A 72,089-nucleotide genomic window follows, 5' to 3' on the forward strand; every position below is an offset into this window, starting at 1 on the left:
CACACAAACTGCTAGCCCAGTCCAAGCAAAGCTCTTTCTCACCCTCATAAGCTAAACCTCACAGTCCATAGTTCTTATTGCATTCAGGTCTTGCAGCTCAGACCAGAATAATCCATCAAGCTGTACTTACAGCACTGCAAGGCATCTCTTAGGCCAAGGTTTCAACTCTTCCACATTCCTCTTGAAAATCAGCTCCAAAAGGCCAAAGCCACACAGTCAGGTGTCTAGCAGCAATCCCACTCCTCGGTACCACTTTACTGTTGCAGTCTGATTCACATTGTTGGTAGAAATCACCCAACCAAGAGCAGCTTCTGGGAAAAAGAGATTTATTTTGGCTTACAGGCTTGAGGGGAGCTCCACGATGGCAGGGGAAAATGATGGCATGAGCAGAGGGTGGACATCACCCCCTGGCCAACATAAGGTGGACCACAGCAACAGGAGGGTGTGCCAAACATTGGCATGGGGAAACTGGCTATAAAGCCCATAAGCCCACCCCCAACAATACACTCCCTCCAGGAGGCATTAATTCCCAAATATCCATCAGCTGGGGAGCTAGCATTCAGAACACCTAGGTTTATTGGGGACACCTGAATCAAACCACCACAGTGGATAACTTTTAAATACCAATTAATACCTATATAAAACTAATTTGCAATAGCCAAATGATGGAAACTGCCTCACTCACTTTATTCAATAGCATGCCCTTACACTGTCATCTTATAAGTGATCCTCGCCATAACATTTTTTTCATATATTAATGTTGGTGAAAAACTGTGTAAGAAAACATGTACCACCAATCCTGTTCCAGTGCAGCATTAAATGAACAACTACCCCATAAAGCAGAGTTTATTTATTTTGTTTTTCAAGGTAGGGCCTCTCTCTAGCCCAGGATGATCTAGAAATCACTACACACTCTCAGGCTATTCTTGAACTCATAGCGATCATTCTACCTTTGCCTCCCGACTACTGGGATTAAAGGTGTGGGCCACCACATTTGGCAAAGAGAGAGAGAGTGTGTGCATGCATCTGGAGTTCATTTGCAGTGGCTGGAGGTGCTGGTATGCCCATTCTCTCTCTCTCTCTCCCTCTCTCTCTCTCTCTCTCTCTCTCTCTCTCTCTCTCTCTCTGTGTGTGTCTCTTTCTCTGTCTGTTGCTCTCAAATAAACAAATAAAGATAAACAAAAAAATTTAAATATATATATAGAGAGAGAGCGAGCACACCAGGGCCTTTAGCTGCTGCAAATGAACTCCAGATGCATGTGTCACTTTGTGCAGCTGGCTTTATTTGGGTACTGGGAAATTGAGCTCAGGTCATTAGGCTATATAGGAACGTACCTTAACTGCTGAGCCATGTCTCTAGCCCCAGCGTTTTTATTTATTTATTTGTTTATGGAAAAAGAGAAACTTAAAAATCAAGAAGAAAAGAAATCAGATTTCCAATTTTGTAAACTTTTAGTTTGTATATGTGTTTCATAAACTCTTTTCTGGGGATAAACTGGTAGCCTTAATCTCCTAGGCAGGGTACTCCAGACAAATTTAAGGCCCATTTCACCAAAGTTTACCTGGTTGAACCAGTAAGTTTACTGGGCTTTTATTTATTTATTTGACAGAGAGAATGGAGGGGGGGGAGAATGGGTGCTCCAGGGCCTCCAACCACTGCAAACGAACTCCAGATGCATGCGCCCCCTTGTGCATCAGACTAACGTGGGTCCTGGGGAATCAAACATGGGTCCTTTGGCTTTGCAGGCAAATGCCTTAACCACAAAGCTATCCCTAAAGCCAGAGTTTACTGGGTTTTCTGACAGAACCATAGGCAAGGTGTTATTTACAGGAATGTGGAGACCCCAAAGTAGCCACATTAAAAGGTTTCATCCTAACATCATGGCTAGATACATGGTATCAGGTCCCTATGATCTTCCCCCTGTAATATACTCATATCACCCATGAGGCCATGAGGCCTCATGCATCATTGCATGTAGCTGGTACAGGGTTTACCTGAGATCTTAGATAAGGGTCTGACTACTTTTCTCAACCCCTTTCATCTTGTGGGGGAACATCAACAGCTCCAATCTAGACAGTCTCACCTATGCAGTTGCAGCTGCTTCAGATACTTGTTTTTTCTTGGAGTGTCACATACAAGGGGACATACAATTTTAACAAGATGACAACTAAAACTGTGCTTTTTTGTCATGATGAGATTTCTCCTTCATGTTTATACTCATTAGATTCTGAAACATATTTCACAATAGCACATGTTTTGACCCCTTTCTAACCTTTAAAAAATAGAATTTTTATATATTTATTTTTATTTTTATGTATTTATTTGAGAGCAACAGACACAGAGATAGAAACATACACACACACACACACACACACACACACAGAGGGGGGTGGGAGGGAGAGGATGGGCACGCCAGGCCCTCCAGCCACTGCAAACTAATTCCAGATGCATGCGCCCACTTGGGCATCTGTCTAACTTGGGTCCTGTGGAATCGAACCTCAAACTGGGGTCCTTAGGCCTCACAGGCAAGCAATTAACCGCTAGGCAATCTCGCCAGCCCTAAAAAAATAGAATTTTAAAGGCATAAATCTGTAAGATGTTCAAAAAAAATCTTCATTTTTAAAATATATATATATATTTCTTTCCCCTTCCTTTTCCTCCAAACTTTCAACTTCACAACTCTGCTCTCTGTCATATCCCCTTCCTCTCTCCATTAGTCTCTCTTTTTTTTTAATTTTATTTTATTTTTTTTAATTTTTATTAACATTTTCCATGATTATAAAATATATCCCATGGTAATTCCCTCCCTCCCCACCACCTCACTTTCCCATTTGAAATTCCATTCTCCATCATATTACCTCCCCATTACAATCATTGTAATTACATATATACAATATCAACCTATTAAGTATCCTCCTCCCTTCCTTTCTCCACCCTTTATGTCTCCTTTTCAACTTACTGGCCTCTGCTACTAAGTATTTTCATTCTCACGCAGAAGCCCAGTCATCTGTAGCTAGGATCCACATATGAGAGAGAACATGTGGCGCTTGGCTTTCTGGGCCTGGGATACCTCACTTAGTATAATACTTTCCAGGTCCATCCATTTTTCTGCAAATTTCATAACTTCATGTTTCTTTAGCACTGAGAAGAACTCCATTGTATAAATGTGCCACATCTTCATTATCCACTCATCTGTTGAGGGACATCTAGGCTGGTTCCATTTCCCAGCTATTATAAATTGAGCAGCAATAAACATGGTTGAGCACGTACTTCTGAGGAAATGAGATGAGTCCTTTGGATATATGCCTAGGAGTGCTATAGCTGGGTCATATGGTAGATCAATCTCTAGCTGTTTTAGGAACCTCCACACTGTTTTCCACAATGGCTGGACCAGATTGCATTCCCACCAGCAGTGCAGAAGGGTTCCTTTTTTTCCACATCCCCGCCAACGTTTATGATCATTTGTTTTCATGATGGTGGCCAATCTGACAGGAGTGAGATGGAATCTCAATGTAGTTTTAATCTGCATTTCCCTGATGACTAGTGACGTGGAACATTTTTTTAGATGCTTATATGCCATTCATATTTCTTCCTTTGAGAACTCTCTATTTAGCTCCATAGCCCATTTTTTTGATTGGCTTGTTTGATGCCTTATTATTTAACTTTTTGAGTTCTTTGTATATCCTAGATATTAATCCTCTATCAGATATATACCTGGCAAAGATTTTTTCCCATTCTGTAGGTTGCCTCTTGGCTTTTTTTCACTGTGTCCTTTGCGGTGCAAAATCTTTGTGTCCTACAGAGATTGGGAATAGAAGGAACATATCTCAATATAATAAAGGCTATTTATGACAAGCCTACAGCCAACATATTAATAAATGGGGAAAAACTGGAAGCTTTTCCACTAACATCAGGAACAAGACAAGGGTGTCCACTGTCCCCACTTTTATTTAATATAGTTTTGGAAGTCTTAGCCATAGCAATAAGGCAAGAGACACACATAAAAGGGATACAAATTGGAAAGGAAGAAATCAAGTTATCATTATTTGCAGATGACATGATTCTATACATAAAGGACCCTAAAGACTCTACTAGCAAGCTGTTAGAGCTAATCAAAACCTACAGCAATGTAGCAGGATACAAAATAAATACACAGAAATCAGTAGCCTTCATATATGCTACCAACAAACACACAGAGGATGAAATCAGAGAATCACTCCCATTCACAATTGCATCAAAAAAAATAAAATACCTTGGAATAAACCTAACCAAGGAAGTAAAGAATCTATACAATGAGAACTTTAAAACACTCAAGCGAGAAATTGCAGAAGACACTAGAAAGTGGAGAAACATCCCTTGTTCCTGGATTGGAAGAATCAATATCGTGAAAATGGCAATCTTACCTAAAGCAATCTACACATTTAATGCAATCCCTATCAAAATTCCAAAGGCTTTCTTCATGGAAATAGAAAAAACAATCCAAAAATTCATTTGGACTCACAAAAAACCTCGAATATCTAAAATAATACTGAGCAACAAAAAAGAGGCTGGTGGTGTCACCATACCTGATTTTAACCTATACTACAGAGCCATAGTAACAAAAACAGCATGGTACTGGCACAAAAACAGACATGTAGATCAGTGGAACAGAATAGAGGACCCAGATGTAAGCCCAAGTAGCTATAGCCACCTGATATTCGATAAAAATGCCCAAAATACTCATTGGAGAAGAGACAGCCTCTTCAGCAAATGGTGTTTTGAAAACTGGATAAATATCTGCAGAAGGATGAAAATAGATTCTTCTCTCTCGCCATGCACAAGAATTAAGTCCAAATGGATTAAAGACCTTAACATCAGACCGGAAACTTTGAAACTGCTAGAGGAAAAAGTAGGGGAAACCCTTCAACATATTGGTCTTGGCAAAGACTTTCTGAATACAACCCCAATTGCTCAGGCAATAAAACCACAGATTAACCACTGGGACCTAATGAAATTACAAAGATTTTGCACCGCAAAGGACACAGTGAAAAAAGCAAAGAGGCAACCTACAGAATGGGAAAAAATCTTTGCCAGCTATATATCTGATAGAGGATTAATATCTAGGATATACAAAGAACTCAAAAAGTTAAATAATAAGGAATCAAACAAGCCAATCAAAAAATGGGCTATGGAGCTAAATAGAGAGTTCTCAAAGGAAGAATACGAATGGCATATAAGCATCTAAAAAAATGTTCTACGTCACTAGTCATCAGGGAAATGCAGATTAAAACTACATTGAGATTCCATCTCACTCCTGTCAGATTGGCCACCATCATGAAAACAAATGATCATAAATGTTGGCGGGGATGTGGAAAAAAAGGAACCCTTCTGCACTGCTGGTGGGAATGCAATCTGGTCCAGCCATTGTGGAAAACAGTGTGGAGGTTCCTAAAACAGCTAGAGATTGATCTACCATATGACCCAGCTATAGCACTCCTAGGCATATATCCAAAGGACTCATCTCATTTCCTTAGAAGTACATGCTCAACCATGTTTATTGCTGCTCAATTTATAATAGCTGGGAAATGGAACCAGCCTAGATGTCCCTCAACAGATGAGAGGATAATGAAGATGTGGTACATTTATACAATGGAGTTCTACTCAGCGGTAAAGAAAAATGAAGTTATGAAATTTGCAGAAAAATGGATGGACCTGGAAAGTATTATACTAAGTCAGGTATCCCAGGCCCAGAAAGCCAAGCGCCACATGTTCTCTCTCATATGTGGATCCTAGCTACAGATGACTGGGCTTCTGCGTGAGAATGAAAATACTTAGTAGCAGAGGCCAGTAAGTTGAAAAGGAGACATAAAGGGTGGAGAAAGGAAGGGAGGAGGATACTTAATAGGTTGATATTGTATATATGTAATTACAATGATTGTAATGGGGAGGTAATATGATGGAGAATGGAATTTCCAACGGGAAAGTGTGGGGGTGGGGAGGGAGGGAATTACCATGGGATATATTTTATAATCATGGAAAATGTTAATAAAAATTAAAAAAAAAAAAGAATTATTGGTAAAAGAAGAAAGATCACTTGTCATAAAGAAAAGGGAATCCAAAGCAAAAAGAGCTAAACATATGCTTGTGCCTAAAGTGTATTTAGAATAAACACATTATCTATAATAATAAATAAACAGACTTGCTCTTCCTCTGAGACAGCATAGATGTAGACCTAGCACGCAAGCATCTGATGGAAAAGATATGAGAAGGAAATACCAAGTCAAAACAAACTTGTAGAAAATTATGGCTGTGTGAAACCAATATTAATGGTATGCCATCAAAAGGTAACAGGGTGCTGCAACCAGAAACCAAAAAACTTGTAACCAGTCCAAACACTTGGCAAAACACAAAATAAATGTCATACCCAATTAAAAGCAAAGATCAAACTCGAATCAGGGTTTCTAGTTCAGTGTCCTTTCTTGTTTGAAGGGGAAAAAATGCCTTTGTGTTTATGTGACGAGTAAAGAGGAAGAGTTGAACAGCCTCTGGAGGCCACAAGATAAAGTTTTCCTAGCCAAGCTAATCACATGGGCATGGCTGGCAATATGGTCAAAGACTGGCAGAGCAGCACGAGTCCCCTAAGGACTGAAAATGTGCCGCATTCTTCCTCCAGCAGGAAGGACATTCCTGCTGTCAGGATGACCACTGTTTTCAGAAACATTTTCCACCTACAGTTTCAGAATGGAAGTGAGTTAAGCACAGAAGAGTTAAGCACAGAAAAGGGCTCAAACAGAGCAAGCAGCTCACAGAATAGCTGCAATGAGTTGGTGCCTAGTAAATAGATTGAACATTATCGCTGTACTTCATACCCTCAATGGAACTCTGTCTCGTGAATGGAATGGTATATTATAACTGGCATAAAATAGGCCACCACTTTAGTTGCAACACAGGATTGTCCAAATAAACAAGCATTAATCATGCATATTATGTAGAGCATAATGCTTCAGAGAGCTTCTGCAAGCAGCTCCAAATGAACTCAACCAAATTATACCATCTGACAGCTGTTCTGTGACCTGTGGGAAATGAGTTGGTGGTCTCAGTCCAGTTCCTAGTGGACAGGTGTCCAAAGCACAAAAACCCTCACAATTGGGCCTAATTAGCAACCTGGTTGTTGCAGCCACAGTAAAACCTGGAGTCCATGTCACCGCCTCACTGTTGGAGGCCTGTTTTGATATCAGGTGGCCACGTGCTGAAGGCTTACCACAGGAAAGCTCACAATGGTGACTGCACAAAAACATCGTTGGTTAGGAGAAACAGAACCATATCCAGGACCAGCTTGGCCTCACACATGACTCCCCAAAGCCTGATGTCAGAGATGTCAGAGACAAGGATGCAGGATGGGCAGGATTTTAATACACAAAAGAGATGCATTTCTAACACTTAGGGTGTTATGAGCTCCCACCTTTAGTAAGTACAATTCCCCTAGAACACAAAATCCTAGGTTCCCATGGGTGACCAGTTTCTCAAAATGATTCCATTCACCTCTTTGCCTTAATGCAAACCTGCCTGCTTCTGCAGAAACTGCCTCCCGCAGCCCTCTCAAGTGTGCATTATTCTCCATGGCTCTGCAAGCCTCAGAACCATACAACAGAGAAGCATGTTCCTACATGTCACTTCAAAGCAATTCATGGCTTTACATTACAAACTCCTTCTTTGAAGCCCAAAGTATCAGCGCTGTCAACTTCCCTTTCCATCATCTTGAATAGAACATGCTAACATCTGACTTAAAGTCTCCTCACCCTTTCTTCTCTTTATGATATATCATCAGTGGTGACTGCAATACCACTCAGGTGAGCCACAAAATGCTGTGGCCTTATATTTTTATTCCCATAAGCCTGATGCTCTTGCCTTCTTCAATATCACAGGTACCATCTACTCCAGAGATTGTCATTACAAGAAACTTCCACTTCCCAAACTGTCATTATCAGTGTACTTTGCTATAGCTCTCATCTTTACAATTCTTTCACACATGCGCATCATTTTCTGGTCCACAGCTTTTTCAATATTCCTAATAATATCTTTCCCTCTTTTCCCTCTATTCTTGGTGCTTTATATTTGCTCCTCTATTTATCTAATCCAACATCAATTCTTGTTCATGTTATCTCCAAATATTCATTGTTATCTTACTCATAATTTTATCTTGTTTTGAGATCAATAATATAGACTCAATAACATGTAGTGAATGAGTGAGTATTAAAATTAATGAGAGTTGTCATTTTTATTGGAATACAGAAACACGAGAATACAGAAACACACTCAAATGAATAATCTTCAAAATTATGAATTTTCATCATCCCAACATACTAATGGAATTGCAAGCAAATAAAGCAAACTGAATACTAAAGAAGAATGAACTCCACCAAGGAGAAATAGAAGACTTGGACCATTTTATCTTTTGCAAAATATAGGAAAGAGAAATGGCTGCCACGTAAATACATAAGAATTCAGCTAAAATATTTATTAAGAATTTTAATATATGAACATATGGCAAATTGGCTGTATTCCCATTGGGCTATACTCTTATGTTCCCTCTCCCTTTCCCCCATTCCACTGAGGGCCCTCTTCAGTGGGGTTATCACTATTCTCTGTATGGTCAAGAATGTACCAGTCAGATTCTATGGAAGGGACAGTGCCTCAGAAAATACCTTCCCATGCTGTGGCTCTTCCATTCTTTGTCCCCAATGTTCCCTGATCCTTGGAGAGTGTGTTATAAGTCTTAAGTGTTAACCTCTCAGTTGCCTCTAGGTTTTTGTTGTTGTTGTTGTTTTTGTGGTTTTTTTGTGGGTTTTTTTTTTTTTTTTTTTTTTTTTGCTGTGATGAGTGTTGAGTCTCCTCAGTGTCTACCACCTTCTCCCTGGAGGAGTTCTCAGGCCAGTAGTGAGAGCTGCACTCATATGTAATCCACCACTTTCTCTGTAATGTCTCTGGACCCTGGAAGATGGGATAGAGATACTCATCTCACGCTAAGCAGTCAGGTTCTTTTCTTGTAGCACTGATGGGTCTTGGATCTCCCATGTATCCACTGCCATCTGTAAAAAGCAGATCTTCTAGCTAAGAGTGAGAGCAATATGTTTAAAAAAGGGATAAACATAGATATTGAGAAGACATTTGATGGGCATAACCTCTCCTTTTAGCAAAAGAACAATAGAAGCTTCCCTCTAGAGTTTAAGACCTTTCGAGCTATAGGCATTTGTGACTTGGTCTTCAGTACCAGGTATGAATTCCCTCCCACTGAGTGAGCCTCATATCCAATCAGAGAGCAGTTAATTACCCCCATAACCTATGTGCTACTCTTGCACCAGTGTGCACATCTTGCATGGTGTGTTGATTTTGCAGCTTGCAGGATCCACTGCTTGTTCACACTGTTGGTGACCGTTATCCCCCAGCAGCTCACTTAGTACTTTGACAAATAGCCACAGGAAACTGGTTTCCATCTCAGTTCCAGCAGGATTTCTCAATGTCCTGTAACCACAGTCAGTTTTATTGTTTTTGGCTTTGGTTTTGGTTTTGGTTTTTAGCAATATGGTCTTACCATTTAGATCTTGTGGGTAACCAAGTGTTTTGGCAATGGCTTACATTGTTTTGAGGGTCTCCCTGACTAATAGGTCATTGTGGAGAGTAACCTAATTCTGGCACTGGAATTTGCCAGCAAAGCCTATGTTGGTGGGGGGGGGGGGGGCAGGTAAAGCTTTCTACATAGCTGTGGGGTGCTTCTGCCCAAACTATCCCTAATTTATCTCTGCTCTCTCTCAATCTCTCTCTCTCTCTCTCTCTCTCTCTCTCTGTGTGTGTGTGTGTGTATGTGTGTGTGTCTTTCTCTCTTATTAAAAGTTATATCTTTCAACTAGCTAGCCAAGAGGAAGACTCCATGACACTGATTTATGTCATCATTAGTTTTGGCTATTTCTCCCTTCTTCCTCTCTCCTTTAAACCAGTCTCCCCAGAACCTTCCACTCCCTACATTCTGTCCCTCCACTTGCCTGTCAGATAGCCCATCCTGTCATCCCTCCTTGCTTCTCCTCTCTCCAGGTCTCATTTCAGCTTCCTTGCCAATACTACTAATGCTTACTAACCAAGGATATTACATATTAATAGAAGTTTTATATGATGAGAAAATATAATAAATGTGTATATTAACAGATCATCAAAATAAGTAAGATGTGGGATAATATTAATGGGAAAGTAGTGCCATAATAATATTTGGAAACTTCAATATACCACACTTAATAATAGATAGAAAATAACATAAGGAAACAGAAAACTTAACCCAGTGAGATAACATGATAACAGATACATGGAGAACACACCACTCAGCAACAATACCATACACATTCTTAGTTGCACATGCAGCTTTCTAGGACATACCGTTAGTTCACAATATATATTTTTTATTATGGGGGTTTGTTTGGAGTTTTTTGTTGTTTTGTTTGTTTGTTTGAATTTGAGGTAGGGTCTGGCTCTAGGCCAGGCTGACCTGGATTTCACTGTGTAGTCTCAGGCTAGCAATCCTAGCTTGGCCTCCTGAGTGCTGGGATTAAAGGTATGTGCCACCACACCTGGCTTCTTTGATCTTTTTTTGTTTTGATTTTTTTTAAGACAGATAGAAAGCAGCAGATAGAGAAAAAAAAATGGGCATGTCAGGGCCTTTAGCCACTGCAAATGAACTCTAGATGTATGTGCCACCTTGCGCATCTGACTTACATGGGTACTGGGGAATCAACCCTGGGTCTTTATGCTTTGCAGGCAAGTACTTTAACCTTTAAGCCATCTTTCCAGTCCCACAATAGATTTTTTTTTAATAGATAACATGGATTCAGGCTCTAGCTTAGTAATAAAACATCTGTCAAGCATCCACAGGCCTTTGGTTAGATCACCATCACCAGTAAAAAATAATAATAATAATAATAAATGATAGATAACTAATAATAATAAGTTTAATAGACCAAACTATAATATGATTAAAATTTTTGAATAAAAAATAATAGCATAACAACTATCACCTCCAACCACAATGGAGTGAAGATCAATAAGCAGAACATCTGCAAGCTTGTGGAAAATCTTAGATATATACATTCATAACCAATGGATGAAAGAAGGAATTAAAAGGAAAATTATAAAATGCTTAGGGATTGATGAAAACAAAAATCACAATATTCCAAAACATATGGCACACAGAAAAGGCAATGTTGGGTGGTATATTAGTCAGTTGCACATTGCTAGGATGAACATCCAAACCAGACAGTTTATGGGAGGACAGGGTTTATTTCAAGCTTATAGATTCAGGGGGAAGCTTCATAAATGACATAAGAAGCTGTTTCCAAAGAGAAACAACCAAACAGCCAGCAAAAAACAAGAGCAGCAAGCACGAACCAGAAACAAGCATGATTCCCCAGAGCTCACACTGCTCTCGCACACCTTTGGGCTGGAATTCAGATCTACCCACAGTGACACCTTGGGACTGAACTCTAGGATCCACCCCTAGTGATGCTTCCTCCAAATGAGTAATCTATAGCAGGCATATATATTCACATTCAAAGCACAAGAGGGATACCTCTCTGAGTTCTTGGCCAAGGAAGGTACTGAGGCATTCAAAACAATACCTATTGTCAATGCTCTTGATTGTCCACCAGAACTAGATGGTAAGTCCTATTTGTTGAAAATGCCACATGCTTTGGTTGTAAGACACTGAAAAAACAGCTGGAACTAAGCTGGAAGCCTACTCCTTGCTGGTTAGCTGTCATAGTGCTGGAAAGTACTATGCAGCCTACTGGGGAAGAAAAAGTCATCAACAGAATTACCTCAGTGGATCCTGTGAGCTACACAACCAACAAGCCAGGAAACATGTGTCCACTGTTGCAATAGTGGAATGGCTGTTATGGGGGTAACCAACTGCTCTTCGTGCCTGTTACTGAAAACATAAGCAAAAGCCTCAGGCTGAGAAGATCATAGACCCTAGGAGGAAAGATACTACTTTTGTTTGACTAAATGGAAATATAGTTCCATCAGATTGCCCTCTAAATATTTATGCTTGTGCCCATAGGTCAGTGTTGCTCTTAATTTTGGTCAGAGAAGCTTCTTTTTGCAGTTGTGGGAAGATCTAACTCTCATCCTGAGAATAGGAAGCTATTGAGTGCTCAGCTCTAAGTAAGACTTCTATATCACCCCATACAAGACTCAGGAAATGTTGCAGAAAAGAGGGGCAGAAAGAATCAAGAGTCAGAGGATGAGGAGGAGTGCTTTGGAACACTGTCTTCTCTCACAATTGTATTCATAACCGCACAGCAACTATAAATACCTGAACAATAGTGAGCCTAGCAACATTCCACCATATATGGAGAAGGAGTGCAAAAAAATGATAAAGTAGAGGGGTCCCATGGAAGAGAATGAGGGAAAGAGATGGTAGAAGGAGAGGATTATGCTCAAAACACATTATGTACATGTATGAAAAGAGTCCATAAAAAGGAAATTTATAGCTGTAATGCTTATGTTAACATTTTGTTGGTCTCAAATCCAAAATCTAACATTATAACTTAAGCAACAAGAAAAAGAATAATAATCCCAAAGTTAGAAGGAAGGATATAATAAAGATTTGAGAAGGAATAATGAAGTATAGTCTATAAGAACAATAGAGAACTGGACATGGTGGCACATCTATGATCCCTATACTTGGAAGAATAAGGCTAAAGGAGCACATATAACAGTTCTATGGAAGCCTAGGCTATAGAACAAGACCATATCTCAAACAAAGTCAGTAGAAAAGACCAATGAAATCAAAACCTTCTTGAAAATATCAACAAAAGTAACAATGTGTAAACAAGTACGTTAAGAGAGAAGAAAGGCTGGCGTGGTGATGCACACATTTAATCCCAGCACTTGGGAGGCAGAGGTAGGAGGATCACTATGAGTTCAAGGCCACCCTGAGACTACATAGTGAATTCCATGTCAGCCTGAGCTAGAGTGAAACCCTACCTTGAAAAAACAAAAGAAAAAGAGAGAGAGAAGAGAAAGAGGTAGACAGAACTCAAACTACTAAAATCAGAAAGGGAAGTAAAGATATTGCTACCAATTATGCAATTATGAAAAAATAGACAAGATTATAAGAGATACTATGAATTATTACAAACCAACAAATCGATAACAAATAGATAAAATGCACAAGTTCCTAGAAATATAAAACCTACCAAGATTAAATCATAAAGTTTTAAAAAATCTGACTAGACTAGGAATGGAGACATTCAGTAAGTAAACTGCTTCCTGCCCTAGCATGTGGACCTGAGTCTATAACCCTAGAACCCACATAAAATGCACAAACCTGGAGAGACAGACAGGGAATTCCTGGGGGTCACTACCAAGATAGTTTAGCCAAATTGGTAAACTGTAGGTTCAGTGAAGATAATGTGGAGACTGACTGAGGAAGGAAGATCCCTTATATTGACCTCAGGCCTTCACATGCACACACACCTGAGCACACACATACACACACACATAAATACCACAGACATACACATTAATTAATAACTAAATAAATAAAAAGAAAAAATGTAACGACCTGTAGCTAGTAAGGACATTGAATCAGCAATCAAAACTTTCCCAACAAAGAAAAGCTGACAGCTTGATGGATTAATTACACTAAATATTTGAAGAACTAATACCAAATTTTCTTAAATATTTTCCAAAAAATTTAATTTGCGAGAACACTTCATAATTCATTCTATAAGGTTTGCATTATGCTGATACTGGACACCAAAAGATGACAAAAGAATAAAATGACCAAACTATAATCCTTATAAAAACTGCTGCAAAATTTCTCAAAAATATATACTAATTAATTGAATTTGGAACATATTGATAGGTTTATGCTCCATGTTCAAATGGAATTTATTCTTAGAATGCAAGGATGCTTTAATACGTGAATTAAAAAAAACACTAAGATGGCATAAGATGTTCACAAAATTAAGGAGAAAAACACATGCTCATCTTAATAAGTCAGAAAAGGCACTTAGCAAAATTCCACACTTGTTCAAAATAGCAATACCCAACAAACTAGGACTAGAATGAAACTACATTAGCATAACCAAAGCTATATATGAAAGACCCATAGCGGACACCATACTCAATAATGAAAGATTAAAGGCTTTTCTCTAAGACCAGAAACAAGATGAAGATGTCTGCTTTCACCTCTTCCATTTAATAATACTGGATATCCTAATTCTCTGTAGCCATTTGCTCTAAATTGAAACCTTCCCTCCCAAAGGGAAGAAAAAGGCTCATAAGACTCAGGAACCTCATAAGACATGTAAAGGTTAAGGATGTTCACAAAACAAGATGCATAGGATCTTCTGAGATAATTTAGGCAGGAAATCATTTCTGGGCAGAAGACTGACTCTTCCACCGAATGGGAAGTTATGCAGGGAAATTCCAGCAACACCGTTTTCATGATTCATCACCCATGCTGAGGTAGGCTTCCCGGTGATGCAGCTGCTTTTATGTCACCATGGCCTGTAAGTCGCCTCGATAACTCATTGATTCACTAATATGGATGTCTGGAATTGTTTCTTTGGTCTGTCATTGGTACCCTTTCTGGTATGAATGTTTGTTCACATCTCCCTAGGAAAAGCATAAGACCTGGCAAGATCAATTAGTCAAGAGACAGTTTAAATGCATTCAAATTGGAAAGAAAAAAAAAAAAAGCAAAATCATGTCTGTACACAGAACATGTGACAATACATTTAAAAAAAATACTTAAGATTCCACAACATTAAAAAAAAAATGTTAGGCTGGGTGTGGTGGCGCATGCCTTTAATCCCAGCACTTGGGAGGAAGAGGTAGGAGGATCATCGAGAGTTCAAGGCCACCCTGAGACTACATAGTTAATTCCAGGTCAGCCTGGACCAGAGACCCTACCTCGAAAAAAAAAAAAAATTGTTAGAAGCTGGGCATGGTGATGCATGCCTTTAATCCCAGCACTCAGGAGGCAGAAGTAGGAGGACTGGCATGAATTCAAGGCCACCCTGAGACTACGTAGTTAATTCCCTGTCAGCCTGGACCAGAGTAAAACCCTACCTTAAAAAATAAAAAAAAGAAAGAAAGAAAAGAAAAGAAAAAACGAAAAGAAAATCTGTTAGAACTACTAAGTGAAATATCCAAGTCACAGAATACAAAGACAATGCACAAGAATCAGTTGTGTTTCTGTGCACTAGCATTGAACCATCTAAAAGGTAAACTATGAAAATAACCCTTTTTCAATGACATCAAAAAGAATAAGATATTTAGAAATTAATCAAGGAGGTGAAAACTTTGTATAATGAAAACAACACATGTTGGGCTCCTTCCCGCTCAGGTAGTGCAGAGGGAAGGACCAGGCCTGCTGGTTCCTCCCTAGAGGTTGAGGGGATGATGAGCGTAGGAAGACCCAGAAACCTCTCCTGGCCACTGGAGAAAAACCACACTGAGTAGGGAGTCCTTTCAAAGCAGGAACTCACTTTATTGTTACAGGCGGGTGTTTATATAATGTTGAGAAGGCCTGGAGACTTTAGGGTGGGGTGAGATGTAAGGGCCAATAGCATGCCTGAGACCTCTGAGATGATTGGTTCTAAACTCACATGAGCCGGGGACTCTAACTTCCTGTGCAGAAGTGGCAGGCCAGAGGCCATTTTGCCCCCTGCTGAGTTCTAAGTGCCCATGGGCAGCAATTCTAATTTCCTGTGTGGAAGTAGCAGGCCAGAGGCCATTTGGCCCCTTGCTGAGTCATAGCTGGGCAGAGGCAGTTAGGCTCAGGAAGTTCCACCGGGCCTCTCAAGGCCCAAGAAACACAGTGCTGGAAGAAATTAAAGAAAGCATAGATATGCTCTGAGTTCATGGATTGGAGGATTTGGAGAGTTTAGATAGCAATGCTATCCAGTGTGATGTAAAGATTCAATGAATTCCCTAACAAAACGCCAATAACTTTTTTTTAACAAAATAGAAAATCTCATCCTGACATTTATATGGAATCTCAAAACAATCTTGAAAAAGTAGAATAAGGCTGGATCATAATTTCTAATTTCAAAACAATAAGGTGTGGTATGGTAGTATGTATTTATAATCTTAGCACTTGGGGTGTGCTGAGGCAAGAGGATTGTTAATTCAAGACATAGCCACAGTATTCAAACAAATATGGTAATGGCATAAAGACAAACATAAACATCAATGAAATGTGATGGACCAGAAACAAATATGCTCACATACTGATTTTTCATAAAATGATTTTTGACAAGGATTCCCAGTCTATTCAATGGGACAGGGGAGTCTTTACAACAAACAGGACTGGAGAAATGGGATACCTGGATATCTACATACAAAGAATAAAACTCAAACTTTATATAAAAATTAACTCAAAATGGATCCAACACCAAAATGTAAGAGATTCAAATATGAAACTCTCAGAAGAAATCAGAGAAAATCTTCACAGCATCGAATCTGGAGGGTGACTTCTTGCCAACACCAAAAGCACAGATAACAAAACAGAGACTTCATGAAATTTTTAAATTTTGTGCATCAGATGTATGAAAGTAAAGGGAAGGCCATAGAGCAGGAGAAAATATTTGCAAATCATACATCTGTTATGTGCTTAATATGTAGAATATATTGAAAATTCCTTGTATTAGTTACTTGTCTCAATACTATGACAAAATATCTAACAAAAGCAATAAGAAAGGGATTATTTTGGCTCACAGTTTGAGATTAACATTCATTCTGTCAGAGAGGACATGGAGGCAGGAGCATGAGACAGATGGCCACAATATGTGTCATAGTCAAGAAACAGAAAGAGATGAAAGTTGGTATCTCCACTCCTTTTCTATTCAGTCCAGGACCTCAGGCCACAGAGTGGTGCTGCCCACATTCAGGGTGAGTCTTGCCCCCCCAGTGAAACCTCTAGGTAAATGCTTCACAGGTGGTTCTAAAGGCAATCAAGTTGACAATGAAGATTAACCAGCATGCTACTAAAACTCATCAAGAAAAAAACAATACAATTCAATAACAGACAAATAAGAATTTGAATGGACATTTCTTCAAAGATAAACAAATAGGCTATAAGCATATTAAAAGATACTATACATTGGACTTGAGAGATGGCTTAGCAGTAAAGGCATTTGCTTGTGAAGCCTATGGACCCATGTTTAACTTTCCAGGTCCCACATAAGCCAGATGCACAAAGTGACGCAAGTGTAAAGTCACATATGTGCACACAGTAGTGTGTGCGTCTGAAGTTCAATTTCAGTGGCCGGGGCCCTGACATGCCAATTCTCTCCCTCTCTTGCACGCTCGCTCTCTCTCTCTGTCTGTGTCTCTCTCCCTCCCTCTATCTATCTATCTATCTATCTATCTATCTATCTATCTATCTATCTCTATCTCCTTCTCTTGTCCTCACACTTGCTCTTCTGCATTAAAAAAGGCCAGTCTGTAAGGGCTTGCCCTCCCAAAAAACAAAAAACTCAAGATGCTGTATATCAATAATTATTAGAGAAACATGTATCAAAACTATAATGAGCTATAACTTCCCAGCAATTAGAGTCTGAGAAAGGAGGGAGGGAGAAAGGGAAAGAGAGAACAAAATAAACCAGTCACAAAAGGACATAGGATTCTAACAAGGATATGAAGAAATTAGGCTGCTGGTAGAAAATACTGCTGGTAGGAATGTAAGGGTGTAGCCATTATAAAAATAGATAGTATAGAGGTCCCATATAATTAAGTTTCCATATAATTCAGCAATTCTGCTTCTGGGTATATTCTAAAAAGACCTAAGAGCAAAAATTTAAGAGATAGGTACACTGATATCCATAGCAGCCTTATCTACAGTAACTAAGATATGGAATCCACCAGTATTTGATAATAGGTCAATGGATATGCAAAATACTATAGGTTTTATAAAAAGGAACCCTGTCACATGTCATATTAGTGAATTGGAGGACATTATGTTAAATGAAATAACCCAGTCATCGGAAAAATATTGTATAACTCTACTTATATGCAGTATCTACAGTCAGAATCAGGGGGCTAGAGATGGCTTTAGTGGTTAAAATGTTTGCCTGCAAAGCCTAAAGACTAGGTTTGATTCCCCAGTACCCACATAAGCCAGATGCACATGGTGGCACATGCTTAGTTCATTGTTCATTTGCAGTGGCTAGAGGCCCTAGTGTGCCCATTCTCTCTCTCCTTTCTCTCTCTCTCTCTCTCTCTCTCTCTCTCTCTCTCTCTCTCTTTCTCCCTCCCTCCCTCCCTCCCTCCCTCCCTCTCTCTCTCTCTCTCTCAAATAAAAATAAATAAAAGTAATTAATACAAAGGAAGTATAAAGTCAGACTCATCAAACTAGAAGTAGAGAAGAAGCCAGAGCCTGGGGAGAAAATAGGGGATTAATGAGCACTGGTTTCAGGGCTGTGACATGAAAACCTTTGAGATATTGATGCACAATGAAAACACATGTAGCAGAAGTTCCAGGATGTAATTCAGTGGTAGAGTGCTTGCCTACTGTGCTGGTTTGATTCAGGTGTTCCCCATAGACTTAGGTGTTCGAATGATAAATTCCCAGCTGATGGAGATTAGGGAATTAATGCCTCATGGAGGCAGTGTATTGTTTGGGGACAGACTTATGGGTGTTATAGCCAGTTTCCCTATAGCAGTGTCCTTTTTCTCCCTTTCCTTTTGTCCACCTGATATTGGCAGGGGGTGATGTCCACCCTCTGCTGATGTCATTGTTTTCCCCTGCCATCGTGGAGCTTCCATCAAGTCTGTAAGCCAAAATAAATCCTTTGTTTCCAAAAAACTGCTTCTGGTCAGGTGATTTCTATCAGCAATGTGAACCAGACTGCAACAGTAAAGTGGTACCAGAAGTCGGGTTTCTGCTGGACATCTGACTGTGAGGCTTTGGCCTTTTAGAGCTGATTTTCAAGAGGAATGTGGAAAGATTTGAAAGCTTGGACTAAGAGATGCCTTGCAGTGCTGTAAATTCAGCTTGATGGACTATCCTGGTCAGAGTTAAAAGACCTGAATATAGTAAGTATAAGATTCCCAGGGGAGGGGGAATCTTCCGTGGTGGGAGACCCACGCCCAAGAACCAAGACCGAGCCACTGGATGCAAAGGCAAGAGGCAGCTTTATTGTTCACGCAGGCGCCTGCAGGCACTCCAGTCCTCCGAGAGGCTGAGTGCCCCGGGCAAGGGGAAGGGTCTCTTTTTATAGGGTTAGGGAGAGCAGAAGCAGGTTTACAGAAGCAGAAGCATGGTTACAGTCCCAGCACTGGTTACTTATTAATAGACTTGGGGTCGGTGGGGATCTTTTTTTGTTTTCTTCTCGGAAACATCCTGTCAGGGTTATCTATAGTACATTAGGCGGGGTCAATGGTCATGCTATGGTCACAAGATTGTTTGCCTGTCTGCATCTGGGGCTGTTTTTGGCTCCTGGTATTTTTCTATGGACTGTGAGGTTTGGCTTATGAGGGTTAGAAAGACCTTTGCCTGGATTGGGCTGGCAGTTTGTGTGAGAGGCTTGCTGTTATGCCCCTGTCCTGAGAAGTTGCACAGAGTTGCATTGTGTAGAAATGGACTGGTGTGTGCAGAGGGATATGGCACAGAATGAAATCTTTGGGCTGAAATTTTTGGCTGTTCAGCTGCAATGGTATGAAAGATTATAACCTTTGAGTTGTCCAGCTGACCTGCATTGGGGCAACAGGGAGAATGTACTCTTTTGAAAGGGTCTGAGTGCTCAAGGAATGTCCTGTTTTTCAAAGTCTGTTTTATTCCTCCCTGGATTAACAAATTGGCACGCTACCTGGTATTGTGGAGGATAAGAAATGCAGGAGGGCTGGAGAGATGGCTTAGTGGTTAAGCGCTTGCCTATGAAGCCTAAGGACCCTGGTTCGAGGCTCAATTCCCCAGGACCCACATTAGCCAGACACAAGGGGGCACATGCATCTGGAGTTCGTTTGCAGTGGCTGGAAGCCCTGGCGCGCCCATTCTCTTTCTCTCTCTCTTTCTCTCTCTCTGTCACTCTCAAATAAATAAATAAAAATAAACAAAAATTAAAAAAAAAAGAAATGCAGGAAAGAGAGGGTCAGTGAGTCTGCAACACAGTCTTGTGTTTTGGAAATGGCCATAGGCAGTGTGAAGCAGGTTTGCTGGATGCCTGCATGGAGACCCAATGGAGCTGAGAGGATGAACCATGGATTGCAGTGGAGACCCAGTGGAGATGCCAGGACCATGAGATGGCTGCTAAGGAAAGTTGCCAGCCCCTGATGAAGTTTTCCAGGATTGTGAGTAGCCTAGCTAGAGGGGCGGAATTGAAACTCCAGAGGCCTGTTAGAATTATCCGACATGGAGACTTGTCACAGGCTAGATTTGTTGGAATTGAAGCTACAGAGCTTGGTGTTTGCCCTGTTTAAATCATGTATTGCTTGAGTATTTCTTTGCTATGCTCAATGTCATCTTTTGCAGTCTGAAAGTTTATTCTGTGCCATTATGTGGTTTGAGGGTTTCTTTTTTTTTTTTTTTTTTTGGCATTATGGCTTAGTTAAAAGACCTTGTGTTATGGGGATGTTTGAACATCATCAGGATTGATTAAAAAAAAATGAGAACGTTTAAAGTTGGACTTTAGGGTGAATGCATTGCATTTTACATCATGTATGATTATCAGTTTACGGGGGCCAGGGGTGGAATGTGGTGGTTTGATTCTCGTGTCCCCTGTAAACTTAGGTGTTCTGAATGCTAGGTTCCCAGCTGATGGAGATTTGGGAACTAATGCCTCTTGAAGGCAGTGTGTTGTTGGAGTGGGCTTATGGGTGTTATAGCTAGTGTCCCCTTGTGAGTGCTTGGCACACTATCCTGTTGCTATGATCCACCTGATGTTGGCCAGGCAGTGATGTCCACCCTTTGCTCATGCCATCGTTTTGCCCTGCCATCGTGGAGCTTCCCCTCAAATCTTTAAGCCAAAATAAATCTTTTTTTCCCAAAAGCTGTTCTTTGTTGGGTGATTTCTTCCAGCAATGTGAACCTGACTGCAAGACCTACCATCCACAAAAGTTAATTTAAGGAGAAAAGGATATTTTTTCAAAGTATACTGCCAGAAAAATTCATTGTATTTCCATGTCCTGAAAATAAAACAACCTTGAACTTTACCATATACTATATACAAAAGTCAGCTCAAAATGGATCATAGATACAAATGTGAAAACTAAAAATTGTCAAACTTCTAGAAGAAAGCATGTATAAAAATGTTTAGTGATTTAAGTTAGGCAAAGATTTCTTACATGTGACATCAAAGATATAATCTATTTTTTTTTAAATATTTTTTGTTTATTTATTTGAGAGCGACAGACACAGAGAGAAAGACAGATAGAGGGAGAGAGAGAGAGAGAATGGGCGCGCCAGGGCTTCCAGCCTCTGCAAACGAACTCCAGACGCATGCGCCCCCTTGTGCATCTGGCTAACGTGGGACCTGGGGAACCGAGCCTCGAACCGGGGTCCTTAGGCTTCACAGGCAAGCGCTTAACCGCTAAGCCATCTCTCCAGCCCATATAATCTATTTTTTAAAGTTTGGTAAATCAGAAAAAAAAAAAAAGTCAGGCATTGTGGCACACACCTTTAATCCCAGAACTCAGGAGACAGAGGTAGGAGGATTACCGTGAAATGGAAGCCAACCTGGGACTACAGAGTGAGTTCTAGGTCAGCTTTGGCTAGAGTGAGACCCTATCTCAAAAAAAAAAAAAAAATTGGTAAAATTACTTGCATCAAAATTAAAAACCATACTCTTTTAAAATACAAGAAAAGATGAGCCATTTGGGGGGGGGACACAAAATACATATCTGATCAAGTATTAGTGTTCTGAACACAAAAAGAATTCCGAGAAGTCAATCATAAGAGGGTATGGTGAGGCATTACCAAAGTAGAGATATAAATGAGTAAGAATTTAGGGAAAATTCTCATCATCATTCACCATTAGGGAAATACAAATTAAATCATCTAGATAGCATTACATACCTATTACAATGGGTGGACTTGAATTTTAAATGGAACTATCTGCTAAGATCTAGCCAGGGTATAGAGATGGATTTATCATTCACTACTAGTAAAACTGCAAGATGGTACAGATGCTTTAGAAAACAGTTTAGCAAACAGTTACTAACATGAACCCTACATAAGTACCTACAAACAATGAGAACGTTTTCCACACAAATTTTATAAGAACTCTGTTCTCTATTGCAAAAACCTGTAAAGGGTTCAAATATCTATCAACTATTTAGTGCACAAATAGTTATATTCAGAAAATATAATAGTTCTTAATAGATACAAAGGAATGAACTACTGATATATGAATGATTTTCAAAAGTATTATGCTAAATGAAAGAAGCCAGACTTCCAAAGATTCATACTGTTTGATGCCATTTTGGAAAATTACAGTGATAGAAATCAGTTGGTAGTGGCCAGAAGGAGTGAGAGAGGAAGGCCTACAAAAGACCACAGAGGAACTTTTGAGGGTGATAAAGTTATTCCATATCTTGAACATATTATATGAAAACAGATGTTTGTAAAAAATCCTCAAGGAGTAAATTTTATTGTATGTAAATTATACTTTAGTAAGCCTCTATTTTCCCCCAAAGATTATCTAGAATGTATACATGTAGTTTCATTATCGAATTCTCTTTACGTTTTTTAATTTATTTGAGAAAGAGAGAAAGAAAAAGGCAGAGTGGGGGTGGAGAGAGAACATATATGGCAGGACTTCTAGCCACTATAAACTCCAGACACATGCACCACTACGTGGGTACTGGAGAATCAAACCTGGGTCCATAAGTTTCACAGGCAAGCACCTTAACCTCTAAGCCATTTCTCCAGCCCTCAAATTCTCTTTAAATCTATGTATATTCTTGCATTCTCATAAAAAAGTTAAATGAATGCCAATATAAGGCAAGTGCCTTTCAGCTCCTATTTATAACAGACCACATGTTTAGAACGCAAAAATAATAATTTAGTACATAGGGAAGTGGAGAGAGGAGGATTCCTGGAGCTTGCTGGATAGCTAGTCTAGCTTAATTGGTGAGTTCCAGAGCCATGAGAATCTCTGTCCCAAAGGTAAACGGTGTTCCTGATGATGACACCTGTGCCTGTGTGTGTGTGTGTGTGTGTGTGTGTGTATACATACACACACTCTGGGTGATGGGCTGTTATGTGCACATACATGGGCGTGCACACACACACAAACACCCACACATGTATTAAAATTTAAAGAGTAGGACTTCTGGTCAAGATGGTATCCATCTAACCATGCCTCACCTGGGGAAAAGGAAAGGCAAGATATTTAGGGTTCATTGGGACTTTTAGAGGTTTCCAGATCCTAGTAGACCGCCAGTGAGAGGGCACACAGGAGCAAAGTTAAGAATCCACTGATTCCGCAGCTCCAGGTAGCCCACGAGTCCCCCAACCCCCTCAAACAGCCTAGCTGCGAGTTCCTCCTGTGCTAACTGCAGGCTAAGTGGACCCAGGCCAGCAGGCTAGCATCCCCACCCCCGACCAACCTAGGCTTTCCAGCCACCACAGACCACCACACACCAACACAAACCCACTTGTGTCTGCCCCCTACCCCCCCCCCACCGGCCCCATGCGCAGACTTAGGCCAAAAGGCTAGTGTTCACCACACCCTAGGCTTTCCTACCAACTCAGAGCTCCACACGCAAATGCCAGCCCACTCACCACTGCTCACTCATGCTGTGCGCTGACCCAGGCCAGTAGCCTAGCATTCCCCCCTTCCTAGGCATTTCCACCACCCGGAACCTCCATGATCACCATCCCACTCTCCATCCCCCCCACCACACACACACACACAGACCCAGACCAGCAGGCTAGTGTTTCCCCCTTGCTAGGCTTTCCTGCTACAGGGTCCTCCAGGTGCTGTGGCCTTCCCACTCACTGCCTGCCCTGCACAGACCAGGTCCTACTGTACTTCCTGAAGGCTACTCAGACCCAGGCCTGCAGGCTATTCTTCACCCTTCCCTCCCCTTTCCTGTCACCCCACCAGGACCACCATCAATAGGCGCCCCTGTGCACATCATCTAACCCACAGCAGGTCCATATCCCGGCCCAGCCTTGTCATGGGGCCTGGAAGTCCCATTCACACCCTGCTACACAGCCCCAATGGACCATTGTCCCATCTCCTGGCCCCTCAGCATCACGGAATCACCAGGCATTCCCATCCTACCCCCTTCGGCAGCCCAGCCATAATACCAGTCTGCTTTGTCCCATTCCCCCTACTCCCTGTCCCCTTGGACCACCTGACCGAGCAGTCCCATACCCCAAAAAAACAGCCCCCTTCTTCAGGTCTTCAGGCTCCCACCAGAGCCTCAAGGACTCCTTCCCTCTGAGCAGGCAGCCCTACTGCCATCAGAGGACTAGTCAAAGCAGACATAAAAGGGAATCATCACTGAAGACCCTTCAAGAGTAGACCACCTACCTTCTAAATTAAATAAGATTCCTACATTGTGATGGGCAGACCACAGTGAAAAAGGAATAACATAAAAAAATCAAATGCAAGAAAATACAAGATTGCCCAGTCCCACAATGGATGTCTCTAATCAAAACATAGAAGAGGGACTTCCAGGAATGTTGGTGGCATAGGAGGCACACCAAACTATTCTAGGGAGGATTTAAGCAAAACCACAGCAAAACACACTCTTCTTCTGAAAAGTGAAGGAGCATAGGTTATTCTTAGACACAGCAGAGAAGCCAGAGAGAGCAAGATCCACCAGAAAGGAAGAAAACAGTCAGAATCCCACAGAGGAACTTGCAGCCCACTTAGCTGCATGGTCCCACACACCCGCACAGCACTGCCCTGCCAAGTGCACCAAGCAGGACAGCAGCAGAGACCAAACAAGGGTATTTTTCAACTTCATCAGGTTTCCTGCAAAGTTAAGAAATCTAAAGATCAACTAAGGAGCAACTGAAAGGGACGTAGGCCGAACTGCAGGAGCAACTCCCCAAGTATGCACCCTCCCATCCCCCAACCATAAGAACCACAAGCCTCTGGCATTCAGCCTCCAGTGGCAGTACAGACAGCACAGCTGATCAGAGCTCCACAGCACAACACAGATGGATTGAGGTGGGAACCCAGCATTGGTGAGATTGGAAGCCACCCCAAAAGGTAATGAGGCTGACTGACAAAAAAAAAAAAACAGGACATAGGCCTACATTGGAAAAGCTAATCTCTCTTTCCATGTCAGGGCAGGATATGGGTTATATATTCTTGGTTGGCTTTACCATTTTCAAATAAGCTATATTTGGGGGTTGAATATTGTTGCTTTTTATCCTTTCATATTTCTAGGGTCTTTGTCTTTTGCTTCTGTCATTATGTGGAGCAGAGTCTGATCCAGATCCAGGCTGACCTGGAACCAGTAAATTGTTCCACCCAGTCTACTAGAATACTTGCTTAGGAAGCAAACGTCAACACCTACAATTACTTCTGAAGCTGGATTAGGGTACAAGAACTACACCCGGCAACTTAAACTCATAGCCTGAAAGTATATAAAGGTGGATTGCCACATCTAATAACACTTCAGGTAAGTAGAAAATCCAAGCATTAAATCAATTCAGGATGCAAAAGTCGCTATATTATAATGCAAGAAACACAAAGAATCAAGATAATACAGTTCCACCAAAACAATAAATCCATCAGAAATTATCACCAATGAGACTGTTTTAGATGAAATGCCTGACAAAGATTTCAAGAAAATGATGGTATGTATGCTCAAAGAGACCAGAGAAGAAATGAAGGGAATCAAAGAAGAAAACAAAGGACTTAAAGAAAAAAAAAATAAACTCCTGAAAGAGAACCCAGGAAACCAGCTTAATGAAATAAAGAGGTCATTATAAGACATGAGTAAGGAAATAGAAATACTGAAGAAAAACCAGGCTGAAATCTTAGCTCTTAGGAACACAGTCAATGAAATAATAATAATAAAAAAAAACTCTAGGGAAAATCTCACCAATAAAATGGAAAGAACAGAGTATATAAACTAGAAGACCAGGTGGAAGACCTAATAAAGTCCAACAAAGAAAAAGACATGCTAATAAGAAGGTATGAATGAGAATTTCAAGATATCTGGGACACAATGAAAAGATCAAACATAACAATTCAGGGTATAATAGAAGGAGAAGAATTTCAATCCAGAGACTTAGTAAGTGTTTTCAACAAAATCATAGAAGAAAATTTTCCCCAAATTTAGAAAGAAATGCCAATGCAGATAACAACAATCTTTTAGAAGACAAAATCTGGAAAGAACCTCTCCTCACCATGTTATAATTAAACTACTAAACATTCAAAACAAAGAAAATATATTGATAGCAGTTAGAGAGGAAAAGCAAGTCACCTACAAAGGCAAGTCCGTCAGAATAACTGCAGATTACTCAACACAAACTTTAAAAGCCAGAAGGTCTGGGTATGATGTATTCCAAGTTCTGAAAGATAACAACTGTCAGCCAAGATTACTTTATCCTGAAAAGCTATCTGTCCAAGTTGATGGAGAAATAAGGACATTCCACAACAAAAACAGGCTAAAGGAATTTATGACAACTAAATCAGCTCTACAAAAAATAATTGAAGAAATTCGACATGCTGAAGAGAATTCAAAATACACACAGCAGGAAGTAGAAAAAAATAAACCATACTCAAATAACAGTTAAAACAAGCGAGTAAAAGGAAAACACAAAACACTCAAAATAAGAATGGCAAGAATAAATGCATACCTTTCAATAGTAACTCAATATCCATGGCCTCAATGTACCAACCAAGACACCGGCTTGCACACTGAATTAAAAGGCAGGATCCTGTCATTTGTTGTCTCCAAGAAACTCATCTCTCAATAAAAGATAGATACTATCTTAGGGTGAAAGAATGGAAAATAGTATTTCAATCAAATGGGCCTAGGAAACAAGAAAGGGTTGCTATCCTAATATCTGACAGGATAGACTTCAAACCAACATTAGTGAGGAAAGATAAAGAAGGTCATTTTATACTGATTAAAGGAACACTTCAACAAGAGGACATTACAATCCTAAACATATATGCACCTAACATGGGGGCTCCCAGTTTAATCAAACAAACACTATTAGACTTAAGGTCAAAGAAGACATCAAACACAATTATAGTGTTTGACTTCAATGCCCCACTGTCATCAATTGACAGGTCATCCCGGCAAAACAGAGAGACATCTGAATTAAATGATGTCATGGAACAAATGGACCTAACAGATATTTACAGAACATTCTATACAAATACTGCAGAATATGCATTTTTCTCAGCAGCACATGAAACATTCTCTAAAATAGACCATATATTAGGACACAAAGCAAATCTCAACAAATACAGGAAAATTGAAATAATTCCTTGTACTCTATCTGATCACATGAGATTAAACTGCAAATCATCAATAAGAAAAGCTACAGAGCACACAGAAATTCATGGAGACTAAACAGTACACTACTGAATGATCAATGGGTTATTGAAGAAATCAACAAATTCATAGAATCAAACAATGATAAAAAAGAAATACCTAAACCTTTGGGAAACAATGAAGGCAGTTCTATGAGGGAAACTGATATCTCTAAGTGCCTATATTAAGAAATTAGAAAGTTCACAAATAAACAATATAATGCTTCACCTTAAGGCCTTGGAACAAGAACAAGGCTAACCAAAAATCAGTAGATGGGAAGAAATAATAAAGATTAGGGCAAAAATTAATGAAGTAGAAACCAAAAGAACTATCCAAAGTATCAATGAAAAAAAGAGTTGGTTCTTTGTAAGGATAAACAAGATTGATAAATCCTTCGCAAATTTGACCAGAAGAAAAAGAGACAAAAATTAATAAAATTAGAGATGAGAATGTCACCATTACAGCAGATGCCAAAGAAATTCAGAAAATTATAAGGACATACTTTAAGGAGATATATGCCTCTAAGTTTGAAAATCTGAAAGAAATGGATGATTTCCTTGATTCATGTGACCTACCAAAATTAAAGCAAGATGAAGAAAACCATTTCAATAGACCTATAACAACTAAGGAGATCCAGCATTTATAAAAAGTCTTGCCAAATAAAAATAGTCCCAGCCGAGGTGAATTCACTGGTGAATTTTACCAGACCTTCATGGAAGAACTAACACTGCTGCTCAAACTTTTCCATAAAAGAGAAAAAGAAGGAATTCTACTGAAATCCTTCTATGAAGCCGGCATCACCTGATACCAAAATCAAGCAAAGATAGAACAAGAAAAAGAAAATTACAGACCAATCTTCCTCATGAACATAGACGTAAAAATTTTCCACAGAATATTGACAAACAGAATATTAGAATATATCACAAAGATTATTGACCCCATCCAAGTTGGCTTTATCCTGGAGATGGAAGGATGGTTCAACAAATGCAAACTGATAAATATGATATATCATATAAATGGTCTGAAAGACAAAAATCACATGATCATTTCAACAGATGCAGAAAAGACATTCAACAAAATCCAACATCCTTTCATGGTAAAAGCATTACAAAAACTGGGAATAGAAGAGGCATATCACAACATAATAAAACCTATTTATGGGACAGCTTCCTTCCAGGGAGGCTGCCACCAAGTGGCGCATTGAAGGCGGGCAGGAGCTCAGGTCCCGCTGGTGCTCTGGGTTGCGGAGGGGCATGGAGGTGGGCGCAGGAGACCCGCCAGGACCGTGCCCGCCGGAGGAGGGGCTTGCGAGCCGCCTGACGGCCTGAGCAGACCCAGGATGAGCGACCACAGAGCAGCACCAACGGGCTCCCTAAACCGTCCTACTGGCTGGACCTGTGGCTCTTCCTGCTGTTGGACCTGGTGCTGCTCTTGTTCGCGTACCTCCTGCCCTGATTAGTTGGTCATGAGGTCAAGAATTTGGCTTTTGGAGTAAAATCTGAAAACTACCACAAACTTCTTGAATAAAGAAGAAAATTGTCCAGCAGCAGAACTTCATACCTCTAATGGAGTTTCCTTTCACTTCAGAAGTTCTGTTAACTCATTCAGAGAATTCTTCAATAAATAATGATCATATTCATAGCAAAGTTCTTAAAACTAGACCAACTTGTTCCTATTTAAAAACTTTACCACTTAGTGGCTTTAGTTTACAGGAGTTTCAAATAAAAGCATTTGTACTTAAAGGTTTAGTATATTCATTAAGAAATACAGTAATGAGAGCCAGGTGTGGCACACACCTTTAATCCCAGCACTCAGGAGGCTGAGGTAGGAGGATCACAATGAATTCGAGGCAACCCTGAGACTACATAATGAATTCCAAGTCAGCTTGGGCTAGAGTGAGACCCTACCTTGAAAAAAAAAAAAAAAAACAAGACAGAGAGAATGAAAGAAAAGAAATACAGGACAGAGAGAATGAAAGAAAAGAAATACAGTAATAGTGACTTTAAGCCTTTAATGGTCACCTAGGGTATAATGTGCATATCATAAACTATAATGAAGTAAGGTATTCATAAATTTAAATTTTAAATTACTCAAAAGGGTTTTAAGACACAGTGTTTGGTTAAATAGAGGCTATAGTATAACACAAAAGCTCTACAGAAAATACAGTCTACTGCAATCCGCAGGTTGGTAAAGTCATAGAGAAAGTAGGTAATATCAGCTAGAACACAAGTCCTTGTACTGGCTATTACCCTTTATTTTCTTTTAAACTTGAGCTTCCTAAAATAGTCTGGTATGTTTCAAATTTGATTTTTTTTAAATCACCATTGAGTATATTTGTAGTCAAGCTATACTTCCTTTATAATGCCTGTAACTTAAATACTTTACCAAAACAGGATGAAATGTACTCACTCAATAGATATCTGACCATTCATTGCCAGCCAGGCATTTTGAACACAGCAAACATTCTTACCTGGAGGAAGCTCACTTTCTTGATTGCTATCCTTTATTTTATTTTATTTTATTTCATTTTTTTATTTATCCAGTTTGAGAGAGCAAGCGAGACACAGAGAGAGAGAAAGAGAAAGAGAGAGAGAATGGGTATCACCATACCAGATTTTAATCTATACTACAAAGCCATAGTAACAAAAACAACATAGTACTGGCACAAAGACAGACATGTAGATCAGTGGAACAGAATAAAGGACATAGATGGTAATCCAGGCAGCTACAGCCATCTGATTTTTAACAAAAATATTCATCAGAAAAAAGACAGCACATTCAACAAGTGGTGCTGGGAAAACTCAATATCTATATGTAGAAGGATGAAAATAGATCCTGTCTTTCTCCATGTACAAGAATCAAATCTAAGTGGATTCAGGGCCTTAATATCAGACCTGAAACTCTGAAATTTCTAGAGGAAAAGGTAAGGGAAACCCTTCAACATATTGCCATAGGTAATGACTTTCTGAATATAAGCCCAGTTGCTCAAAAAAATAAAACCACTAATCAATTACAGGGATCTCATGAAATTACAAAGCTTTTCTACAGCAAAGGACATTGTGAATAGGGCAAAGAGACAACCTACAGAATGGAAGAAAATCTTTGCCAGCTAAACATCTGATGGAGGATTAATATCCAGAATATACAAAGGACTCAAAAAACAGAAAAATAAGAAATCAAACAACCCAATTAAAAAGTGGGCTATGGAACTAAATAGAGAGTACTCACTGGAAGAAATACAGGTGGAATTTAAACATCCTTAGCTATCTGGGAAATGCAAATTAAAACTACTTTGAAATTCCATCTTTCTCCTGTCAGAAAAGCTACCATCAAGAAAACAAATGACAATAAATGTTAGCAAGGATACAATAAAAGGGGACCCCTTCTACACTGTTGGTGGAAATGTAATCTAGTACAGCCATTGTGGAAATCAGTGTGAAGGTTCTTGAACGGCTAAATATAGATTTACCATAAGATCCAGCTATAGCACTCCTAGACATATATCCTAATGACTCTTCTCAGTACTTTAGAGATACTTGCACAACCATGATTATTGCTGCTCTATTCACAATAGCTAGGAAGTGGAACCAGCCTAGATGTCCATCCACAGCTAAGTAGGTAATGAAGATATGATACATTTAAACAATGGAGTTCTATTCAATGGCAAAGAAAAATGAAATTTTCAGGGAAATGGATGGATCTGGAAAGGATTATACTAAGTGAGGTAACGCAGGCCCAGAAAGCCAAACATTGTAGGTTCTCTGTCATATATGAGTCCTAGCTACAAATACATAGATTTGCATATGAGATTGAGTCAAAAACCAGTAGCAGAGGCCCATAAGCTAGAGAAAGGCTATAAGGGAGGGTGGAGAGGGAAGGTCTTAAGAGAAAGGTAATGTGTATATAAGTAGAATAATAAATTACAGGGAGGGGAAAGGCCTAAGTGAGGACAGGGAAGAGATTGTATAAAAGAAGGGCAGGGGAAAAGGTCAATGAAAATTCCAGATATTCTAAATAAGACATATGAATATCTACTTCTTGAAAAATGGCACACCCAGAAGCCATAGATTGTTACTAGAAAATGTTCAGTGTCAGGAATGAGATACCTTCCAGTGAGTCATTGGCCAGGGAGGTCCCTATTGCCTCTAAAACATTACAGGCTATTGCCAAAGCCCTTGGTTTCCCATGATAAAGAGATGGTAAGACCATATTGCTGAAGACTTCACATGCCTGAGTGGCAAAGTCATTGAGAAATCAAGCTGGTTCTGAGCAGAAAACCTTCTCCCTATAGCACAGCCAACTGAAAGCTGGAAAAAGCTGCATTGTATGCAGTCTTATGGGAGACAGAAGTCATCAGTAGTGAAAACAGTAGACACTAGAAGCCTCAAGTTTGGCAAGACAGGCCAAATGACTGACTGAGTGCAATAGTGGCATGTCTGCTCTGGGGGAAACCAACTGCTCTCTAATTGGACTGAAGGCCCACTCTATGGGAGGGAATACATGCCTGGTACTGAAAACCTAATCAAAAGCCTATAGTAGAGGAGGTCATGAGCCTTAGGGATATAAAGCCTGCTCTTGTCTGAATAAATGTATATATTATTCTCACCAAATTACCCTGAAAGCACTACACTTAATGTTCATACTCTTATATTAATGCTACTCTCACTTCTGGATAGAGAAGTTTCTCTTTTCATATGGCAATAGCCACTGGGATGACCAAAAAGGCAACATAATGCTGAGAAGAAGGGACAGAGGAGTGTCCAGAATATCATTCCTTATAATGCAGCTGTCCAGACAGAAATTATACTCAATAGCCATGACTTTGCAGTGCCTAACAATATGTACACAAGACCCTCATAATAGAAGTGATGACATGAAATTAAAGGCAGGCTAATGGAGAGAGAGGGGATATGATGGAGAGCAGAGTTATAGGGGGAAAGTGGGCTTCATCCCAGGGATACAGGGGTGGTTCAACATATTGATATCTGTCAATGTAATACACCACATAAATAAGCTTAAACACAAAAACAACATGATCATTTCAACAGATGAAGAAAAGACCTTTGACAAAATACAACATCACTTCATGATCAAAACATTGGAGAGAATTGGCATGGACAGTTTATATCTCAACATAATAAAAGCTATATATAAAGCTCTTAAATCCCAAATAATACTTAATGGGGAGAGACTGATGGAATTCCCATTGAAATCAGGAACAAGACAGAGGTGTCCACACTCATCTGGAAGTCCTAGATCAAGCAACAAGACAGGATAAAGAAATAAAAGGGATACAAATTGGAAAGGAAGAAATTAACTTAGCCCTATTCACAGACAACATGATTCTATATGTAAGAGACCCAAGAACTTCCATCACTAAACCCTTGAAGGTGATTAACTCTTTCAGGTAAGTAGTGGGATACAAAAATCAGTAGCCTTTCTGTATGTAAAAGACAAGATACAGGGAAAGAAATAAGTAACATTGACCCATATTCAATAGAAAAAAAAACTTGGAATAACATTAACCAAGGATGTGAATGTGCTATACAATGAAAACAAAAACATTCAAGAAAGAAATTGAGGAGGACTTGAGAAAACGGAAAGACCTTGCATGCTCCTGGACAGGCATAATTAACATTGTGAAAATGATAATCTTACCAAAAGCAATATACAGATTTAATGGAATACCAGTAAAAATCCCAACATTTTTCTTCACAGAGATAGAAAAAAATGATCTCAAAATTCATATGGAATGGCAGAAGGCCTCAGATATCCAAGCATATCCTCATCAAAAGAAACACCTCTGGAGGCATCATTATACCTGACCTAAAGCTATATTCCAAAGCCACAGTAACAAAAACAATATGGTACTGGCATAAAAACAGGATTATAGACCAATGGAACCAAATAGAGGACCCAGATTAGGGACAAGTAACTACAGCTACTTGATATTTGACAAAGGCCCTAACAATGTAGGCTGAAAAAAAAAAAAGATAGCATCTTCAACAAATGGTGCTAGACAAACTGGAAAATGAAATTTGATCCACGTCTTGCAATGCACAAAAATCAAGTCCAAATGGATCAAAGACCTCAATATAAGACCAGAAACTCTGATAATACTGGTAGAAAAATAGGAACTTTCCTGATATAAGAGTGGGAAAAGACTTCCTGAACAAAACCCCAGTAGCTCAGAAATTAAACAATTACTCAACCATTGGGATATCATGAAGCTAAAAAGTTTTTTTCACAGACAAACATACAACAAGCAGAGCCAATAGATTACCAACAGAATGGAGAAAATTTTTGCCGACTATACCACTGGCAGAGGCTTAATCTACAATGAACTCAAAAACCTAAACAATAAAAAGCCAAACCACCCCCACACAAAATGGGACAAGTGCACAGGGATTTCTCAGAGGAAGAAATACAAATGGAAAACACACACCTAAGAAAATTTTTAACATCCTTAGTCATCAGGGAAATGAAAATTAAAACAACTATGAGATTCCACCTTACCCCAGTAAGGATAACAAACATTAAAAAACTAAAGAAAATAAATGCTGGCAAGGATGTGGAGAAATAGGAACTCTCATTCACTGTTGGTGGGAATATAAGATGGTACAACCATGATGGAAATATTAAGACTCCTAAAAAGGTTGATTATAGTCCGGTTAAGGTGGCGGCATAGGTACCACGCCAAAGCAGCGCAGGGGGGAAAAAGACCAAAAAAAACTCAGCAAAATACACACTTTTACTACAAAGTGAGGTGTATAGGAAATTGAAGCGGCAGCAGAGAAGTAGAAGAGATCCAGAGCATCCAGAGCCCACACAGGCTGGCAAAAGCAGCTCTGGCAGCTCTGCCAACCGCAGCAGCGGCTGCGCAACAGAAAGCCGCCAGGCTCAGCTCTAGCCACAGGAAAAGCCAGGTGCAGGAGCTTCCACTCACACCAGCACTCTCTGCAACTCAGGAAACATGAAGGGAGAGCGGCAGTGAGCAACAGAGGAGCAGACCACAAGGTAGAAGAACATGTGGAACAGTGAGAGAACGAGAGCAGCTGTGGCTCCCTCCACTCCCCCACCACCTGAGCCCAGCTCCGGTGACCAGAGCAGCGGTCCCAGGAACCAGCCACGCCAACTTGAGCCAACAGCGGGACCCAAGCAGGAGCAGAGTCAGGCAGCAACACCAGCGGCTCTGGCACCAGTAACAGTGGCCCCAGCAGTAGCAGCGGCAGACCCAGCAGCAGCAGACCCAGGAGCAGCAGCAGCAGATCCCGCAGCAGCAGCTTCAGTGTCAACAGTGGCAGTGGACACAGCAGCAGCAGCTTTACCAGCAGTGGTGGCTCCAGCAGTGGCAGCTACAGTAGCAGCAGAGGCAGCAGCAGCAGTGGACCCAGCAGCAGCAGCTTCAGCAGCAGCGGCTACAAACCCAGCAGCGGCAGCCTTAGCAGCAGCAGTTCCAGCAGTGGGGGTGCTGAACTGCAGGGCCACACTTTCCAGGCTCGGTTTGCCCCACAGGAAAAGCCAGTGCCCAGCTCCAGAAATCAGAACAGCAGCCCGACGACCCAGGCAGCATCTTGACTGAGACCAAAATCATCCAAGGTAACTGGGATTGCACCAGGAAGGGTCTCACTTGGTTGCAAGCTGACTTGAATCCCTCAACAGACCAGAAATCTTAACCTCTTTGTTGATAGAGGATCTATTGTTATAATAACTACTCTTGCATACATACGTGGGGCTGTTTTTGATTGAATGTGTACAGTGTTTAGTTAAATTGTAGAATCTGCCTGTATTTTATTCCACTCAGCCTGCTTGAATACTCCCATAGCAGGGAAACTCAACCCCTAGGAACACCTTTGTAGATACTCTGAGAGTCTTAAGAGCCACACCTAACACCTTAAGCTCCGACCCTGAAAATATATAACATCAAATCAATTGATACAGCTAAGAATACCCAGCTAGCTAGAAAATCCAAGCATTAACTTAATCCAAGATGCAAAAATATATACATTATAACACAAGAAACACTGAAAAGCAAGACGAGATAAATCCACCTAAAAGTAATAATGCATCAGAAATGTCCTCCAGTGAGAATGAGTTAGAGGAAATGCCTGAGAAAGAGTTCAAAAGAATGATTATAAATATGTTCAAAGAGGCCAAAGAACAAATCAAAAGAATCAAAGAATAAATCAAAGAGGAAATCAAAGGAATCAAAGAAGATGCAGAACACCAATTTAATGAAATAAAGAAGGCAATGCAAGACATAAATAAGGAAATAGAAATAATAAAGAAAAACCACTCAGAATGACTAGCAATGAAGAACAGAGTTAATGAAATAAAAAACTCTGTAGAAAATCTCACCAGTAGGATGAATGAGGGAGACGACAGAATACCTAAGCTAGAAGACCAGGTGGCCAACCTAATACAGTACAACAAAGAGAAAGATAAACTTATAGAAAAGTATGAGTGGGAATTCCAAGATAATCGGGACACTATGAAAAGATCCAATATAAGGATTCAGGGCATAGTAGAAGGAGAAGAATTCCACTCCAAAGGCATAGTAGGCATCTTCAACAAAATCATAGAAGAAAATTTCCCCCAAATTGGGAAAAAGGTGCCAATGCAGATACAGGAACCCTTTGGAACCCCAGCCAGACAAAACCTGGAAAGAACCTCTCCTTGCCATATTATAATCAAACTTCCAAACACACAAACCAAAGAAAAAATATGGAAAGCAGTTAGAGAGAAAAATCAAGTTACCTACAAAAGCAAGCCCATCAAGATTACAGCAGATTATTCAACACAAACTTTTAAAGCCAGAAGGGCTTGGAGTGATATATTCCAAGTTCTGAAAGATAAAAACTGTCAACCAAGGTTACTTTATCCTGCAAAGTTATTGATTCAAATAGACGGAGGAATAAGGACATTCCATGACAAAAGCAGGTTAAAGGAGTATTTGAAGACAAAACCAGCTCTATAGAAAATACTTGATAGAATCCTCCATGCTGAAGAAGAAAAGGAAAAGCACACATATAAGGAACCTAGAAAAAACAAGTAATACTCAAATACTAATTAACAGAAGAGAGCACAGGTAGAACCAGAACCACAAAAAAAAAAAAAAAAGGCAAACATAAATACACACCTTTCAATAATATCTCTTACTATCAACGGCCTCAATGCCCCAACGAAAAGACATAGGTTTGCAGACTTGGTTAAAAAGCAGAATCCTACAATTTGTTGTGTCCAAGAAACTCACCTTTCTACAAAGGATAGACATTATCTTAGGGTGAAAGGTTGGAAGACGGTGTTTCAAGCAGGGGTGCTATCGTAATATCGGACAAGGTAGACTTTAGTCCAACGTTAGTCAAGAAAGATAAGGAAGGTCACTTTATATTGACTAAGGGCACACTCCAACAAGAGGACATTACAATCCTAAACATATATGCACCTAATATGGGGGCTCCCAAATTTGTCAAACACTATTAGAACTAAGGTCACAGATAAAACCAAACACAGTGATGGTGGGTGACTTTAACACCCCACTCTCATCAATTGACAGGTCATTCCAGGAGAAAATAAACAGAGAGGCATCTGGACTAAATGAGGTCTTAGAAGGAATGGACCTAACAGATATATACAGGACATTTCATCCAAAGGCTGCAGAATACACATTCTTTTCAGCAGCACATGGAACATTCTCTAAAATAGACCATACATTAGGACACAAAGAAAATCTTAACAAATTCAGGAAAATTGAAATAATTCCTTGCATTCTATATGACCACAATGGAATTAAACTACAAATCAGTAGAAAGAAAGGCTATAGAGCATACACAAAATCATGGAAACTAAACAATACACTACTAAATGATGAATGGGTCAATGAAGAAATCAAGAAGGAAATCAAAAAATTTATAGAGTCAAACAATAATGAGAACACAACATACCAAAATCTCTGGGACACAATGAAGGCAGTTCTAAGAGGTAAATTTATAGCCTTAAGTGCCTAAATTAAGAAATTAGAAAGATCATAAGTAAATGACCTAATGCTTCACCTTAATGCCTTTGAAAAAGAAGAACAAGGCAAACCAAAAATCAGTACATGGGAAGAAATAATAAAGATTAGGGCAGAAATTAATGAAATAGAAACAAAAAAAAAAAACAATCCAAAGAATTAATGAAACAAAGAGTTGGTTCTTTGAAAGGATAAACAAGATTGATAAACCCTTAGCAAATCTGACCAAAAGAAAGAAAGAAGAGACACAAATTAATAAAATCAGAGATGAAAAAGGTAACATCACAACAGATTTCAGAGAAATTCAAAAAGTCATAGGGACATACTATAAAAGCATATACTCCACAAAGTATGAAAATCTGAAAGAAATGGATGATTTCCTTGATCTATATGACCTACCTAAATTAAATCAAAATGAGATTAATCACTTAAATAGACCTATAACAAACATGGAGATCCAAACAGTTATCAATAATCTCCCAACTAAAAAATGCCCAGGCCCAGATGGATTCACTGATGAATTTTACCAGACCTTTAAGGAAGAGATAACACCATTGCTTCTTAAGCTTTTCCAGAAAATAGAAAAAGAAGGAATTCTACCAAACTCCTATGAGGCCAGCATCACCCTGATACCAAAACCAGGCAAAGATAGAACAACAACAAAAAATTACAGACCAATCCCCCTCATGAACATAGATGCAAAAATTCTCAACAAAATATTGGCAAACAGAATACAAGAGTATATCAAAAAGATCATTCACCCTGACCAAGTAGGCTTTATCGCAGAGATGCAGGGATGGTTCAACATACGCAAATCTATTAATGTAATACATTACATAAATGGGTTGAAGGACAAAAATCACATGATCATCTCATTAGACACACAGAAAGCATTTGACAAAATCCAACATCCCTTCATGATAAAAGTCCTACCGAGACTGGGAATAGAAGGAACATATCTCAATATAATAAAGGCTATTTATGACAAGCCTACAGCCAACATATTACTAAATGGGGAAAAACTGGAAGCTTTTCCACTAACATCAGGAACAAGATAAGGGTGTCCACTGTCCCCACTTTTATTTAATATAGTTTTGGAAGTCTTAGCCATAGCAATAAGGCAAGAGACACACATAAAAGGGATACAAATTGGAAAGGAAGAGATCAAGTTATCATTATTTGCAGGTGACACGATTCTATACATAAAGAACCCTAAAGACTCTACTAGCAAACTATTAGAGCTGATCAAAACCTACAGCAATGTAGCATGATACAAAATAAATACACAGAAATCAGTAGCCTTCATATATGCTGACAACAAACACACAGAGGATGAAATCAGAGAATCACTCCCATTCACAATTGCATCAAAAAAAATAAATAAAGTACCTTGGAATAAACCTAACCAAGGAAGTAAAGAATCTCTACAATGAGAACTTTAAAACACTCATGCGAGAAATTGCAGAAGACACCTGAAAGTGGAGAAACATGCCTTGTCCCTGGATTAGAAGAATCAATATTGTAAAAATGGCAATCTTACCTAAAGCAATCTACACATTTAATGCAATCCCTATCAAAATTCCAAAGGTTTTCTTCATGGAAATAGAAAAAAACAATCCAAAAATTCATTTGGAATCACAAAAAAACCTCGAATATCTATAAATAATACTGAGCAACAAAAATAAGGCTGTTGGTATCACCATACCTGATTTTAACCTATACTACAGAGCCATAGTAACAAAAACAGCATGGTACTGGCACAAAAACAGACATGTAGATCAGTGGAACAGAATAGAGGACCCAGATGTAAGCCCAAGTCGCTATAGCCACCTGATATTCAATAAAAATGCCCAAAATACTCATTGGAGAAGAGACAGCCTCTTCAGCAAATGGTGTTTTGAAAACTGGATATATATCTGCAGAAGGATGAAAATAGATTCTTCTCTCTCGCCATGCACAAGAATTAAGTCCTCCTGGATTAAAGACCTTAACATCAGACCTGAAACTCTGAAACTGCTAGAGGAAAAAGTAGGGGAAACCCTTCAACATATTGGTCTTGGCAAAGACTTTCAGAATACAACCCCAATTGCTCAGGCAATAAAACCACAGTTAATCACTGGAACCTCATGAAATTACAAAGATTTTGCACCACAAAAGACACAGTGAAAAAAGCAAAGAGGCAACCTACAGAATGGGAAAAAATCTTCGCCAGGTATATATCTGATAGAGGATTAATATCTAGGATATACAAAGAACTCAAAAAGTTAAATAATAAGGAATCAAACAAGCCAATCAAAAAATTTGCTATGGAGCTAGAGAGTTCTCAAAGGAAGAAATACGAATGGCATATAAGCATCTAAAAAAATGTTCTACGTCACTAGTCATCAGGGAAATGCAGATTAAAACTACATTGAGATTCCGTCTCACTCCTGTCAGATTGGCCACCATCATGAAAACAAATGATCATAAATGTTGGCGGGGATGTGGAAAAAAAGGAACCCTTCTGCACTGCTGGTGGGAATGCAATCTGGTCCAGCCATTGTGGAAAACAGTGTGGAGGTTCCTAAAACAGCTAAAGATTGACCTACCATATGACCCATATATAGCGCTCCTAGGCATATATCCAAAGGACTCATCTCATTTCCTCAGAAGTACGTACTCAACCATGTTTATTGCTGCTCAATTTATAATAGCTGGGAAATGGAACCAGCCTAGATGTCCCTCAACTGATGAGAGGATAATGAATATGTGGCACATTTATACAATGGAGTTCTACTCAGTGGTAAAGAAAAATGAAGTTATGAAATTTGCAGAAAAATGGATGGACCTGGAAAGGATTATACTAAGTGAGGTAACCCAGGCCCAGAAAGCCAAGTGCCACATGTTCTCTCTCATATGTGGATCCTAGCTACAGATGATTGGTCTTCTGCGTGAGAAGGAAAATACTTGGTAGCAGAGGCCAATAAGTTAAAAAGGAGACATAAAGGAAGAGAAAGGAGGATACTTAATAGGTTGATATTGTATATATGTAAGTACAATGATTGTAATGGGGAGGTAATATGATGGAGAATGGAATTTCAAAGGGGAAAGTGTGGGGATGGGGAGGGAGGGAATCACCATGGGATATTTTTTTATAATCATGGAAAATGTTAATAAAAATTTAAAAATTTTTAAAAAAAAGGTTGATTATAGAGTTACCAACAGACCCAATTATTCCCCTACTGGACATTTACCCTAAAAGCTGCATGCTTCAGTTCAGAGAGATTTACTCAACCATGTTTATAGCTGTTGAATTCATAATAACTAAGAGCAGGAATCAACCAGATGTCCATCATTAGATGAATGGATAAGCAACATGTGGGATATCTACATGATGGTATTCTACACAGCAGTAAGAAAAAAAATGAGAATGAAATTTGAATTAAAATTGTTGACCTTGGAACAGATAATTCTCAGTGAACTCACCCAATTACAGAAAAATAATCAGTGCATGGTCTCACTCATCTGTGGCACCTAACCTGAATCTGCCTGATATGCTGACATACCTAATAAGCATCTCGAGAACTGGAAAATAGGGAGGGTGAGGTGGGAGAGGATGGTAAAGGTGTGGGGAGACACAAAACTGGGCTCAAATGGAAATGGTACCATAAATCCTATATCCAGAAAGACAGACTAAAATGTTGAACCTTTATCAGGTCCTTAGAGGGAACACCTGAATCACAGGGTCCTGTAAAGGGTATGATGAATACTAACCTTAATCTTCTGTTTCTCTCCCTCCCTCCGTCCCTTCCTCTTCTCTCTCTCTCTCTCTCTTTTTAAATACTGTTTAAGTAGTTTATTTAGCATAACTATCCAAGACAAGCACTCTAAAGAAGCATTGGAGTGGGCTTCTCCACAGTAGGGAGAAGCCCATTGGGTTCTCCATTGTGTATTTGAAAAAAGCTTTATGAATAGCCACGAAGTGATATATTCAATGGAGTAAGGTAATCTGTTCTTCTCAAGTCATGGTGGACAGGATAACCTTTTAAGCTATTCCTGTAATCCACTAGAGAAACCCACAAACAGGGTGGGATTAAAACTACAATGCTGGGCTGGAGAGATGGCTTAGCGGTTAAGCGCTCGCCTGTGAAGCCTATGGACCCCGGTTCAAGGTTCAGTTCCCCAGATCCCACGTTAGCCAGATGCACAAGGGGGCGCACGCGTCTGGAGTTCCTTTGCAGTGGCTGGAAGCCCTGGCGCGCCCATTCTCTCTCTCTCTCCCTCTATCTGTCTTTCTCTCTGTCTGTCGCTCTCAAATAAATAAATAAAAAAGAACCAAAAAAATATTTAAAAAAAAAAACTAGAATGCAAGAGATATTAAAGTGACATTTGATCTCAAAGCTGCAGACCCATCAGTAGTGCTTGTGGGAGGAAAATGCTCTGACGCCTTAGTTTCTGATATAGTAGGGACAACATAACCGGGGCTTTATGGATGTTTAACCACAAAGGGGCATTCTGTCAGGAGACCTAGCCACCAAGATGCATCTGCAGTTTAAATCAGTAATCACACATCTAACTCTTTGCCCATCTGGAGTCAATCCAGCTGAGGCTTGGGCTAGAGTGAGTTCAGAGACACCCTGGGCAATTTAGTTAGACTATCGAAATACCAAAAGTGCTGGGACTATAGCTCAGTGATAGTGCTTGACTGGCAAGATCAAGGCCTTGGATTCAATCCCCTGACCCCCACCAAAAAAAAAAAAGGAAATCAAGGGGGAAGACGCAGCCAGGAATGAAGGGCTAATGAAGCTGTAAAGTTGCTTGAAGGGTTAATAACGTTCTAAAGTTGCTTAGACAAGCCAGCCCTGAAAAAGAGGCCTGGGAATGAAGGCTGAATTCCTTGGTAATAAAAACGCTTCCCCTGAATTTGGACCTGAAATAGAAATAAACGCCTGTTTAATGCAAAGTCATGGTTCTATACAATAACATACCCCTGTCCTGAAGACAGTGTGGTTTAATCTTAAAAGTTGTAACTGTCTCATCCACAAGGGAAATGACTTTGCTCCTATCCTGTTTTCCCCGACTCACATCCTTGCTTCCATTCTGATTCTTCCTGTTGTAGAAAAGTCTGCTTAGCTGGGCTTTGTGCTCACACCTTTAATCCCAGCACTTGGAAGGCAGAAGTAGGAGGATGACTGTGAGTTCAAGGCCACCACAGTTAATTCCAGGTCAGCCTGGGCCAGAGTAAGACACTACCTGGGGAGGGGAAGGGTGCGGGGGAAGGAAAAAAGTCTGCTCAGCTGTAAGTACACAACTGCATCTTCTAGCCCTAAGGCTGACCATTCCCAGCCAATGGCAAGTGTTGGCCCAAGTTGGAACCTCGGCTCCCACCACTCTCTTTTTCTTTTATATTACCTATCTTTTTCTTCCTTCTTTTCCCTTAGCACTGGCCTATAACTCCTAGTACCAGCATGCGGTTAACATCCACAATGAGCTACTGATCAGAGAGACCTACAAGGTGTCCCAAAAGAAGACAGATTTCTGTCAAAGTACTTGATGACCCACCAAAAGATAATGGTACGACCCTACTGTCAAAGACACCATATGCTGTTGGTACAGAATATGGAGTGACCTGGCTGAAATCTGGAAGAGGGTTAGTCCCCAGACAATCAGCTCATCTAGTACCAGAAGGTGCTACATGAGTGACTAGGGGGAAATGACCAACATCTGTCCAACCAGCTCATGGTCCAAACTACTGAGCAGCAAACAACCTGACATGATGCTCACACAAGTGCAATAGTGGCACACAGCCATGGTAGGTAACTGACTTCTCTTGATTTGGCTAATGGATCTGCTCAATGGAATGGAACTCATAGCTGGCACTGGGAAGTCAGAACCATATCCAAAAAATGAGCCCACTCTCCAATATCAAGCTCCCAGAAATCATGGGCTACAGATGGCCTGTACCTATTAAATTCTCTCTAAAATAATAATGATTATCCTATTTTTCTGGTGCTGATTTCACTCTCCATTGGAGAATTTGCTTCTCTTTTTCAGATGGATACAGAATCTGCGGAGAGAATCAGCCCCAGATGAAACCATGAAGTAATGAGCAAGAGTTCTGCTTCCTTGGTGAACCTGGTACCAGCACAAGGGTGAAGGAGATAAACACAGAAAACACTCAACTCCTACCAGACCAGATATCCAGAGATACAGAAGCTCCCAAGACCTCATCACTGAAATAGACCTAAAATGAACCCAACATGACTCAGGGAAATTCACCCAAGAGGGACGGAAAGATTGTTAGAGCCACAAGTTAGGACATTATGCACAAAATTGCCTCTTCCCCATAACTGATGGCCACCCCCAAAACAGATGACCCACATTCCCCAATGAGGAGTGTCCCTTTCGGAGGGGGTCAGACAGGGAGGAGGCTAACGATGGTACCAACATGGCTGTACATACCTAATAAAAAAAATTTAAGGGCTGGAGAGATGGCTTAGCAGTTAAGTGCTTGCCTGTGAAGCCTAAGGACCCCGGTTCAAGGCTCGATTCCCCAGGACCCACATTAGCCAGATGTACAAGGTGGCACATGCATCTAGTTTGTTTGCAGTGGCTAGAGGCCCTGGAATGCCCATTCTCTCTCCCTCCCTCCCTCTCTCTCTCTCTCTCTCTCTCCCTCCCTCCCTCCCTCCCTCTCTTCCTCTTTCTCTGTCTGCCACTTTCAAATAAATAAACAAAAATAAACAAAAAATCTTAAGAGTAGTGGTACACACCTTTAATCCCAGCACTTAGGAGGTAGAGGTAGAAGGATCACTGTGAGTTCAAGGTCAGCCTGGGACTATATAGTGAATTCCAGATCAGCCTCGGCTAGAGTGAAACCCTATTCCCCCCCAAAAAAAAGGAATTTGAAATGTAAAAAGCGCATAGTGCAAAACAATAACAGATTACGATAAGAAGAATGTCTATAAAAACATTCTGATGGGCTGGAGAGATGGCTTAGTGGTTAAGCACTTGCCTGTGAAGCCTAAGGACCCCGGTTCGAGGCTCGGTTCCCCAGGTCCCACATTAGCCAGATGCACAAGGGGGTGCACGCGTCTGGAGTTCGTTTGCAGAGGCTGGAAGCCCTGGCGCGCCCATTCTCTCTCTCTCTCCCTCTATCTGTCTTTCTCTCTGTGTCTCTCACTCTCAAATTAAAAAAATAAAAAATAAAAAAAAAACATTCTGATAAGAGACTCAGAATACTATTTTTTTAATTTTTAAATCACCACATTTTATTCAAATATGACACAGTTGTGTGGGAGAAAAGGGGCCAAGGAAAGGAAGATAAAGTGTGGAGGTGAAATATACCACATGATCCAGGACATTTTTAAAAAGTTACCTAGCAATACTTCCTAATATTCAAAGTGATTTACAAGCTTATCCCAATGTCTATTTGAGGCTGATAAGAAAAAAAAAAAAAAACTAAGGAATTTTACCAAAATTTATTTTAGACTCTAAGACTCCTCAAGCTGTGGGAATAATTGAGGAAAATCATGGCACATTTGTACACTTAGACAACCCCACACATGGACCATGCCATACCTCTAGAAGCCACTAAATGATGGCTTGTGGTTTCTGAAACCAAGACCTTACTTGTAAGGGCTAAGTCTTCAGAGAAAATCTAAGAAGTTGTACAGTTTGTTACTTATGTACTTTGTAACTTGTACCTGTACCAAAAGTACCATATTTCTTAAACACATACATCATAACTCTAGCTTTATCTTAGAGTAAAATTATATAACCATGTCAGTGTAAAAATTATGACTTTGTCAGTATAGACAAAATAATGCCCTTTCATGAATTTTGTGGATCACATTTCATTATCTCCACATGGTTGAAGTATTTCTCCTGTGTATGTTTAAGATGTGACATGTCATAGTCTCACTCATATACAGTACCTAACCTTAATCTACCCAAGATATCTTACATACCCAGCAAGCATCTCATGGACTAGACACTAAGATGGAGGGGGAGGGAGGAGAGGGCATCAAAGGGATGGGAAACACTAATCTAGACCCAAATGGCAATGATACCATAAAATTCTACTTCCTAAAAGGCAGACCAAATGGCTGAACCTTTGCTAGGCCCTTACAGGGAACACCTGAACCACAAGACACTGGAGAGGGTAGGATCAAGTCTAACCTAAATCTTCTACATCTTCCCTCCCTCTCCCCCCCACCTCTCCTCCCTAACTCTTGTATATCAGTTATCTTTTTCCTCATTTTCTTAGTGGGCACTGACCTGTAACTCCCAGTACCAGCATGGGGCTATCATCCACCATGAGCTTTTGATCAGAAAAACCTACAAGGTTTCCTAAAAGAATGACAGATTTCTGTCAGAGTACTTGATGACCCACCAAAGATCAGTGGTAAGACCCTATTGCTGAAGACTCCATATACAGCTGACATATAAAATGGAATGGCATCGCTGGAGGCCAGGAGAGAGTCAGTCCCCAGACAGTCAGCGTGTCTAGTGCCAGAAGGTGCTACATGGGCGACTAGGGGAAATGACCAATTTCTGTCCAAGCAACTCATGGTCTAACCTACTTAGCAACAAATAACCTGTTGTGATGCCCACACAAGTACAATAGTGGCACACAGCCATGGTGGGGAACCAACTGCTCTTTATTTGGCTAACTGATCCCCTCAGTGGTGCAGGACCCATAGCTGGAGCTGGGAAACAAGTCAGAGCCATATCCAAACATAAGCCCACTCTCCAATATCAAGCTACCATCAATCATGGGGTACAATAAGGCCTACACCTATTAAACTCTGTATTAAAAAAGTAAGGGTTATCTCATTTTTCCTGTTGCTAACTTACTCTCCATTAGAGATTCTGCTTCTCTTTTTCAGATAGATGCAGATCCTAAGGAGAGAGCCACCCCATCATACCTCAAAGAGGCCCCGACTGAAACTGAGGAAAATTGGCAAAACAAGCAAAGGTGCTGTTTTCCTGATGAACCAGATACGAGCACAAGGGGGAAGGAGCCCAACACAGAGAAAAATCAACTCCTCCCAAATCAGAGAGCCAGAGCCTCAGAGGCCCCCAACACCTCATCACTGAAGCAGACCAAAAATGAACCCAACATAGCTCAGGGAAATTTTACAGAAGAGGGGGCAGAAAGTATGTCAGAGTCACATGTTGGGTCATGATAGGCAGAGACATTTATCGTACCAATAACTGTGGGCTAACTCCACAATGCACGACCCATATACATCAACAAGGAGGGGCCATTAGGGAGGGTGCAGGTCACAGATGAGCCTAACAATGGTACCAAACTGCCTATATTTGCTGAATAGAAAACTAATAAAAAAATATTTTAAAAAAAGATGTGACATGTGATACTTTGACACACACATACATTGTAAATGATTCTTACACTACATGCATTGCCCAGACAACAGGGCAACAGCCTTCATCTCCTTCCCTTATGGCTCTGACTTCTGTCTTGAAAAATGCTGAACTCCAGGCACAGCAGGAACTCTGAGACCCCTCGTGGACAGCAACTGGTGTCCTTTGCTTGGGCTTTCCCTCTCTGGGCACAGGTGATGGATTTGGTCCCAAAATCTTGTTCGTTGCTGACATACTCCAGGTTGTCAGTCAAGGTAGAGCCTAGAGTGATGAGCTGTGAAAAGTACAAAGGTAGGTAAGGAGCTTTACTTTCTGAATCTGTGAAATAGGAACACTTACTGATCATGCCATATTGTTGTGGCATTAAAGGTGTAGTGCACATGGTAGGGCATGGGTGTCCAAAAGTTACTCTCTCCCAGGCTTCCTCGTGCTGGTAATGTGGAGTGTTTGGTGTGAAGTTTCATGTGAGCATTCATTTTTGATTGTGTATTTTTCCCACTCCTGGACATGTGCCCAAAGACTCCACATCAGCATATCACAGAGACACTGTGCATCAATGTTTATTGCAGCATAGTACAACCCTCCATAACAGCTCAGATTTGGACCAATCTTAGTGTTCAACAACAGAGAAATAGATTAGGAACATCCAGTATATTTGTACTATGGAATTTTTCAGCCATAAGGAAGAATGAACTTATGTAGTTTTCAGGGAATAGATGCAACTAGAAATAATCATACTAAGAAAATTAAGCCAGTCCCAGAAAATAAATATCATACATTTTCTCTCCTTTGTGGTTCCTAGGTTTTAATAGCCATATAAAAGCATGTGTATAGATAAAATGAAAGTAAAAATGAAATTGTCTAGAGGGACAAAAGGAACAAAAGGACAAAAGGAGGCAAGAAAAATGAGGGAGAAATATACTCACCATACAATTATTACTTTCATAATGTTACTGAATTGCCTTGAGTGACCACCAGGGCCACCATATATGGCTACATCACTTACATCTGCACAGGTGTGCAGATGTGCTTTGAAATCCAGCTCTTCTCTGTTGTAAGACATGTTATTGCTAATGAAAAGTGACACCTTTTACTAATAGTCCCACTAAATTAGGGCACTTAAATAATTTGTGAGTTCAGAGGGGTACCTGTGTTTAAACACACACAATGATACTATACCAACCCAAGAACCCACTACCCTTTCAAAAACTTAATCTCAGAATAACTATTCACATGAAGAATTAAATACTCCATTTCTCTTTTTTGTTGCTGTTTCATTTGATCTAGCCCAGGCTGACCTGGAATTCACTATGTAGTCTCAGTCTGGCCTCAAACTCATGAACTCACACCAATCCCTTTACCTCTACCTCCAAAGTGCTGGGATTAAAGGTGTGTGCCACCATGCCTCATATTCTCTCCATTCTTTCAATATATCATATACAGAATAGTTTGACAAATACAGGTAAAAGAGAACATTAACTTGCTATAAGCAAATAAGTACTTACTGGCTTCCTTTTGAAATTATCTATTCCTTCATTTGATTTCCATGTAATTCATGCCCAAGCATTAGCTAACAAACAAAAACTAAACAGAAAACTGCCCTAAAGACAAACAAAATTGATTCCTTCAAGACAGCCTGATATAGTATCTTCCTTAAGGACAGTCAAACTTTCATTGATCACTGTGAACTATGAAAGGTGGATCATCCTATGTATACAGTAAAGCAATATGTGAAAATTATAGGGAAACAAGATTGTCTGGGGAGTCTCCAATCAATTGTAACTGACAGTACATTCAGCTGAGGGATACCAGATACAAGTACCATAAATATACACCACCACTTTCATCTTGCCTTCAATAACCATAACAATAACTTCTGAAATCTTTTCTTCCGGATGCATCTATCAACAATTAGCATCACTTTGTTAAACTCTAATTGCTCTTCCTACACAGCTGTGCCACTCTCCAGCTCAAGAAAGAGGGCTCAACTGTTAAGACAGTTATTAATAGTGCCGTAACAAACTCAAAGAACCTGGGGAGTTCAAGAAGAGCAGGTCACCCCCACATCCATTCAGAAAATCAAACCATAGACCATGTCTTAAATACATAGTTTCTCTGGCCTTTTCTTAAAAGTAGAAATCCATGGTAGGAGGCATAAGAATGTAGAGATTTCTCCACCTCATCTTACTTTGTGAACTGGATTACATGAGTGTGGATTTCAGATCTACCACTGACAAAAGTGTGTGAACGGGGCCTATCTCTCCACCCCATGCCTCAATGTGCTCATCTGTGAACAGGGTTTATGGGGCTTTAATACTGTTGTGAAGAACACCAGGCTTAATAGCCAGCTGTTTAAAAAAATGCACTGTTGGTCCTTGGATACATTGCATATTAATATATTTACAGGTCCTTGGATACATTGTATATTCAATATATTTACAGAAACAAGATACATTCTCTTTATCTACTGTTGTGTACTTTCTCTATACCAGATCTGTTTGATTGCTTTGCATTTTCAAATTCTTACCCCCCACCTGTGACCTAACAATATCTCAGTGACTAGCAATGCTAACTGTTAGTTCTTGAACTGGTACACACAGCCCATCCACCCTTCAGCAACACCATGGCTGACACAGAAGAAAGACTATTTCTGAGAACTAGTTGCTGAGTGCTGCAGTCACTGAATGACCCAAGTCACTTCTAAACCTTAGAGTTTTTCACCCTTCAAATTGACACAATGTAGGATGACAAGATTCCAAACCCTTTCTACTTGAGAAACTCCAAAAGCCATTTGTCCCAGAAATTTCTTGACAAGTTGGAGGTTTTCAGCTTCAGGAAATGAAATGTTCTACAGTGCAGGATTGAGATATCCACAAACCTGACATGAAGTCATTTCACATGGTACAGAAGAGAAGTACTCTGCAAGAAGAAAAGGCTACAAAGAAATACATATAACCTCATATGTTTTTACCTGCATGTGGTCTGTGTCTGTATGCCCCACAATGACACAATTTACCTGGCAAACCTGTGACCAACAAGATAGTTTTCACACTGAATCAATTTATCTACATTTGGTTGCTAGAAACTGAATCTCTGCCCAACAGTGCATTGACAATGAACACATTTTATTTTTCACAACAAGGCTGTACATCAGTGGCTTTCTCCTTTCTCACCTGTCATCCTCAGCAGTTTGTGAGGAGGACAGTCAGGTAGCTTTGGTAGACAGGCACTTAGATAGGGAAGGCTCATAAAAAAGAAACCTTACATCACACAGTCGCCCCACCGTCCCAGCAGTAGAACTTGAATTCAATGTCTGCTTATCTCACCCAATCAGTTCTCTCCCTCTCTCTCTCTCTCTCTCTCTCTCTCTCTCTCTCTCTCTCTCTCTCTCTCTCTCTCTCCCTATCTCTCTCTATCTCTCTCTTTCTCTCAAACTCAAGTGTATGGGGATGGACCCCTTCTCTGAGCCCAGGCTACTAGGCTTTCACACCTTGCATTGGTGTTCAAACTTCTTCTAGAGACAGTCTCCATACCCCAATAAATACTTACTGGGGAGATTCCCTTTCCAGCTCTTTGGCTGTTCATATTTCCATGTCCAGGTCCCAATGCTGGTAACACTATGTATGCTAAGTCTTACTATGCTGCCAGAATGGGAAGGGATATTTCTTTGTTACTATTTTTATGGTCTTTTGATTTCTTTGACAGCACAAGCCTTTTTAAAAAGCTCCTTTCTCGTGTTTTTCCTCAGGCCCACAAACTCCCATATGGGCTCCCAGACCATATAGGTGCAGTCATTTTCTCTTCCTTAGTTGGAGACCCCACTCTCCCTGATATCCTTGATACTCCTAAATATCAAAATGTAATGTTTTGTAAAATTATCATTCTCAGTCTTGTTTTATCCCAATTCTTTGATAAACCCAGACACAAACTCAGGGTTTGGAATTTAAGGACTTTTCCTGAATTCCAAACTTTCCCTTTCACTTAGATGTCTATCCTCAGCCCTGCTGTCTCAGGGTTCAAAGAAAGGCTGCCTCGGGTCTAGCTCATAAACTCGCATAGCATATTCCAAAGAAGGAAAAAGAGAAATGAATAATCCTCTTCATTTCTCCATTTACCTTTTCAAAAAGTGCCCTTCACTCCTACCCAGCAAACTTTACCTTCCATCTGATTTTCCAGAACTATGTCACATGACCAGTCTTAGGTACAAGAAATGATGTGACAGCATCCAGCATCCACAGCCTTTATGATGGGAGCAGGAATAAGAATAGCTTTTAAGTAGGCAAAAAAGTGTCTGACACACTGCTTTAGTTCACATTGGAGAAACTTTTAATTATTTTTTAAAAACAATGCATCTGTCACTTCTCACAAACTTCTGACCAAGCAGGGTTGAGTATTCATTCCTTAGTGAATTAGTATAAGACTGTGTGCTTTTGTGTGTATGTGTGTGTGTGTGTGTCCCACTTTATATTGTGGTTGAAATTGATATTTGTTTCTCTTTTACAAGTAAATTACTGCAATGGCAAGACTATATCTTACCATTATGCCCTGAATGTCGGTTGGTAGATTATTCAAAATTTAGCTGAAATTAGTTAAATTATGATGTTTGGGCTGGAGAGATGGTTTAGTGGTTAAAGCACTTGTCTGCAAAGTCTGACAGCCTGGATTTGATTCCCCAGTACCTATGTAAAGCCAGATGCACAAGGTAGCACATGAATCTGGAGTTTGTTTGCAGTGGCTAGAGGCTCTGGAGCACCCATTCTTCCCCTCCACCCACAAATACATAAGTAAATAAAATATCAAACTATTATGTTCAACCTGTCCCTAATTTATCACACTAGATAGTGCTATAGTAAACAGCATAAAAGCCATGATATAATCTCTGAAAAAGTAAAAGACCAAACCTAAAAGTATCATATGGCGCACGTGTCTGGAGTTCATTTGCAGAGGCTGGAAGCCCTGGCATGCCCATTCTCTCTCTCTCCCTCTATCTGTCTTTCTCTCTGTGTCTGTCACTCTCAAATAAATAAATAAATAAAAAATTTTTTAAAAAGATATATTACATTACAAAGCCATAGTAATAAAAAATTGTTTAGTTTTTTTGAGTTCTTTGTAGATTCTATATATTACACTTCTGTCAGTGGTATAGCTGAGAAAGATTTTCTCCCTTTCATTGGGTAATCTATTTGCTCTGATTATGGTGTGTTTGTTTGTGCAAATGCTTTTTAGCTTCATGAGATCACATTGGTTGAATAATTGTTTAATTTCCTGGACTACTGGGGTTTTGTTCAGGAAGTCTTTCCCCATTCCTATATCATGCAGAGTGCCTCCTATTTTTCCTTCCAGTAGGAGAATTTCAGGTCTTATATTGAGGTCTTTAATCCATGTGGACTTGACTTTTGTGTATGGAAAGATGAATGGGTCTAGTTTCATTTTTCTACATATGCTCATCTGGTTTGTCCAATACCACGTGTTGAATATGGTGTCTTTTCTCCAGTCTACATTATTGGCACCATTGTCAAAGATCAAGGAGCTGTAGTTATTTGACCTAAGGTCTGAGTCTTCAATTCTGATCCATTGGTCTATATTTCTGTTCTTATGCCAGTACCATGGTGTTTTTGTTACTATGGCATTGTAATACAGCTTTAGATTGGCTATGGTGATACCTCCAGAAATTTGTTTGTTTGTTTGTTTTTTGCTGAGGATATGTTAGGATATCTGAGGCCTACTGCCATTCCATATGAACTTTGAGATCTTTTTTTTTTTCAATCCCTTGAGGAATGATGCTGGTACTTTCATTGGTATTGCATTAAATCTGTATGTTGCTTCTGGTAGAATTGCCATTTTCACAATATTATTCTACCTATCCTTAAGCAAGGAGAGGTCTTTCCATCTTCTCAAGTCCTCTTCAGTTTCTTTCTTGTATGTTTCAATTATATAGGTCATTCACATCTTTGGTTGATGTTATTCCAAGGTATTTAATTTTTTTGTTGCTATTGAAAATGGGGCAGCCTCACTAATGTCTTTCTCCGTACATTTGTCCTTTGCATATAGAAAGGCTACTGATTTTTGTACATTGATTTTGTATCCTGTCACTTTACTGAAAGAAGTTTTGAGATGTAGACTTTTGGCTCACTTATGTATCAGATCATGTCATCTGCAAATAGGGCTAATTTGACTCTTCCTTTCCAATTTGAATCACTTTTATTTATTTCTCCTGTTTTATTGCTTTGGCTAGTACTTCTAGTACTATGTTGAAGAGCATTGGTGAGAGTGGACACCCCTGTCTTGCTCCTGATCTCAATGGGAATGCCTTGAGTCTTTCCCCATTAAGTATTATTTGGGCTGTGGGTATTTTATTTATAGCCTTTGTTGTGTTGACATGTAAGCACTCCATGCCTGTTCACTCCAGTGAATTAAGTGGTGTTGTATTTTGTCAAAGGCCTGCATCAATGGAGATGATCATGTGGTCCTTAGGCTTCAGTTTATTTATGTGGTACATTACATTGACCTATTTCCATATGTTGAACCATCCCTGAATCCCTGGGATGAAGCCTACTTGATCAAATTGGATAATGCTTTTGATGTGTTGTTGAATTCAGTTTCTGAGGACTTTGTTCGGGATCTTTGCATCTAAATTCATCAGGGATATAAGCCTATAGTGTTCTTTTCTTGTTTCATCTCTGTCTGGTTTGGGTATTAGGGTGATGCTGGTTTCATAAAAGAAGTTTTGGAGGATTCCCCGGTCTCCAATTATGTGAAACATAATCATGATTTGGGGAACCAGGAACCGGGAATCTGGAGAGCCAAAGGCCAGAGGCCTGCTCCTACAGTGGCCCATGTAACCCCTGACTCAAAGGAATAGGAATGTCAGTACCCAGGAGCCAGTCAGGATACCAGAGCAAAAGGCCTGCTTTCACAACCCCCACACAGGGATCAGACCTCCCCAAGCCAGGTACAAGGGGACCTACAGGGAACCAGGAGGAGTCAGGGAAGAGGAATCTAGCCTACTCACTCTGTGCTGTTCGCACCCTCTTGTGCAGGGTAGGGTATACAGGAATTGGGGACCCAAGGGGGACTTCAACCAGGAAGGTGGAGCAAGAGGTCTGCTTCTGCAGTAAGCTAAGAGGGTCCAAGCAGCCCCAAGCCAACTGTAGGAGGAACTAAAAGGAGGAATCAGGGAACTTGGAGGAGCTGGGGAGCAGGGAGCTGACCTACTCACTCCATGCCATGTGTACCTTCTATTGCACACTGTTGCCGTCAGGTTTGCATTGTTGGCATAAATCACCTGATCAAGGGCAGCTTGTCGGGGAGGAGGTTATTTTGGCTTATAGACTCTAGGGAAAGCTTCATCATGGCAGGGGAAAATGATGGCATTAGTAGAGGGTGGACATAGCCTGGCCAACAACAAGTGGACAACAGCAACAGAAGAGTATGCCAAACATTGGCAAGGGGAAACTGGCTACAGTACCCATAAGCCCATCCCCAATGATACACTGTTTCCAGAAGGCATTAATTCCCAAATCTCCAACTGCTGGAAACATAGCATTCAGAACAACTAAGTTTATGGTGATGACCTAAATCAAATCAGCACATTCAGTCCCTGGTCCCCATAAACTGATAACCATACATGTTATGAAATACAGTATATTCAGTCCAGATTCAAAAGTCCCCATAGTTTTATCAATTCCAGTGTTATTCAAACATTCCTATAATCCAAGGTCTTTTAACTGGGCCATAATACCAAAATAATCCCCCAAAGCCCATAATGTCATAGAATAAACGCTCACACTGAAAAAGATGGCATTGGCATAGCAAAGAAATACTCAACCAATAGAAGATTTAAACAGGGCAAACATCAAATTGTGTACCTCCAAGTCCAACAACTCTAGCCAGTAAAAAGTCTCTATGACAAGTCTCTGGAGCAACAAGGGTTTCAATTCTGCCCCTGCTAGGCTACTCACAGTACTGCAAAGCTTCATCTAGGGTTGACAGCTTTCCTTAGCAGCCATCTTGTGGTCTCAGCATCTCCACTGGGTCTCCATTGCAACCTATGGCCCATCCTCATTGCTCCATTGGATCTCCATGCAGGCATCCAGAAAACCTGCTTCACACTGCCCAAGGTAATTTCTAAAACACAAGACCATGATGCAAACTCAATGACCCTCTCTTTCCTGAATTTCTTATAATTCATAATACCAGGTGGGGTGCCAATTTGTTAATCTGGGGGGAGGAATAAATCAGACTTTGAAGAACAGGTCATGCCTTCAGCATTCAGACACCTTCAAAAGACTGAACTCTTTCTGTTGTCCCAATGCAGGTCACCTGGCCCAATCTCAAAGTTTATAATCTCTTATACAATTGTAGCTTAATGGGTAGCAGTTTTAGCCCAAGGTTTCATTTTTTCTGTGCCATATCCCTCTGCTCACACCAGTCTATTTCTATGCAATGCAACCCTGCACAACTTCCCAGGACACAGGCAAAAGAGAAAGCCTCTCAAACAAACTGTTTCTAGCCCAGTCCAGGCAAAGTTCTTTCTCATCCCTATAAGCCAAACCTTACAGTCCTTAGTTCCTATTACATTCAAGTCTTTCAACTCTGACCAGAGTAGTGCATCAAGTTGTAATTACAGCACTGCAAGGCATCTTTTAGGCCAAGGTTGCAAATCCTTCCACATTCCTCTTGAAAATCAATTCCAAAAGGACCAAGTCATGCAGTCAGGTATCTAGCAACAATCCATTATACCAACAATCTCATACCAACTTTACTGTTGTAGTCAGGTTCACATTGCTGGCATAAAGCACCTAACCAAGAACAGCTTGTGGGGGGGGGGGGGTATTTTGGCTTACAGACTTGAGTGTAAGCTCCATGATGGCAGGGGAAAATGATGGCATGAACAGAGGGTGGACCAACATCAGGTGGACAACAGGAACAGAAGAGTATGCCAAACATTGGTATGGGGAAACTGGCTGTAACACTCATAAGCCCTGTCCTCATCAATACACTGCCTCCAGGCAGCTTTAAATTCTAATTGCCATCAGCAGGGAACCTAGCATTCATAACACATAAGTTAATGGGGGACACCTGAATCAAACTACCACAGGGGTATCTGGGAATTGGGGACCCAGAGACACTTCAGTCAGAAAGGCAAGCAGAGGGCCTGCTTCAGCAACAACTTCACAGGGTCCAAATAGCCCATGCCAGCCACAAGAGGACAAACTGGGAGGGACCAGAGAACTGGGCCCATTCTTTCTCACTGTCTATTCTCTATCTTCCCCTCTTCTGCTTGCAAATAAGTAAACAAAAATAAAAACTAAAACATAATTTTAAGAAAAGTAAGCAACCCATTCAAAAAATGGGACAGGGGGCTGGAGAGATGGCTTAGCAGTTAAGCCCTTGCCTGTGAAACCTAAGGACCTCGGCTGGAGGCTCAATTCCCCAGGACCCATGTTAGCCAGATGCACAAGGGGGCGCACACATCTGGAGTTCATTAACAGTGACTGGAAGCCCTGGCGCGCCTGTTCTCACCCTCTCCCTCCCTCCGTCCCTCCCTCCCTCCCTCTCTCTCTCTTTCTCTCTCTCTCTCTCTCTCTGTCACTGGGGAGAGGAGCAATACATTTGGATACTCCCTCCCACACTGTGGCTCTTGCAATCTTTCTGCACCTTTTCCATAAAATTTAATGAGCTGCTTACGGATTTTGGCTTTGGTACATTTTGAGTATCCTCATTGACTATCTCTGTCACCCTGGTGCAATTTAGCAGGCTTGCCATGGAAGCATCTCATCTCGCCAATTCCTCTGTGGTTTCACCTGGGCCCTCACTAATGTATGGTCCAACTCCTGTCAGCGAGTCAGCTATCTTTCCTTGCCTTGTTGATACATTTTGGTTGTCCTGAGTTCTCACTGCCTTCTGAAAAAGAAAAAGAGGTTCTCCAACAAAGAGTGAGATTTGCACAGATTAAAGGGTATTAGCGTTGTTAATTTAGGGAGATTTTGGTGGTGTAGCTGCAATTTGGATAAAGACTAGTAGGAGATTCTCATTGGAGTCCATAATCTTGGTCTTCATAGGATTCTGATTTGGTTCCCATTTCAATGTATGTGTTTCTTTCCACTGAGCAGATCTCTTAACCAATCAGAACACCATTGGTTACCCATCTAGGCTAGGTACCAACATTGCACAGGTGTGAATGTCTTATCAGGCTGACATAACAGACAAAGAATGACGCCCAGCTGGGCATGGTGGAGCATGCCTTTAATCCCAGCACTCGGGAGGCAGAGGTGGGAGATTCGCCATGAGTTCAAGGCACCCTGAGACTCCTTAGTGAATTCCAGGTCAGCCTGGGCAAGAGTGAGATCCTACCTCGCAAAAAAAAAAAATGATGCCCTACACCTAACTGCTCTTGTTTTACCTGATAAATGGTAATTTTTAGAGCTTCAGAATATGACTCCATAACCCTTATCATGTCTTTGTTCATAATTCTATTTCTGACATTTTGGAGACGAAATAGTAAGCCCTTCCAGAACCCTCAAAATAATAACCAACTCCCAGCACAAAGTATCCAGATAGGCTGTGGGAAACTGCAGGGCAAATAGCCTCTGTTATTCAGCCAATACATACTGCAGAAAAAAGAAAATAAAAGGAGACACCTTTAAATTATAAATTACTAGACACACAGCTATTAATTACAACGTATGGAATTTACTTGGACAATAGTTTCAAAGAAACTTTAAAATTTTATTACATTTAAACTTGGTATAGTGATAGAAACTGTAATATCAGCACTCAGACTCAGAGGCAGGAAGATCATAATTCCAAAGCCAACTAGAACTACAGACTAGCCAAGGCTATACAGTGAGATAGTGTCTCAAAAGAAACAAAAAAAGCAGGGGACTTCGGGTGACAGCTCAGTTGGTAACATGCTTGCCATGCAAACGTGAAGACCTGAGTTCAGATCCTCAGTACTCACATAAAAGCCAGGTATGATAGTGCACACTTGCAACCTCAGCATCGGGAGGGCAGAGATGGAGAATCCCTGGGGCTTGCTGGCTAGCTAGTCTAGCCAAGCTATGAGGTCTGGATTCTGTGAGAAACCCTGTCTCAACAAATAAAGTATAGATTGATTGAGGAAGACATCAGGTTTCAACGACATCAGGTTTCAACCTCTGGCTTCCACGTGCATGTACAAGTGCACACACATATGCATCCACATATATATGCACACACAAAATATATGGCATTTATAAAAAAGCAAACATCATTAACATACTGACAAAATGTTTTATTATGATAAGAAATTATTTGGGGGCTGGCTTAGCAGTTATAGCACTTGCCTGCAAAGCCTAAGGACTCAGATTCAACTCCCCAGAACCCATGTAAACAAGAGGCACAAGGTAGCACATGTGTCTGGAGTTTGTTTGCAGTGGCTAAGGCTCTGGTGTGCCAATTCTCTCTCTCTCTCTCTCTCTCTCTCTCTCATAAAATAAATAAAAAATTTTAAAAATATTTTCACATTAGATGCTGATAATGGTGTTTATGGATTTTTAAAATACTCTTGTCATTTTGAGGAACACAGCACTCTACCTGCAGATGAGTAGGTAAGCATAATCTGGATTTTCCTTAGGATGATTTGGGGAAAAATACTGTTAGAGTGGATGGAATAGATTAGCTGTGATCTGGCCACTGGGCTGAGTGGTAGGTACAAGTAGATTTATTATAATGTTTCATCTATTTTTGTATGTGTGTTCAGAATTTTCTACAGCAAAACATCTTTAAATGCTTTCATAGTTTAAACCATTAGTAAAGTAGGCCAACCTTAGTGATGCATGCCTATAATCCCAGCTAAGGCAGGTGGATCAAGAAGATGAGGCCAGCCTGGGATACGTTAAGAACGTTCTGGCTGTATAGTGAGATGTTGCCTCAAAATAATACATAAAAATAATATAGATTAAAGGCACATGGCTTTAACTCTGGCACTTAGGAGGCAGGGATAGGAGGATTGCCATTAGTTTGAGGCCACCCTGAAACTACATAGTGAATTCCAGGTCAGCCTGGACTACAGCAAGACTCTGTCTCCAAAAACAAACAAACAAAATTATATAGAATAAGTAGAAATGACTGAAGATCATGCAAGGTTTAGAAGGCAGTCTATAAGGAAAAGACTTCTTTCTGAAGTTGGATAAAAATCAACATAAGCTGAACAAAGAAATAAGACTGGGAAAAAAATCAACATAAGCTGTTCTAGTACCTACTTTGACAAAGCAAAAGTATCATGATGACAAAATACCTCAGACTGGATAATTGAACAGAAAATTATTCCCCATAGTTCCAGAGGCTAGAACTGCAAGATCAAAGTTTCATCAAGTTTGGCTCGCAAATCATTACCATGTCACTTACTCCTCAAATAAACATATATATATTCATATATATGTGAATTTTTCGTGCCTGTCCTTGGATCCAAATAAGTAAATCAGTCATATTGGATTAAGGCCCATCATAATGACCTCATTTAATTCAGTCACTTCTTTTAAAGATACCATCTCCAAATATATTTCTATTTTGAGGTCCTGAGGGTCAGGGCTTGAACACTGTGCAGAAAGGGGCACAATTCAACCATAGCAACTATCTAGTTCCTCTGCACCATGACCTGACTTCCTCAGAATTTGTCTGACTAGTCGACTTCCCACTACAAAGCATTTTCAAAGTGAGGCTTTGAGTAACGGTTAGAGGCAGTGTGTCATTTCAATTTACTCCCAATAAATCTAAGCCTCAAAAAAAAAAAAAAAAAAAGGATTAAAAGATATTTGCCTAAAAGGAAACAAAAATTTATGCAGGAAAGAACTTGGGGTATGCAGTTTCCCACCCAAACCCAATGAACTTGTCATAGCTTGGGTAATCAATGTCTTTCTGATTTTGCTTGAGGCACTTTATCCCATACAGAGAATGGACGTGTGCAGAGAAAACATGTCTTTGCCTGCATATGAGGCTGCAAAGAGTCAACACGAAGCCCTCTGTGTACCATCTGCATTAACCGGAGAGACGCAGTTTCCCGCCAGGAGCAACAACAGAGCTGACCCTCAGGTCTAGCAATCCCCCAAACAGCTCCCACACATGTCCTCTCCGCCGAGGTGCCCTGCCAATTTCTTGTTCAAGGGTTCAGCCAGAACAGGCAGGGCATTCTGCTCACAGGTGGTTCGGTTTGTCCCCTTCCAAATTTTCTAGGCACCTGAACAAATCGCAGCACCCGCTTCTCTCACTCCTCCCTCTTCCGTTAGTCTGCCAAGGAGATAGAATTGTGTGGGTTTTATAATTGAGTTTTGTTTTACTACCTTGAATTAGGTTGTATTTCCAAAGACTCTCTAGTCCCCATATCCTCTAATCAAATATATTGGCTAAGCTGGCATCACTGTGGGCTTAAAACCAGACCACTGAAGCCTTGCAGACCCACCTGCATTGTGATTTGCCATCTCACATTAGCTAGAATGTAGGAAGGGGCTGCCTCCAGCCCAGCTCTGCATGAGTTTGTACATTTATGCAGGAACTTGTGCATATTGATAGCATACAGCAACCCCTGAACTACTTCCTAGATTTTTTTTTTCTTTTTCTTTTTTTTCAGAGAGAGAAAGAGGCAGTTAGAGAGAGAGGGAGAGAATGGGTGCGCCAGGGTCTCCAGCCACTGCAAATGAATTCCAGCCGCATGCGCCCCCTTGTGCATCTGGCTAACGTGGGTCCTGGGGAACTGAGCCTCGAACCGGGATCCTTAGGCTTCACAGGCAAGCGCTTAACCGCTAAGGCATCACTCCAGCCCCTTCCTAGATTTCTTGTTATTATCACCGATTGATACAAAAGGGTTTGGTGTCCTTAATTTGTTAAATTTACATAACAAATTACATAAGTCACACTTTTTTATTTTTTTTTAATATTTTTTTAAATTTTTTATTGATTTATTTGAGAGGAGAGACACAGAGAGAAAGACAGATAGAGGCAGAGAGAATGGGCGCGCCAGGGCTTCCAGCCTCTGCTAACGAACTCCAGATGCGTGCGCCCCTTTGTGCATCTGGCTAACGTGGAACCTGGGGGACCAAGCCTCGAACCGGGGTCCTTAGGCCTCACAGGCAAGCTCTTAACCACTAAGCCATCTCTCTAGCCCAAGTCACACTTTTTTTAATGTACCCACCAGGATTTCCACAGCCACAAGTAATTCTGTATTCCTCAAATCACCCAAATTCCTAGTTCAAGTCAAAACAATCTACGAAGTGTCACCTTGGAAAAGCCAATATACCAGGGCTGTGGGAAGGGGTGGTAGCAGAGGCACAAGCAAGAGTAAAAAGTTTGATACTTGCAGCATCAGAGAGAGGCACTGACATAAGGAGCAGACCTGGACTGGGCAGGGAGAGGACTTGAGGCAGTGAACTCAGGCACCCTCCACAGAGGTTCCCAGACAGAAAATGGTGTCCTTGTCCCCAGCTTCCCCAAGCTTACTTTGCTATAGACAACTTGACCCTTTATGCTGTCCAGATTGTGAGTTCACAGGCCTTGAGAATAAGAAATGTGGATTGTGATTAAGGTACCTGTCAGCAAGACCTGCTAGACCTCCTCCTGGATGGACTAGTCAGGAGCACCTGAAGAACTTACATTTTGGAGCCTGGCCAGCATTCTAGTCAAGCAGTTCCTACCTGCCAGTCCTCATAGCTGTGGCCAGACTGTGTTGCTTTTCGGAACCCCTGTGTTCTGGTGTGTAAAGTAGGGATAATTCTACTAAAAAGTGATTTAGAGGACAAAATGATAGACTTCAAGTTAATGTCAACCATGAGGCATGTTCAATGCATGCCCCCCCCCCATTAAGCCTCTTTACAATACTAAAAAAAAAGGAAATGAAAAATCCTTTGACAAAAATAGAAACCACCTAACATCTTGCTATAGAGAAATAGGTGAATGTTTTTATCTTCACTGAGTGAAAATTATATAACAGTTAAAATGAATTGGTTATATCTGTATGAATTAACATAGAAGGATCTTGTAAACATAATGTTGAATAAAAAGATGCCTCAATGAAAAAAAAGCTTCAGTGCCAATATCAAAAAATAAAATTTTAGGGGGCTGGAGAGATGGCTTAGCAGTTAAGGCACTTGCTGGAAAAACCAAAGGACCAGGTTCAATTTCCCAATTCCGATGTAAAACAGTATGCCCAAAGTGGTGCATGCATGATGCATGTGGTGTTTGTTTACAGTGCCTAGAGGCTTGGACATACCTGTTCTCTCTTTTCTCTCTCTCTCTCTCCCTCTCTCCCTCTCTCAATCTCTCTCTCTCTCTCTCCTTCTCTCCCTCTCTCAATCTCTCTCTCTCTCTCTCTCTCTCTCTCTCTCTCTCTCTTTCTGCCTCTTTCTCTCTCTCTCTCTCTCACACACACACACAAAGAAATAATTTTTTTGAATAAAATAAAATGTTAAATCCAAAATAACATCAGTACTGGTTCAGACATCACAATGTACATAACCAGATCCAGTAGTACAGTCCTGAAATCCCAGCTACCCATAAGACTGAAGCAGGATTACAAATCCAAAACCTTCCTGAGCTACAGCATGAGTTCAAGGAGAGCCTGTGAAACTTCGTGAGACCTTATGTCAAAATTTTAAAAAGGCTGGAGAGATGGCTCAGTGGTTAAGGCACTTCCCTGCAAAGCCTAACAACCCAGATTAGATTCCCCAGTACCCATGTAAAGCCAGATGCACAAAGTGCTGCATACTTCTGGAGATTGTTTATAGCAGCTTGAGGCCCTGGTTTACCCATTCTCTTTGTGTGTCTCTCCCCTCTATCTCCCTCTCTGCTTGCAAGTAAACAAGTAAAAATACTTTTTAAAAAAATTAGCCGGGCGTGGTGGCGCATGCCTTTAATCCCAGCACTTGGGAGGCAGAGGTAGGAGGATTGCCATGAGTTCAAGGCCACCCTCAGATGACAGAGTTAATTCCAGGTCAGCCTGGACCAGAGTGACACCCTACCTCGAAAAACCAAAAAAAAAAAAAAAAAAAATTAAGAGTTCTGGGGATATAATTCACCTGCCTGGCATGTGCAAGAGACCCTTGGATCAATTAAAAAATGTCCATATATTTTTAATTAGACATAATTTAATATGGCAGGATATACATATGGCAGAAGAAATGTATATGCATATTCAAAAGTTTCAAATGTATACCAGACAAGTCTAAACCTAAAAAAATATGATACTGGTTATTTCTGGGACTCTGGAGGTAAAGGGATAGAAAATATGTTTTTTATGTTTTCATTAATTTTAATGCATGTACTTTAATTTGATCCTTTTTTTTTTTTTTTTTTTTGGTTTTTCGAGGTAGGGTCTCACTCTGGCCCAGACTGACCTGGAATTCACTATGGAGTCTCAGGGTGGCCTTGAACTCATGGAGATCCTCCTACCTCTGCCTCCCGAGTGCTGGGATTAAAGGTTTAATTTGATTCTTATTCAAGAAAAAAAACATAGCCATGAAAGACTTTCATGGGATAGGCATATTACTGCAAGCCTGTGATACCAGCACTCAGGAGGCAGAAATGGGCACATCATTGCAAGTTCAAGCCAGTCTGGGCTACACAGCAAGTTGCAAATGAACCAGGGTTATTTAATAAGTGAATCTGTGCCTCAAAATACAATCATTCTTGGAACAGTGATGTCTGCAACTTACTTTCAAACAACATGGACAAACATATGTGCTACGTGTACATACACAGCAAGCAAGCCAAATTACCCCAGGGCTTTGGACAGCCAGCCATGGAAGAGTTCCTAAGCATTAGCTTCAGATAACTACAGCAATGGTAATTTCCAGAACTGCAGGTAAAATCGATGCTTCCAGGCCCAAAACTGCTACTAGAAGAAAGAAGGCCAGAGTCCCCAGGTGTTTTTCTGTAGTCTATGCATGGGTGATTTCTACTTCCTACAGGACCAATCTATCCTCTCAGCACACATTGCTTTGGGCCATGATAGCTCCAATTAGCATGGAGAGAGCAATTTTCTGCTTGTCTTTATTCCCTATGAGCCCATGAGCTTCTTGAGGACAGAAATCATGTCTCCTTTTGCTATTTATTGTCCTTCAAACTCCTAATACAATGCCTGACACATAGTAAGTTCTTAGTCAGTATTTCTTTAATTAGCACACAATACCCATCTTCCAAGAGGCCCATCTCTTCTTAGCAAGTCAGCTATGTAACAGGACACAGCAGAGTCCATAAGCATGTACTAGGCCCCTGAGAGCTCCTTTCTGATCACCATCATTTGCTGCCCTTCTGTGTACACCAGAGTCACAGCTGAGGCTGCCACAATCTCTGTGCTTAAGTCACTATAAAAAGTGTGCACTGGTACCCAGAGACATGCTTAAATGTTTTTTTTTGATTTATCTAAATATTCTTTGCTCTTCAGCTCATCCAAAAGCAGTTGCTGTCTCTCTGAAACCTTAAAGAAAGCAGATCTCCTCACCATCCTTGTTCCCTGACAAATGTAAGTAAACATTACTCAAGAATTTTTCATTCAATTAATTGGTTATAGATTCAGGAACCAAAAAAATCTTCCCCACATATGACAATGCTTGGTGACTTTTTCCTTGTTTTCATAGACCAAAAGAAAAGGGAAAAATAACTTGTACATACCCACAAATTAGGTACATTGAGGTCATTAAAAATATTACCAGGAATATTCACAGTTAGATAGTCAAAGGGATTTTCATTTCCTTCCATGGTGGTCATGGTGGTTAAGAGGATTCCAGAAAGATCAACCTGGCTGGTAGGGAAGGTATTAATCAGAAGAAAAGATGGTGGCATGAAGGAAAATCTGACAGAACAGGTAGGTAAAATAAGGTAACAATAAAATTCCCCCAAATACTAGCAGATGGAGAAATGTGGAAGCTACATTTCAGTAAGTAAATATGATTCTCTCGCAAGAATAAATGAGAAGGAAGCAGAGAAAGATGCAGGACCCCTTGGTCCACAAAACAAACAGATAGGAAGCACATGGGCATGCCCATAGGTGCTGGAGGCTGACAAGCCAGACCCTTCTTCCTAACCCAAAGCTTCCGGCCTCACAATGTGCTAGCAGAATTTTATTAACTGGAATACATGTCAACATAGGAGAGGAGCTTACCCTATAACAGAGTCCTTTTGTTAGCTGTAATTTTTAATGAAGCATCATTGGTAATTTCTCTTTTGTGCTTACATGAGCCTTCATTAATTCATTTTGTTTCAAATAGACAACACCTGCTGTAGAACACCCTCTTCTCTGAATTTATAACTTTAATATCAAATTCTCATCTCAGGAAACCTGAAGTGTCTTGAAAATTGATTTTGGTTATTTGGGATATGGAAAACACTGCTTAACATTTCTTAAACCATTAAATTCCAAACAAATTCTCTTAAAACTTTTCTCTGAAAAGTTGCAATGTTTTTCACTTAATACCTAGTTAGCACAAATACTGGGTCATATCTATGATATCCAAAAAATCTTCATAGAAATACTTTTTCCATATATTTATTAGCCTGATCCCTTGAAAATAATTTATTTCAAAGTTTTGATTAATATTTTTGAAATGTACAATTACTAGTATCCCTAGATCAACACAAGAAAGCATTTTTTAAGTTTTAAAACACACTTTTCAACATGAGCTACATCCAGTAGTAATCATCTGTCAAAAAAAGAAAGAAAAGAAAACCCTTGTAGATATCAGGCTTCAGGAAGTTTCCTCTATAGCAACCTGTGGCCTGCCGGCAAACCTTAATTAGTTTGAGAGATCATGATATAGAGCCTCTTCAAACTGGGCAGAAGTGGTAGCTGTCTGTGGAGAAATAGAGCAAGCTTTTGTACCAGGTAATTTAAAGAGCAGCAACAGGCTAACATGTAGACAAGAGAGGGTGTAGCATGTGGTGTGGTTCTCAGCAGAGCAGCAGGCCCCTAATGAGGCCCAGTAGTGGATAGCAGCTGGTAAACTTGGGGCTCAAAATAGGAGGCTCTGAGAGCCTTTATTTGCTAACAAAAGACTGCAAATTGCTCAAAGGCCTGAGTAGGCAATGAGAACATGTTCATATGGTGAGCTAGTATATAAATTTTCAAAACAAATATTACAATATATGAATTTACATTGCAATGAGAATCAGAAGAGTCCAATGATTGTCGACATTTTGGTAAGAATAGGTACAAAAATTGGCTATTAAATTTTGTATAAGAAATTCACCACCTGCTCTTCTGTCCATTCTGGAAGTCCCTGCTAAAATGCAAGCAGCGTGTGTTATAGCTGTTTGTGTAATCATGCCATACACTGTCCGCAAACCCAGAGCAATGGCAGTTAAAACATGATGCCTTCTGTAAGAGTTGTACAAAATTAATGGAACTTATGCATGATGAAAGGGCTTCCTAGCTCCCTAAAAATAAATTTTAAAAATCATATAACCCACAAGAAAAGTTCAAATCTTTTAAAATAACAGAAGAGTAGCCTGTTTAGAAACTGATTCTACATAGGTTTTGCATACATTCTGTACTCTATCCAGACAATTATTTTTATTTACTCATTTGAGAGGGAGGCAGATAGAGAAAAAAATAGGGCCTCCAGCCACTGCAAAGAAACTCTAGATGCACATGCATCTGGCTTACATGGGTCCTAGGGAATTGAACCTAGGTCCATTAGCTTTGCAGGCAAGAACCTTAATCGCTAAGCTATCTCTCCAACCCTGTATACAGATTATTTTATGACAATAGCACTCTCTTCAGTAGCTTTTCTATTGGTAAAATGGCAAAAGGGGAGTTGGCAAAACTAGAAGTGGCCAAAGGAAAAAAATTCCAAATGGACACTAATCTACTGTTTAGTTAAATATTGAACTTTTTCATTTGTCACTTCTTAGCACTACTTTAAGCAATCTTAAGTGTGCTTTGATAGCTTTACATCTCTTGAGAAAACATTGTTTGCCTTTATTGAGAAATAATTGATTTAAAAGTGTGTTTTTTCTAGATAAACAGTGTGGTGGTTTGATACATACACGTTGTGTAATGATTGCCGCAACCAAGTTGACATATCCATACCAAACACAGAACCAGTTTTAACTATAAAGACAACTCTTCAGTATGTCACAATTACTCTGTATGTGCTCTTTTAAGGGAAAACAGGCTCCTCCTTACACCCTCAAGATAAAGAAAGACTAAGTCTTAAAGGAACACATCACAAGTCATGTTTTGTCATTCTCTTGTAATATAAAGAACCACTCATTTTATTTAGAGGATCACTCAGCATTTCTTGGTACAAACCTATTTGCAAGGCTTTGTTATTCTGTTGGTGTTTTAAACCACCACAATTATAATGCCATATTTATAACATCTAATTATTTCATCATGTTTGTGCAGCCCTTCATTTGGCACATGCCTCTTTCTGTATTCATACTCCAAGTCAGTGTCTGCCACCTCAGCTATGGGCCAAGGCTCAAACAACAGTCACCCTGGCCTGGCATCTCCATCTATCAACAGTGTTCAGTCTCCTGACACTCTGTGCTCTCTACCAAAGCACTCTGACCAGTGGCTTGTATTTGTTCTTTAACCTGAAGATTCTATCTGATGCTGAAATCTTCTACCAACTGTCCACACATGCCTGAATATTCCACCTCATTGTAGCTTGTTGCTGTTACCTTCTCACTGCTGGCACAAAACAACAGACCAAAAGTAGTTTATGGGAGAAAAGGGTTTATTTTGGCTTACAGATTCAAGAGGAGGGGAAAGGATGGCATGAGCAGAAGCTGGACATCACTTCCTGACCAATATCAGGTGGACAACAGCAGCAGAAGAGTGTGCTATACACTGGCAAGGGGGGGCTAAGTATAACATAAGTCTGCCCTCAACAAAATTCCCAAGTTGCCATTAGCTGGGGATGTAGCATTCAGAACACATGAGTTCATGGGGGACACCTGAATCAAACCACCACATGGCTACTATAGTTTTGATTTGAAATTTACCCAAAGGCCCATATATTAGAGGCTTGGTCACCAGCTTGTGTAATTATTGATAGTGGTGATTGAAATTTTAGGAGGTAGGACCTAGTCAAAGGAGATTAGATCATTTAAGGGTTGCCCTTGAAGGAGATAGTATGACACTGGTCCCTTTTCTTTCTCTCCTTCTTAATAGCTGCCTTGAGGTAAGTGACCTCCCTCACATCAAATACCTACAATGATGCACCATGCTAACACAGGTCCAATACAATAAGACCAAGCATCCATGGAATGAAACCCCTGGAACTGTGCACCAAAATAAGCTTTTCCCCCATTTATGTTGGATATCTCAGGTATTTTACTATGGTAATGAGAAGCTGACTAATACAGTGGCCATTTCACAACAAGGACACCAAGGCCACCCACGGCTGCTCACACTGTGCCTGTTTTGACAATATATCTTTACTCATACTCATGTTTTCTGTCACATATATGTCATTGTACTCAAGCTGGATTATACATAGGAAATTAATTTTCTTCTGGCAGTCAGTTATTTAAGAAACATGTATTGAAGGCTTTTAAAGAATAAAGTACATTACTAATCACTGTTAAAATACATATGTAAATTTAAAATATAAATGATAACTTATGTCCTAGGTTAGGTATAATTTTTAAAGTGTCTTCCTCTATCTGGGGTGAGTCATGCTACAGCCTCTGTCTATGAAAGAAGATAATTACAATGATTCAACTATAATAAATTCTTTCACCTCTCCCAATATACACACATTTGCTCACCATCCCCCTTTCCTCCCCCCTGTGACTATGCAATTCATTCAACTTTATTTATTGTTCATGATATTTTGAGTAAGAGCAGCCTCAGTGGAAAGTAGCCCATCAATCATTGTTGAATGGGGTAAGAATCTGATCAAAAAATAACGTGAACAATAATTAGACTAGGAAAAGAGGACAAGAACATGTTTCCAATCCTTTTCCTGCTCACAACACATACTCCCTACCCAGAAGATACTGTCTCATTCCAGATAGGTCTTGGTGTCCTTGACATATTGTGAGAAAAACTCCTAAGCCAAGAACAGCTTTCCTCTATAAACAATACACAGAGGAAGCTCAGCTCACCAAGCAGGGTTCTCTTGGCTTTGTTCATCATTGTGTATAATTCATGAGACAGAGGACTGAGAATGCTGGACTCTGATAACAGATCCTTGATTTCTTGTGTCCACAAATGCCTGCAAAAGTGAGCAAGTGGTCCCAGCCCCCACCTTCCCCTATTCCTCACACAGCTTCCTCATGTCCTGATGAGCTGAATCTATTTAAAGTCCCCAGTGTGGAATGCTCGTTCAATTACAAAGTCTATTCAACTTAATTATGGATCATAATGAAAATACCTGCCTCAGGCCAGAGGAGTAGTCCGGTCAGATATGAGAGAATAGGAGCTATCAGGCAAGGGCCAAGCAGAGCACCAGGCAGCCATGGTTGGTGGCCTTAGGGGTCAGTCATTTGTCACAAGCTGCAGTTGGTGTGCCTCTGGCAAAATTACCTAACCTCTGAGAAGCCATACTGCAGTTTCTCTACTGACAGATGGAGCCTTGGTCAGAATATTACCAGTTTAATCTTTTACAAATTTATTTTTTTGGTTATCATATTGATAAATTGCTTAAAGCCATAAAATGATCATTTCTCAGCTATACTTTACTCACCACTTGTCTTTATATACCCAATTTTACTAGAAAATGCCAACATTAATGAGCATAGCTGCCAAGTTATTAGTCCAGTGGTAAATTCTCTTTAACAGATACTTTTTTGCATAAGTGCTTAAGCTGCCACTTATACTTGAAAATAATGCTATTAATCATACTTTTACTCACATATTAGTTGGAATTCCCTCCTGTTCATAACACCATTATAACCACTCTTTCAATTTCTTTCTTCTCTACTGGATAAGAAGCACCAAGGACATAAGAACCTCCTGTGATTTATTCAACAACATATGCACATCCCCTAAGACATGAAAAGATACCTGTTGAGCTGGGTGTGTAGTACACGCATTTAACCCCAGCACTTTGGAGGCAGAGGGAGGATCGCTATGAGTTTGAGGCCACCATGAGAGTACAGAGTGAATTCCAGGTCAGCCTAGGCTAAAGTGAGACCCTACCTCAAAAAAAAAAAAAAAAAAAGGGAAAAGTAAAGATACCTGTTGAATAAGTGGTCATACAGAAAATGACATTTAACTTCTCCCTCAATGTGAAGCATATCTATGTCCAACATGTAGACATGTGACAGCATTTTATAGGTGTTTCCAATCTAGTACCTAGTAAGAACAGTCATAATTGACAGTATACATTACTCAAGTGCAGAAGGGGTGTGAGGAAACAACCCCAAGGAATGGAGAACTTTACCAATCTCTTTCAGCTACCAATGTTATGTGATATTTTTAGACAAAAGGATTGTTTTTCTCCTTGCTGTCCTTGGGTTGTAACAAAGGTGAAGAATGCCATCCTTCAGGAAGTCATCCAGGCATAAGGATCCAGGATATTTAACTTAATTATGCCTTTCATGTCTTCCTGGTTCTTAAAATCCCTGTGGTTTATCCTATGTCCCTCCACTTTCCTCCACCTGGAAAATGCACCCTCAATACAATGGCCTACTTCATTTTCTCATTTCTTCTTTGTCCTTCAAGACTCAGCTCAAGTCATTTCCTACAGCAAACCTCCCCTGACTTCCCTCCTCTAGTCTCTGTATGTCTGATAAAACACTCTTCTATCATCACCCTTTGCAGTGTAGTAAATGATCCATTAATTCACTTATCTCTCTTTAGATGACCAGCTCTGAAAGTGCAGAGGACCATGTCCTCTTCTTCACTTCCTCAGCTCTCAACCCAATGAGGGGCAAACAGCAGTTATTCACAGATATGTGATGTACTGATCAGAACAAATAGCTCTTGCCTGGGCAAGGACAGGAATGGTAAGATGATAATATCTGTGAACAATACACTCATCTGAGAAGGTATAAGACATAACAATTAAAATGTGAACCAAGGACTTCCAGTTAAGATGGTAGTATAGTAACCACACCAACGCAGCTTAGGGAAGAAAAAAAAAAAAAAACTCTTCTACTTAAAAGCAAGGTGTATAAGAAATTATCAACTGCAGCAGAGTAAGAGAGATACAGAGCATCTAGAGACCACAGAAGCAGGCAAAAAAACAGCTCCAACAGCAGTGGCACCAGGTCCACAAGGCCACAGCCACAAGGCTCAGCTTGAGTCACAGAAAAAGCCAGGTGAGGGAATTCTCCACTCACACTGGCCTCTGCACAAACTCATGAAATATGAAGGGAGGACGGCAGGGACCAACAAAGCAGCTCATGAGGAAGAGGATCACAAGGACCAGTGGAACAACTTCAGTCACCATCCACAATCTCCCCTCCCCCACAGCCAGCACAAGTACCAGCAAGCACCAGAGAACTGGGAAAGGGAGCTCACCTACACAGCCTCTGGCACAGGCGATCAGAGCAGTGACCCACTGACCCAGCCAGCCTACCTGAGCCCACAGTGCAGCAAAGAGGGACCCAAGCAGGTGTACATCATAATTGAGACCAAAACCATCCCAAAAGGTAACTGGGATTACACCAGGTCAGTACCCACAAAATAAGCCTGGTGTGTATAGGCTTGAGTAAGAAGAGCTAATTGCACATTCCATGTTAGGGTAAATTATATATATAATATGAAGGATAGTCAGATTTGACATTCTTAAATAAGCTATATTTGGGGCTTGTCATTTGTTGCTTCCTGATTTATAGTGCCTTTGTATCCTCTTCTATTCTACACTGCGGAAGGGTCTCACTAGGTCACAAGCTGACATGGAGCCCTCTACAGAACAAAAATCTTAACTTCCCAGTTGACAAGATTAAGGGTGTGGGGCAACACACATCCTTCTGTACTGTGACTTTGTTAGAGGATCTGGTTGTCATAATACCTACTCTTGCATAAATACTCTGTTTTTCATTGAATGCATACATTGTTTAGTTAAGTTTAAGAATTTACGTATATTCTGTTCCACTCAGCCTACTTGAATACTCCCATAGCAGGCAAACCCAACACTTAGGGGCACTTTTGTGGTTACTCTGAGATTCATAAGAGCCACACCTAGCACATTAAGCTCCTACCCTGAAGATATGTAACATCAGATGGATACATATAATAATACTTCAGATAATTAGAAAATCCAAGCATTAAATTAATCCAAGATGCAA

This window comes from Jaculus jaculus, chromosome 7 (assembly GCF_020740685.1).
Source record: "Jaculus jaculus isolate mJacJac1 chromosome 7, mJacJac1.mat.Y.cur, whole genome shotgun sequence".
Classification (NCBI taxonomy): Eukaryota; Metazoa; Chordata; class Mammalia; order Rodentia; family Dipodidae; genus Jaculus; species Jaculus jaculus.